This window comes from Haliotis cracherodii, unplaced genomic scaffold (assembly GCF_022045235.1).
Source record: "Haliotis cracherodii isolate W230 unplaced genomic scaffold, xgHalCrac1.p SCAF_18, whole genome shotgun sequence".
Lineage (NCBI taxonomy): Eukaryota > Metazoa > Mollusca > Gastropoda > Lepetellida > Haliotidae > Haliotis > Haliotis cracherodii.
In genome coordinates this window covers 21,403,947-21,476,035 of record NW_027266273.1, presented here as the reverse complement: position 1 = coordinate 21,476,035, position 72,089 = coordinate 21,403,947, and the positions used below count along the sequence as shown (strand labels likewise).

The 72,089-nt window shown below is 39.5% G+C and overlaps 1 protein-coding gene across 1 annotated transcript; it reads right to left on the bottom strand.

Annotated features, from left to right (window-relative positions):
- Positions 1 to 22,122: 22,122 nt before the first annotated feature.
- LOC139465396 (uncharacterized) lies at positions 22,123 to 53,673 on the bottom strand. Its single transcript, XM_071247102.1, has 4 exons — positions 53,401 to 53,673; positions 25,272 to 25,365; positions 24,531 to 24,605; positions 22,123 to 22,465 (listed from the first exon to the last, which is right to left on the bottom strand). Exons 1-4 carry the CDS (start codon positions 53,515 to 53,517, stop codon positions 22,263 to 22,265), a joined length of 489 nt encoding a protein of 162 aa, XP_071103203.1. The 5' UTR covers positions 53,518 to 53,673; the 3' UTR covers positions 22,123 to 22,262.
- Positions 53,674 to 72,089: the final 18,416 nt, after the last annotated feature.

Here is a 72,089-nt window from a genome sequence, read left to right as displayed (position 1 = left end):
GTGTGCTACATTGTACTACAGTGTTGTCATGGACAACATTGACCACGCACCTGTTCACATGATATGTACTGGAACTGTGGCTGGTATTTGATTCCTAAGGAAGCGTTCTAGTGCCACAGTCTTAAACAATGTCATCTACGTAGATAATACTTACATCTACATAGATCATACTTTCATCTACGTAGAAGATACCACATGTGATATTATATTCGTACGTATGGTTTCTCAGACAATGAGATTGTCTTGTCAACTTGCGTTGTTAGTTGGATACTAGTTTATACAAACATTTATATTTTAAATAAAGGTGGTGAATTACTGATAATTTAAATAAATGTTTGGGATGATGTTGGTCCGGGTATTTTTCATTTGATTTCAGTATATTTACAACAAACTGAAATCATTTCAAATTGTCAACTATCGACGTTAAAATAAAGACAAAAACTGCAGAATTGTACCTTCAGCGCTTTCAAAGGATGATGATGAGCATTGGCTTGATATAGTTTTTTATAGCTTGAGTGTTTCCCAGCCCTTCAGATTAACGTTTTACCTCTTAAACCTAATTTACGTATTGAAGAAATCATGAGGATTAACATATTCTATGTTATGGTTGATATAAAGTTATGATAATGACCAATAGTTGTTTGTTTGTAGTTGGGGGATCATGTTGTAGTCTCCTCTCTTTATGACGGCTGTAAGAGAGTGCGGCGTGTGTCATTCTCCAGTACCTTCGCCACATTGAAATGTAGACGTACTTGATTTAATGTTTAGATACTATCTCAATAAAGACATGTCAAGGTAGACAATCAATCGAATCGGTCATCACTAATTAAGCCACGGGCTGTGTTTAACTCACCCGGAGCTAGTGTCGAGAAGATAGTGTTACAAAGGGCGATAATTCGCTAGCAGATCGATGATTATTATACCATATACGTTGATGAAGGTATCGTTCACGTAGATGTGAGTAGTATCTATGTAGACGGAAAAAATAGACAGTGGCATTGATAAGCTTCAACTGATCCCTCTTCACAACATCTGTGGTAATAGATAGAATATTACACTCACTTCTATTTGTAATCAAGATTATGTCACTGTTTGAATTATTTTTAATTTGCCCCATGTAAACCTCGGTCAAACTGAACACTATTTTACTTGGCCATAAACTGATATGTAATTAGAAACTTTATTATTATTATCATCGAAATAATGACAAAAGATAAGCCTTAAACATAAATAAATACGTCCCTATATCCGCACCACTATGTACTTGTGTTGTCAATAAGGAGTTTACGAAAAATATTTTATTTTCTGCCACTGTAGAATAGATAAAAAATATACAAATCTGTTTGAACCAAAAAATAATTATTGCGTATCTTGTTCTCTGAGCTATTCAATTTCAACCTCGAGCTAATTGATATAATGTCCTTTTTATAAGACAAATAGAAGACAGCGAGTGACGTATCCAATTTCTAAATTAACAATGGCCCATTGCTTTCAAAGTCTATGAAGCGTTATAAAATCCCTTTTCTAGTTTCATGGCAATGCAAAGTTCATCCGATCCTGGCGTTCGTTTCTGCCAAAAATAATGATTTTGTGATGTTGAACTACGATTCCGTGTAACGGAATTGTCGTGCATTAGCCTGGCTTGTCTACAACTGTAAACTGCTAGAGGATAAATAACTCGACGACAACGCACAGGACAATACGTAGTGAGACATCTTAACTATTCAATCAAATTATGAGGGGGGAATTCGAATATGAGGGGAAAATATCTCAAATGCGAGCGTAAAATCCTTGTTCCGTGTCCATAATCAACCACGCTCAAGCACCCACGAATAATACTGTATGGAGGACCGACTTTACAGAAATGATTCTATAATTTCAACAAAATCATGCTGGCAACATTCACAAAACGACGCATGTGTGACATATCTATGCTATATATGATTGGTGTGTCGGAGCATGTGATGATATATAGGCGTGGTGTGTCGGAGCATGTGATGTTATATAGATGTGGTGTGTCGGAGCATGTGGTGACATACCTATGCTATATATGAATGGTGTGTCGGAGCATGTGATGATATATATGCGTGGTGGGTCGGAGCATGTGATGTTGTATCCAAGTTATATAGGTGTGGTATATTCATGTTCTATAAATGTGTATTTATATTCTTAAACACACACACACACACACACACACACACACACACACACACACACACACACACACACATACACACACACACACACACACACACACACACACACACACACACACACACACACCTTATGTTTAATGTCTTGTGTTACATTTGTGATGTAAAGCGAGTTTCCTTATTGGCAACCAAGCATTGTTATATCTTATATCCATGTTATATAGGTGCCATGTGTCGGAACATGCATGTGGTGTTATATCCATGTTATATAGGTGCCATGTGTCGGAACATGCATGTGGTGTTATATCCATGTTATATAGGTGCCATGTGTCGGAACATGTGTTATATCCATGTTATATAGGTGCCATGTGTCGGAACATGTGGTGTTATATCCATGTTATATAGGTGCCATGTGTCGGAACATGTGGTGTTATATCCATGTTATATAGGTGCCATGTGTCGGAACATGTGGTGTTATATCCATGTTATATAGGTGCCATGTGTCGGATCATGTGGTGTTATATCCATGTTATATAGGTGCCATGTGTCGGAGCATGTGGTGTTATATCCATGTTATATAGTTGCCGTGTGTCGGAACATGCATGTGGTGTTATATCCATGTTATATAGGTGCCATGTGTCGGAACATGTGGTGTTATATCCATGTTATATAGGTGCCATGTGTCGGAACATGTGGTGTTATATCCATGTTATATAGGTGCCATGTGTCGGAACATGTGGTGTTATATCCATGTTATATAGTTGCCATGTGTCGGAACATGTGGTGTTATATCCATGTTATATAGGTGTGGTGCGTCGGATCATGTGGTTTCATGATGACTATGATTTTCAAACTTTAGGGGAATTATCTATGTACTCTCAGATAGTTTTTTTTGTATTTGAGATCCTCAATAATTGTACACAGCTTGATGTAAATATTTAGTGATATTGTTGGATAGCTTATGTTCAGCGATTTATTTTGGTACTTACTTTTTCTGTATGGGTATAGTAGAAAGTTTGCTTTTCCTGTCTTTCCCATGTTAAGAAATACAGTTCCGCGCGTAAGTATATACTCGTATGCTTGTGTCAGGATCTTGTGTCTTTATCCCCCGTTTTACGAGTCGACTGTCTACTGGAGTGGAAGCTCGAAACTGGGGTTTCGTTAGTCAGTGATAAGGGGCAACTTTCATCTAGTACTGACTTACTCCTGTTGTATTGAGCTAAAGTTAGAAGCTAGGTTTTCAGTACTCCGCTTTTCTAGTAATCAGTGGATAACCAACCTTCCCGTGATTGTCTAGTTTTTTGTGGAAGTTTAGAATTTCCTTGTTCATTCAAAGTGGCTGAGTCTTTAGTCTATTAGACTAGTTTGATATTCAGACGTTCTCGTCTATTTGATAGTCCATGCGACTTATTTTAGGGATAAGCCCTCTGTGTTTATTACCCGTTATTTAACCCAGCCGAGGTTATTTCCTCATTAGAGTGTTGAGTTAATCAACTCAGGTGTTAATTAGTCGTAGCCGACTTGATTGGCGGTCTACGCAACTTGTCAATATTTTGTCAAAGTGTTGTTTGATCTTACCACAAATTTATTGCTGTAATACAGTTGCTCAGCTAACCCGCTAAGCAGCAATCATTGTCAGTAGAGATCGGGCTTTTGATACTATTAATTGTCATCTATTGATACAATTAGCTGCTAGTAATAAACCTGTGAACCTATTACCACGTTTTATTATTACTTCATTCTTCTTTAATGAAGCCCCTGATCATTGGAGTACTGCTCCGTGACACGGGAGATGTAATGTCAGATCTATGTTATATGGGCGTGGGGTGTCAGCATGCGGTGTCAGTTCTATGTTATATTGGCGTGGTGTGTCGGAGCATGCGGTGTCAGATCTATCTTATATAGGTGTGGTGTGTCAGAGCATGTGGTGTCAGATCTATGTTATATAGGCGTGGTGACTCGGAGCATGTGGTGTCAGGTCTATGGTTTATAGGCGTGGTGTGTCGGAGCATGTGGTGTCAGATCTATGTTATATAGGCGTGGTGTGTCGGAGCATGTGGTGTCAGATCCATGTTATATAGGTGTGCTGTGTCGGAGGATGTGGTGTCAGATCCATGTTATATAGGTGTGGTATTTCAGATCTATGTTATATAGGTGTGGTATTTCAGATCTATGTTATATAGGTGTGGTATGTCAGATCCATGTTATATAGGTGTGGTATGTCAGATCCATGTTATGTAGGTGTGGTATGTCAGATCCATGTTATATAGGTGTGGTATTTCAGATCTATGGTATATAGGTGTGGTATATCTGATCTATGTTATATAGGTGTGGTATGTCAGATCCATGTTATATAGGTGTGGTATGTCGGAGCATGTGGTGTCAGATCTATGTTATATAGGCGTGGTGTGTCGGAGCATGTGTTTTTTAGATGCATGTCATATAGATGCGATGTGTCGGAGCATGTGGTGTCAGATCCATTTAAATTTGTTCCTAAAATCATTGCCAACGTTGTAAATGCATCTATTTAAATGAAATATTGTTGGTGCTTTTATATTTCAGGTATCCGGTTTCGTGATCAACAAGAATACCGACATATATATGTACTCGTGAGTAGACGCGATGGGTCTTTAGTGGCGACAGTGTTCTCTCGTGTACCTAAAGACCCGGGTGCATTTTCTTTGAGGCCGTATCATAACCACGTGCCTACGATATGATCGGAATCGTAGAAACAACTTAACAACGGGCTACATTGTGGATCAAAGTCACTGTGAAGAGTTCAAAAATTCAAGTTTAGCTTCAACTGTCACAAGTACAAGAAATAATACACACGAGTGCTCAAACAGTTTCAAAATCTGCAGTTGTGGGCCCCGGAGCGCATGTTGTGTCTGTCATTAAAATCTGACGCAATGGTGTGAAGGGGCTGTTGGCCGTATAAATGGTATGCTTACACCCTGGTTTAATGTTAATCGTGGTTTAAAACAAGGATGTTTACTTTCGCCAATATTGTTTAACTTTTTTATTAATGATTTGCTTGACAAGCTAAATGAAACTGGTATTGGTATTTGTGTTGATGATATTACTATTGCAGCCTTAGCATATGCTGATGATCTTATTTTACTTGCAGAATCGGCAGATGATTTGAATCGTCTATTACATGTTATGAATATAAGGTGTATTGATAATAGTATCCTTATTAATAATGACAAGTCCAAGATTGTACACTTTAGAAATGTAAGTGTTCCAAGAACAACAGCCTTTTTAAATATTGGTAACTCTGTTTTAGACATTGTTGACTGTTATAATTATCTAGGCCTACTGCTCACGGAACATCTTGACTACAATGCTATGGCAAAAGCAGCAGCTAAATCGGCTAACAGAGCATTAGGTCTTCTTATATGTAAATATAAGGCAATTGGAGGTATGCAATCCACTACTTATTCCAAATTGTATGATACGATGGTTTGGCCAGTCTTGAGTTATGGGGCATCTATCTGGGGTCATCGTGACATTTCTTCTGTAAATGCCGTTCACCATCGTGCTTTAAGATTTTTCCTAGGGTTGGGTAAATACGCTCAAATGTTGCTGTTAATGGAGATATGGGACGGGTTCCTCCGATAGTTAGACAGTGGATGTGTATTGTTAGACAGTATTGTCGTTTTACTAAAATATATATTAAAATAAATAAAATATTTAGATTAAATAAGTATGTTTTTATGTGGTCTGAACGTTATGCTAGTGGACGTGTGAAAAACTGGAATTTTCGTGTGAGGGCAAAGCTTAACGAATGGGGTCTGAATATTTCTGAGAATGTTAGCGTGAAAAGTGTAGTTGTACGTGTGCAAGATATATGCATGGGAAAGTATGTGTCTGATTGGAATGAACGGTTATGCAAGCCTGGCGGAAGAACGGGTGGTAACAAATTACGTACGTATAGAATGTTTAAAGATGGGTAAGTTATGTAAGTATGTATATGCCTCGTTCTTACCGCTCTGCCTTCTTCAAATTTAGATCAGGTACTGCTCCTCTGAAGTTGGAAACAGGCGAAATACGAATATGAATGTGAATGAAAGAGTGTGTTTTCAGTGTAAGGAAAGTATTGAAGATGAATGTCATGTATAACTTGATTGCCCTGTGTACGATGATATGTGTGAGAGTTTATACGAAAAGGTGAATTTTAGCTATCCCAACTTTCTAGAGTTATGCAATACGGATAAACTTATTGTACTTTTTAAATATTATGTATGTTTTACATCCAAAACCTGCTTTTTAATTCTCCAACGAAGAAAAAATATTTTATATGGCTAGTTACGGGTAGTATATTTTCATACCCCTTTTACACCAATATGTTTATGCTGTACATACTGTGATACATTTTAAGTCTCTCGTAACCCTTAACGGGTGGCTCACTTTTATGTCCTTTTATATGTATTTATGAAATTATTTCTGTGAGGTGAGACTCAAATAAACAATCTGTCTGTCTGTCTGTCTGTCTGGCCGTCCTATTGTTTTTGATGGTTGGTCACATTTTGCCCTGTCAGCATTTGGATGATCACCTGATCATTCAGGGCTTGTTCCCTCCTTAGGATATCAAAGAAACGACAGCCAGCAGGCCATCTAGTGTCCTCTGGTGTTGTTTCCACGGTGGAATGGTCAACAGTTGTTGCGACAATCCAGATCGTTACATCATCGATTGGATGAAACAGACACGACCAGGGCAACGGCGGTACACTCCACACGCATCATGATTACGTGATACTAGTACCGTCCTTTCGTTATATCAAACTGAATTTTGTAAATGTATATCTCATATTTATTGAGTTATTAAAATTATTCTTAATGTTAAAGTTACTATGACACTGTTGTATACCGTTAAAAAAACTCAGATTTATTACGTTCAGTTTACTTTAAAATATCGGAGATACAATTATTTAAATAATTTAAAGGTAGTTCCTGACATGAAATGCATTCACAGTCAATCTCTTAATTCAGGTCTTAGCCTCTGCATGTTTGAAAATGTGAGGATATTCTTTCGTAAGAGGGTGTGTGTGTGTGTGTGTGGTGTGTGTGTGTGTGTGGGGGGGGGGGGGGGGGGGGGGGGGGCGGTCGGGTAGTCTAGTGGTTAAAGCGTTCGCTCGTCACGGGTTCGATTCCCGACATGGGTACAATGTGTGAAGCCCGTTTCTGGTGTTCCCCGCTGTGATATTGCTGGAATATCAAACTCACTCACTTTCATATTAGTGTGTACTAAAATGTCTATCAGAAATAAATGCGCGAAATATTGGTTACGTCCAATGTTTAATAAAGCCTCTACTGTTTGAAATCACAGCAGACAGGTCCAAAAAGTGTAAAAAAAACAATTCAGCAGGCTAAGGCCATACTTAGAACAACAACGATTTGCCAGGCCGGAACCACAATGCAACGCAAGGGCCAAGAACAAACAACACCATAATTCCTTGATGTTGTTTGACATTTACTAAACCTTGTTTGACTAGGGAATCGAACCCGGGTCTCCGGCATAACGAGCGAACACTTTAACAACGAGGCTACCCCACTCCCCTTGGAGGGAACAGGAGTTGATTAGCTGCTCACTGGACCATTATCTCTGATGTTCTAGAATGTAGTGATAATCATCAGGGAGGATACCCCAGCAAAAGTTCCCCAGCTATCAAATTGAGTTTGACAAAGTCCGAATCTCCTGCACCAAACATCAGGACTTCTCAAAAAGAAAACTTCCGGAAGTGATGGAAACCCGCGTCTCAAACCGTTCATCAGCAGGGATCAAGAGCATCACACACCGTCTGCCTGTGAAGATCTCATCAAGCAATAGACTCTCTCTGTTTGTATTCAATCAGCGTGTTCAACTATTTTAATTAGTATCCAATCAGCTCGCCACTCCAGCTTGACAATGGTGTAAGGACTTCCATCGAAACGTCGCTAAAAGCAGTAAACCAGAAGTTGTATATCCATAAAGTGGTATGTTTTCATATCAAGTTCAATGAAGACTGGGCTAAGAAATGAAATTGGAACCAAACGAACCCTACCATGTTTGAAAAGTTGAAAATTTCTGTCGAAAAAACAAATTTAATGATTTTCAAAGATAAGATGTCTAAGATACCCATGATCAGTTGTGTATTATGAGAATATATTTTTTATTTTCAAAGATCTTAAATCATATTATATTTTAGAAACAAAACCACGTAGAAGTATTCTTTGAGTGCTGTAGAAGTATTTTTTGAGTGCTGAATAATCGCTAGTACAGTTCAATTGTTGGATTTATTATCGCTAACGTAAGATATTTTCAATTAAATATGAAACATATGACAATATGAACTGAGAAGTATGGTTTCTCCTCAGCTTATACTTTGATAATGACATCCTTGAAAGCATGACCAATTCAAATTGTAACAATAAGTTTACCGAAATGATTCCATGATCGATGGCGTACCGTGGTAGTGTACCCACAACAGGTCTGCCATGGCCCTGTCGCCCGCACCATGGTACTCTGTAGGTGATACAGGTATTGTAGTCACAACAGGTCTGCCATGGCCCTGTCGCCCGCACCATGGTACTCTGTAGGTGATACAGGTATTGTAGTCACAACAGGTCTGACATGGCCCTGTCCCCCGCACCATGGTACTCTGTAGGTGATACAGGTATTGTAGTCACAACAGGTCTGACATGGCCCTGTCCCCCGCACCATGGTACTCTGTAGGTGATACAGGTATTGTAGTCACAACAGGTCTGACATGGCCCTGTCGCCCGCACCATGGTACTCTGTAGGTGATACAGGTATTGTAGTCACAACAGGTCTGACATGGCCCTGTCCCCCGCACCATGGTACTCTGTAGGTGATACAGGTATTGTAGTCACAACAGGTCTGCCATGGCCCTGTCCCCCGCACCATGGTACTCTGTAGGTGATACAGGTATTGTAGTCACAACAGGTCTGACATGGCCCTGTCCCCCGCACCATGGTACTCTGTAGGTGATACAGGTATTGTAGTCACAACAGGTCTGCCATGGCCCTGTCCCCCGCACCATGGTATTCTGTAGGTGATACAGGTATTGTAGTCACAACAGGTCTGCCATGGCCCTGTCCCCCGCACCATGGTACTCTGTAGGTGATATAGGTATTGTAGTCACAACAGGTCTGCCATGGCCCTGTCCCCCGCACCATGGTACTCTGTAGGTGATACAGGTATTGTAGTCACAACAGGTCTGACATGGCCCTGTCGCCCGCACCATGGTACTCTGTAGGTGATACAGGTATTGTAGTCACAACAGGTCTGACATGGCCCTGTCGCCCGCACCATGGTACTCTGTATACTGAGACCGTGAAGGGGCCTTCACTCCACCAGTATTGTGTCGCCTTGTGTTATAACATGGACTGATGTTTTTCAATAGTTTCTCTATGTTCCAGTGTGTTTCGTGGCTTCAGACAGCAAGGGTGACTGAGCGATCTAGGTGCAATACTTTACTGTTAAGAGCTACGGTCCTCAACTGCGGCAGGATCGCTGGTCGTGTGTTGGTAGATTCGCCCTGATCAAAACCCATAATGTGTCAGCACTGCCGTGTTCATGTGTTTCATGGAGGAGATTTACTGCATGGTCTGCATCAGTGTTTGCTTTCTTTCCACACCAAACCGACACCGCAATGTTAGTTAACTGAAATAATGTTCCTCTAATCCAGTTTGATTGGTGTAAAGGCCTGTCTGTCGGGCAAAAGAAAGTATATACTTGAAAAATTAATTTGACCAACAAATTACAAACGTTGTCAAAAGGTGGCCGAAACACAGTATAACGTCGTTCCAAAACACAACTGTGAAACCATAAATACATCACGTCTTCATCGGGACGGTCGGGTAGCCTATTGGTTAAAGCGTTCGCTCGTCACGCCGAAGACCCGGGTTCGATTAAAGACATGGGTACAATGTGTGAAGCCCATTTCTGGTGTCCCCCGCCGTGTTATTGCTGGAATATTGCTAAAAGCGGCGTAAAACCATACTCACTCACTCATCTTCATCATACTTTAGGATACGTATTTGGTGCATCCAGTTCGCGTCCCATCGTCACATCCTAAGGCGTTGGTTCTGACTTCCGTCGCAAATAGAACCTCGCTACATTGCAACCTTATCTGTGCACTACCCAGGTTATACTACCATAATGATAAAAGCCAGAAATTTATGTTTTTTTGTAAATATTACCCCGGCTGTTTATGATAGCAGTTTCTGATTTTCTGAAATGTTTCATCTTGCATAGGTTCCTGGAAGTCCGCTGGTCATATAAACACATCTCAGCACAAGAAGATCGTTGTGGATGGATACCAACACTGAGACAACCACTCATCCAGATGCGACTCTGTATCATTATGCTGACAAAGCATTTCTTCCCCGACATCTATTAACTCTAACATTGTTTTGTATCTGTTTGCAGGTTCGTAGTATCGCGAGTCCCGCCCGTGGCTGCACAAACTGCTCGACAACGTTATTGAATAGAAAATAGGACTATTTAAGCATCAGCACTTATTACAGCAAGAAAATGACTGTCTCCTTAGCCGCTGCCATCGGGAACAACATGAAGAAGACTAATTATAAAAACATTCTCACTGCGTTCGTGATGTTTCGAGATTTGCTTCGAGCTAGCTCAGGCATGGCTATGGAAGAACTGTTGACAAATGTCTAGCACCGTTACTGACTTTCTTTTCTGATAGTTTGGCGTTAAATATGACTTAAAACATATTTTGATCGGCGTGTAATTACATCTCACTTACGGCCTCTAGTCATCTCGTGAGCTTGGGGGTTTGGTTTAGGCGTGGGTTTAGTTACACTTCACTGCTGACGCGGTGAGATAATTGCTCGGCAGCGGTGATAGGAATCAGTGCACAAAGAGTTTACTCGGGTGAAAGGGTATGGTTTCAGCTGTACGACGTTACTGAATACATGTGTGGCATGCACTGAGAGGTACTAAATATATACAAGAATCTTTGTTGATGCGTTGCATCAACACGGCGGCAAACTCTTTGTGCATCAGATTAAAATTATAATAAATTAATTCCCCCCAAATATTTAACAAGCTGTAGACGCCGTTATGAACGTCGGGAGGCTGAGAATGGCTAACTGAGATGAAGATGCAGATGTATCTTGGTATGAATCAGGAAAGGTGAGTGAGTTGGGTTTAACGCCGCTTTTAACAGTATTCCAGTTATATCACGGCGTGTCAGCTTAATGTGGGAGGAAAGCCCGAAGTGATGCAGGTCTCAGACGTTTACCACTTCGGTGAAACCCACGAGCACGGATATGGTGCTGACAAACCCAGAAACATAATCGAGGCGAAACCGGGATTCGAAGCCACAATCATAGGTTTCTGGCGTGCCCAAGGGACGCAACTCTGCACAGCGAATTGCGGCGCCTTAGACAACTGGGCCATCCGTGCCCCCCAGGAAAGGTGAAGTGGAATGGGGTTTAACGTCGCGTTCAAGATTATTGCACGTATATAGCGACGTGCATGTTCGTGTGTTTGTGGCTGTTTGTACTAGTCCGGACTTATGCCGATTTTATAGTGCTAGCTCACTGAGATACCATGCCGCAGTTTACTCAGACACAGTATACTGACTCCGAGCCGATCACGCCTTGTTTTAGCCCCTTAATGCCAACGCTCTACCACTAAACCATGGAGGGGGCTGAATCAGGAACGAACGTGGCAAAAGATTATGATATCTTAAAGACAAGTGCATTGTTAATTCAAATTAATTTAATTTTAATTTAAAAAACTTACAATGAGCAAAAAAAGTTATTCAGAATTATATATCAACACAGACACATCTATATGAAAAAAATACTTGTTCCAATGCAATATTGAACTTTTGTATGTTTTACCATTGTCTTTGCCTCATATGCGGTTACCTCCGCGTGAACCCCGTGAAATAAGCGCTGGTTGGTTATTCAGGGTCTTCTTTCATTTTTGTGACAGATTTTCTGCCACAGTTTATTAATTTTGGGGTTTCCTTAAAAATATAACTGAACAATTAACATGTATATGATTTCCTTAAATATTTAAACACATGTTCAAAATATGAATTATCACAGACTACAAAGTAGACAAAATTCGATATGCAAGAATGTTCTATACAATTACCCATAAACCCTCATGTGCCACAGTCTTTTAACAGAACTATTACAAAAACATGGCTGCATGATATTAAGAACCGATGAAATTGCTTAGTTCTTAGTTTGTGACATTTAGTATTGATGTGGGGTTATCTTATTAGTTTTTTCTGCAATATTCAGATCATTGTTCGCAATATCGATCACTGGATTGTCTGGAACAGACGCGATTATTTACAGGCCTCCGTCACGCAGCTGAAATATTGCTGAGTATCTATGTATATCATACCCTGTATATAGAGGTTATCACGCGAGTGTGTTTGGGAATGGTAAATATCCTGTATGAAACATTGTATTTAACGAGCCTTGGCGAGCTACATACAAAGTGATTTTCCTAATACGGGATATTTATCATCCCCAAACACACTCGCGTGATAACCTCTTCTTCCTTTTGGTATTATTCTTCAATTCTTCCCATCCCGCACAAACATTACCTAATCATTGTGAGTTTTCCAGGAATCTGCGCATTAATATATATTACGTCAGAAGGTAAGTGATGTGTCAGTCGGACAGTGACAGTAGCCAATATAGTTCCAAATAAAACCTGTTTCTTATACAGTGGTGTAACTAAATATGTGTAAAACAACAATAGCCTACACAAATTGTTTTTACTTGCCTTTCGCGGCAATCCATCGGCCTGTTCGATAGAGTAACTGACCTTTATCAAAGGGAAGCTACTCTAACCCTTGTCTATGAGACGTCACGGCCACAGTCAGGCATTGTTGACAGTCGGCCTGTCCTGTTATAACGTTACGATGTAAAGTGAGATGTACCAAAACCAAACAAGGTAACAATTCATACATATCTCGGCCAAATCCAACTGTTTTAATTTGTGGGAAAGGTTCCAATCCACAGGAGTCTACAAGCACTGATATGGAAACTGATCCAGCTTGGCTAGTGTTCTCGCAAAACTGTTTCGCAATTTATATCTCCAAAGTTGCCAAAACCTGTAAAACGCCTTAGCAGCGTCACAGTTAGACACTGATCTTCAGTATATTAGACTATTTTTGTGATAACGATAGCAATTATACCAGTAGTTTCTCCAGATTCCCGATGGTTAATTCTGATTCGATCGCCGAATGACAAGGGCGACGCCATGTTTGTTTATAAGCACTGAAAGTAGTCGCTACTTGACCTTTGATATTTGCATCTCTATCCGCATATGACCGGATATCATTTTTATCCGTTGGCTTTTTCCTGTCGAGAAACCTACCCGTTATATGATGAAGGATAGTATTATGTCATAAATATTCTTGGATATTGTAAAGAAAGACCGAGGTCGGTATTACCGGCTGGCTCGTTCGTAAAGATTTCTCTCTGTCAAATTGTACTAACAATTCTAGAACAAGTTTTGGGAGAGAAAGAGGTGTTTCAAAAACCACCTTGTGTCTGGTTTATATTACAATATAACTGTGTTGATATGCTTTTAGTTATGCTTTTTCTATATCTAGGGGAATCACAAACACACACACACACACACGCACACGCGCCCGCAACCTGCGTCTGTATTCAATGGGTGGTGGAGATTATATCCTTCTCAACTTCAATTAGGGATTCTCGACCAATAACATTCGAATTCTGAGTGATCAGTTTGGTGTGTCTTCAAAATATAGGAACGTCTGTAATTGGTGTATGCCTTTTTGTTTGGTTTGTTGTTTTAAGCCGCACGCAGAAATATTCCATCTATATGACGGCGGTCTGTAAATTATCGTGTCTGGACCAGACAACCCAGTGATTGATGTCATAAGCATCGATAAACGCAATAGGGATCGATGACATGCTTCAACCAAGTCAGCAAGCCTGACCATCCGATTCCGTTAGTCGCCTCTTACGACAAGCAGAGTCGATTTTTACGACAAGCATGGGTTGCTGAAGACTTATTCATCCCCGGATCTTCACGGGTCTATTGCTGTATGCAGAATACGTGCATTAAATTTACAAAATCCAATTATATGTAATATGATTACAGTTTCAAACAAATTCTAACACTCAGTTTGTTACTTTTGGAAAGGCTTTCTGCAGAAATATTTTATAAAGAATTATGTTCATATTTAACATTTACATATTCTAATAGTTACCATAGTTCACGAGTGTACGGGGTCTCATACCTATGTGGATGTTCGTGACTTTCGACAGCGTCCATTTGAAGAGGGGCACCGACGAGTTATTTCCTCTTTGTTCGAAACTCCTCCACAATTCACACACATTTCTTTGTGATATTGCGAACCTCGATACGTCCTAAAGGTAATGCCTCCCTAAAGACTCTTGTGGAAATGAATACTGTCATCAAATATCGCCCACCAAGGGAACATCGTATCAATTTACACACCGAAAACACCCTCGGCGAAAAATATAACGACCTATTTATTATCCGAGTAATTACTGGATGCTGTGTTGGGTAGCTCATTTGCAGTTAGCAACGAGGTTTACACTCCAATATTAGCCCCACTTGTTCTGAGAGTAATACAATCCAAGAGTGGGAAAACGAGTTTACACTAAACAGGGGCGCGAAGGAGGCAATTTATCGCGGATCGATGTATCTGCCATTTAATCTCCATTTTCGATATTGTTAGTGGCGCGTAGTGTGACAGTTGTAGCAGCGAGTATGTGATTTGCTTCCGTGTCGGAGGCAACTATTTTAGGTTGATGTTAGCTTCAAGCAGTTGCCCTATCCAAAATGAAATTTACGGTTTGCTTCCGTAAATAGTTGAGCCGTCATTTGGGGAACTAGTTCTTATATCACCATAAAGAGACTGTACTTACAGCCTGTAGATAAAGGTGTCTATAGTTTATGCGTTTGTGCCCAAGGAGAGATTGTATATAACGAATATTGCTATTCGGCTGTCTTCCAGCCAAACCTGGTAGACTGATTGAGTGTCGGGGCGAGTCGGTGACTGTGATGAAACGTTAAAGCGGTTACCATACATAAAACCCTATTCATATCGGCCTCAAATATGCAGTATCGATCTTGTTATGTACAGTATTACAATTTTTACAGAACTATTTTCTCTATGGTATATAATGTGCAAAAGGAGCCCCAGCCAGTTTCTATAAGAAATCCCAAAACAGTAAAGCCATGATACTCTGCTTGTTTCGAACTTCGATAAACCTCGATGGCCCGGAAGTGAATGAGCGAGTGGGCTGGGTTGTACTCCTCTTCTAGCAATATTCCAGTAAAATCAATGGGGACATCAGAAATGGACTTCACACGTTGTACCCATGTCGGTATTCGAACCCGGGTCTTCGGCGTGACGAGCGAGCGCTTTAACCACTAGGCATCACGACAGGCCCTGATACTGCTAGAAAACGTTATCATAGAGAAAGGTGATCCAAGACGTTCATGTACAATGTATGTAAGGATGATTGCCATCATCATGGCGCTTGTATGTAAAGTGGTGTTCAGATTAAGGACTTCGTCTAACCAGATTTCTGTCATGGTTGTCTTTGGTCGTGACAAGATAGTTGTACGTGTTCCACTGTTTTCTTTCAATCTGGTGTCCCCCGCCGTGATATTGCTGGAATATTGCTAAAAGCGGCGTAAAACCATACTCACTCACTCACTTTCAACGTCTGACAATTGCAATGTGTTGAGCAAATTATACCTACAAGAGCACGGTGTTCCAACACAAATACTGTAACTGATCTGGAGGCATTTTAAGTTGAACTTCAAATAAATGAGGATGAAAGACAGGTGCATCAATATAACGAGGTGAATGTGTTGGGTCACCCCATGCATGGACGCAAGCAGGACTAATTTAAAGGGAAATAAGGTGGGGCAAATGGGCAGGCTGAAGTATGATTCTTTAGGCATCCCTTTGGTTATCTGTTAATTCCAAATGTATCACGTGCATCTGTGTGGCGGATAATGGTTACCTCAGTTACCCCATTTACCTCAGTTACCCCAGTTACCTCAATTACTTGTTACTCCAGTTACTTCAGTAACTCAGTTGCCTCATATACCGGGGGATAATGTCTCAGTTCCACACGTGGCATAATTACAAAGTCTTTTCCTGAGGTATAATTGGTCTCCAGACTATGGAACACAATATCACAAAACCATTAATAATTAAGCAAAACCATTGATAATAAAAAAGGATGACACACAACGATGACATTGTTTCACGCTGTATATCGCGATTCTGAGTATCGCCTTCACTGTACCTTGGACATTTATTCATAAGTATTACCGGTTGCGGTCGAATGTTGCGTGTGCTCTCAATTTATAAAATCTCGCTTGTTTTGGGTGATTGGACAGATGGACTAGGTAGACACGTTTCAGTTACCGGACGTCTGATCCATCACTGTACTCAAACACTTCCTTGTAGACAAGTGGGCGGATCGGTGTCGTGATCAGGATTCAACTGGCAGGTGTGTCATGCTCAAGATACAACACTTGTGTCATTATGTATTCTATATTCTATATCTTGTTTGAAAACGTAACATAAGACGTGTATGGTCCTTGAAGCCACACGTACACATAGCAATGCTTGTAATATGTCAATAATGTGTATCGTATTTGTATTCCTTGAAGCCACACGGACACACAGCAATGCTTGTAATATGTGTCGCGATTCGCTGTGCAGAGTTGCGTCCCTTGGGCACGCCAGAAACCTATGATTGTGGGTTCGAATCCCGGTTCGCCCCGATTATGTTTCTAGGTTTGTCAGCACCATACCCGTGCTCGTGGGTTTCACCGAAGTGGTAAACGTCTGAGACCTGCATCACTTCGGGCTTTCCTCCCACATTAAGCTGACACGCCGTGATATAACTGGAATACTGTTAAAAGCGGCATTAAACCCAACTCACTCACTCACTCACTTGTAATATGTCAATAATGTGTATCGTATTTATATTCCTTGAAGCCACACGGACGCACAGCAATGCTTGTAACATGTCAAGTGTATCGTATTTATATTCCTTGAAACCACACGGACACAGAGCAATGCTTGTTTTATGTCAATAGTGTGTATCGTATTTATATTCCTTGAAGCCACACGGACACACAGCAATGCTTGTAATATGTCAATAATGTGTATCGTATTTATATTCCTTGAAGCAAAACGGACACACAGCAATGCTTGTAACATGTCAATAATGTGTATCGTATTTATATTATATTCCATAAAGCCACACGGACACACAGCAATGCTTGTAATATATCAATGTTATATATCGTATCTATGGTCCTTGAAGCCACACATATATATAGCAATACATGTAATATGTCAATGTTGTATATTGTAATTATGGTCCTTGACGCTACACGGACATATAGCAGTGCTTGTTATATGTCAATGTTGTATATCGTATCTATGGTCCTGGAAGCCATACGGACATATAGCAATGCTTGTTATATGTCAATGCTGTATGTCGTATTTATGGTCTTTGAAGCCACACGTACATAAAGCAATGCTTGTAATATGTCAATGTTGTATATCGTATTTATGGTCCTTGACGCTACACGGACATATAGCAATGCTTGTTATATGTCAATGTTGTATATCGTATCTATGGTCCTTGAAGCCATACGGACATATAGCAATGCTTGTTATATGTCAATGTTGTATGTCGTATTTATGGTCCTTGAAGCCACACGGATATAGAGCAATGTTTGTAATATGTCAATGTTGTATATCGTATGTATGGTCCTTGACGCCACAGGGACATAAACATGTGTAGCAATTTTTGTAACATGCCAATGCTGTTTCTTGTGGTATCTACGGTCCTTGATCACGTGTGAATTTGATTTAATGCCGCTGTGAACAGTATTCCAGTTACATCACGGCTGGTCTGTTTGATGTAGGGTTAAAACCCGAAATGACGCAAGTTTCAGACGTCTACCGCTTTGGTGAAACACACGAGCACAGGGGTAATGCTGACAAACCTAGAAACATAATCGGAGCGAACCGGAATTCGAACCAACGAACATACGTTTCTGACGTGCCCAAGGGACGCTACTTAGATGACTGCCCCCCCCCCCCCCCCCCCCCCGTTCCCCCCATTGGTCCCTGTGACATATCAGTGTTGTATCGTGTTATATCGTGTTGTATCGTGTTGTACCGTGTTGTACCGTGTTGTATCGTGTTGTACCGTGCTGTACCGTGTTGCATCGTGTTGTATCGTGTTGTATCCTGTTGTAACGTGTTGTATCCTGTTGTACCGTGTTGTATCCTGTTGTATCGTGTTGTACCGTGTTGTATCGTGTTGTGTCGTGTTGTATCCTGTTGTATCGTGTTGTATCTTGTTGTACCGTGCTGTACCGTGTTGTACCGTGTTGTATCGTGTTGTACCGTGCTGTACCGTGTTATATCGTGTTGTATCGTGTTGTATCGTGTTGTACCGTGTTGTATCGTGTTGTACCGTGCTGTACCGTGTTGTATCGTGTTGTACCGTGTTGTATCGTGTTGTACCGTGTTGTACCGTGTTGTATCGTGTTGTATCGTGTTGTACCGTGTTGTATCATGTTGTATCTTGTTGTATCGTGTTGTACCGTCCAGTACCGTGTTGTACCGTGTTGTATCGTGTTTTATCGTGTTGTACCGTGTTGTACTGTGTTGTATCGTGCTGTATCGTGTTGTACCGTGTTGTATCGTGTTGTACCGTGCTGTATCGTGTTGTACCGTGTTGTACCGTGCTGTATCGTGGTGTACCGTGTTATACCGTGTTGTATCGTGTTGTACCGTGTTGTTTCGTGTTGTATCGTGTTGTACCGTGTTGTATCGTGTTGTACCGTGTTGTACCGTGTTGTATCGTGTTGTACCGTGTTGTATCGTGTTGTACCGTGTTGTATCGTGGTGTACCGTGTTGTAACGTGTTGGATCCTGTTGTATCGTGTTGTATAATGTTGTACCGTGTTGTATCGTGTTGCACCGTGATTTATCGTGTTGCACCGTGATTTATCGTGTTGTACCGTGTTGTATCGGGTTGTACCGTGTTGTATCGTGTTGTACCGTGTTGTACCGTGTTGTATCGTGTTGTACTGTGTTGTATCGTGGTGTACCGTGTTGTAACGTGTTGGATCGTGTTGTATCGTGTTGTATAATGTTGTACCGTGTTGTATCGTGTTGCACCGTGATTTATCGTGTTGCACCGTGTTGTATCGGGTTGTACCGTGTTGTACCGTGTTGTATCGTGTTGTACCGTGTTGTACCGTGTTGTACCATGTTGTACCGTGTTGTATCGTGTTGTATCGTTGTGTATCGTGTTGTACTGTGTTGTATCGTGGTGTACCGTGTTGTATCGTGGTGTACCGTGTTGTAACGTGTTGTATCGTGTTGTACCGTGCTGTACCGTGTTGTATCGTGTTGTACCGTGTTGTACCGTGGTGTACCGTGGTGTACCGTGGTGTATCGTGTTGTATAGGACCACAACTGAGCAGTACCAACGTAGTGGACTATTTCTCTCGGTAATGCTACGCCGGAAACGTACACTGGAAACAGATTTGTCGCTTATATTTAGTCACACGTGCTTCTTGTTTAACACATATCATTCCTCGCTGTAAATAAACGAGACAAAAACTATTTCTATTTTTTTAAGAATTCTCTTCCTTTGTACGGTTCCGACTATATCCTGAGCAAGTGTTTATGAATCACTATCAGATAGTGATGGTAGCAGGTGGACGGCATGGTATATGTATACACATGTATTCTGGGGCTACATCTACATGTATACACATCTGTCTCAATAATTTGTACAGAAATACTGTGTAAAGCGATGTAAACTCTTCTTACTCAATCATTCACCTGTGTTACCCGTCTTGAAATGCTTACATGCTTATATGGACAAGCCCTTTTACCTTATACCACCCTGTTTCAATTAATGACATGGTTGTGAAACATTGCTAATATCGATGATTTTTCGAATTTCTAAAGAAAGTCCATGAATCAAGATATTGTTTGATACCATGGTGCTGGCGATTGCCTTCCGTGGCCATACAAAGGTCCAATTGTCATGGGTTTGCAGTATTTGTGATCCTTGCTCGGTCCACTGAACCCGTGATCCTGGGTCCTAAAGACGTGATGAGGGCCGACGTCCGGCGGTACGTCGTGCATTTCCTCAAAACTAAGGAAACAGGCTGTGATTGAACTGAAACACTGTTTGAGCCATCCAACCCAATTCACTGGCATCAGGGGACACGGTTGGCCCAGTAGTCTATTGCGGCGCAATTCGCTGCGCAGAGTTGCGTCCCTTGGACACACCAGAAACTTATGATCGTGGGTTCGAATCCCTGTCGCCCCAGTTATGTTTCTTGGTATATCAGCACCATGCCCATGCTTGTGTGGTACCAAAATGGTAAGCGTTTAAGACTTGCATCACCTCGGGCTTTCCTCCCACAAAAGGCTGACATGCCGTGATGTAACTGTAATACTGTTAGAAGCGGCGTTATACCTCACTCACTCACTCACTCACTCACTGATTGGTTCCAAGTTCAAAGAGCATGTGACTGTCACTTTCGACCTGGTATGCATGACGTATCAACCGTATGCGCCATACACGTCACGTGTCGTTTTTTGTGTCCTCAACTCTCTGGTCAGTAGTTAGAGCGTGGGTCTAACCCCGGTCGCGTCATACCAAAATAAGCTAAAAAAATTGTACTTGTTCTCACCCTGCCCAGTCACTTCCCATTCGAAACCGCCAATGTGTGATTTTGTATCAAAATTGAAATATGAAATGTAGATCATGCATTGAATTTAATGAGACTGTCGAACACATAATCAGTGGATGCCCAGCTTTGGGACAAACACAGTATCTTAAGCGACATAATGGAGTGTCTCGATACTTTTATTATCGCCTTCGACATACTTGTGGTTTTGACACAGAGGTCCATCCGTGGTACGAACTTTTCTGTCCCATTTGATACTCATGTGATTGACACAATTCAGGAAAAAAATGGCAAATATGCGGACCTCGCGTTCGAAATGTCACGCTTGCATCCGGGGTATCAAGTTGTCCGACTCCCAATTGTTCCAGGTGCCTTAGGTTTGGTACCCCCCAATCTGTTGCCTGACATTGGGAGAGTACCCAGGTTTGCTACCAGGAATACAGCCCTTCTGACAATGTAATACAGAAGGCTGCAGTGCTGGGGGTCTTCACATTCTCCGAAAACTTCTGGGTGGGGTTGACTAGGCAGCACTGCCTGGGAGAAGTCCCATTCGCTGTCTGGACTGCATGTAGAAGTGACAAGGGCCATGAGCTGATGATGAGCCTAGCTATCCTGACTGTGTCAGGACCACCCAAACCCTCTTTGCTTCTTTATTTAAATCTGTACACTATAATAAAAACCGAACGCGAGTCCTTTAAGAAGGAAGAACTTCTGAACGTCGTCAGAAAAAAATATATATAACAACACCAACATAGGCAATCGCCATGTATTGCATAAAATTCCAAGAGTCAGTTTCACATAATGAATGAAGCGAACATGGTCGCTGTAGTCTACGTCAACATCAGTTAGCTCCCCTTCATTAATTCCTTACAGAAAACGTTATTCAAATCCAGATTATTAAAATTGAAACACTGATAGAGAATACAAAGAGAAATATAGAGAAGAAATAGAAATATTCATGAAGTATTCATCACAATATACATCCACATTCGATAGAACACTCTCGTACGTATATAGGGCGCCTCTATGCAATATATCATGGTTCGACCTTTGCAGTAACCAAACCGTTCAAATGGCAGCTTGTTTTCTTGAAGGAAACTCTGTTAAAGCCACAGTTAAATCGTTAAAATGTCCAGAGTTACATAATTTCAATGGCGAATGAAAACAATTAGATATTTCTTTCGCCAACATCTTGACCATAACAGCATTTGGTCAATCGATCTTTTATTTTATGTTCAAATAATATGAACGAATACAGAGTTTTATGTATAGAGTCATGACCATTATCATCAGGGCACCCAAATATATAGGTAGGATTCATCCACTTCAGAACAGGGCTGACTTTAAGCCCAGGGATCTATTTTGTTGTAGCCACCGTAAGTGTCGATGACCTCGTTCTCACTGCGCACGTCCACGTTTGTCCTGCACCTGTAGGACATATACCGGTCTTCCGGTTTCCCACACACGTGGAACACGCCGTACCTGTGACCTCTCACCTCACGGCAGCAAAGGTCAAGACACTCGAGACTGTCCTTGCATTGCTGACCTGTGAGCAGGAATCAATAATTGAGTCATATATTTTGTGAATTGGATGATGGATGCATGTTAAAAGTACAGTTATCTAACATGATAAACGAACGGTTCATTCCCTGTTACCTGTTTCCTTCACTAGGGTAGCCTAGTGGTTAAAGCGTTCGCTCGTCACGCTGAAGTCCCGGGTTCGATTACCGACATGGGTACAATGTGTGAAGCCCATTTCTGGTGTCCCCCGCCGTGATATTGCTAGAATATTGCTAAAAGCGGCGTAAAACCATACTCACTCACTCACAGTGAGAGTATGTGCGGTTTACAACATGGCTAAATCAGCCAGTTCTTGTAGGCATGTCTAGCCATATACTGAATAATTAAAGGAATTGAACTTTCAAGAAAGTTGTTAAAAATGATACAATTGAACAAATCATGTATAGTTTTACCGTCCGATCCAACTGTAAGTTGGGCACTGCGTGTATAGCGGCATCAGACTATTAAACAAAGCACAGGGCTCTGACTTAAACAGCCGAATGAAAGGTTTAGTAACGGACTATTTGGAAACCTTGCAAATTGCTTGTAACCACAAACATGAGTTATGTAAACCGACAGTTTGTGGTATACAATTCTTGTCCCAACCCACTCATTTCTAAAAAATCGTGAACTTTGCGGTCCCGGAATTGTTCTAGATCTGGAACCAACCGTACAATAACTATGCCTACAAGATGTGCTCCCACGCCATGCATTGTATGTATGTTCCTGTGTTGCAGTACACACGCTTTCTTGAGTGCAGGGTCCGGTTCCTCAAAGCGATTTTGCACCGCGACTATTGTAAGCCTATGTTAGGTTATGGGAGCTACCACCGTCTTGGAGCTGAGAACGGACTCCAGGGCCCACTTGCACAAAGCGATCTTAGCGCTAAGACTATCGTAAGCCTATGTTAAAGTATGGGAGTTACGATTATCTTAGCGCTAAGATCGCTTTGTGCAAGTGGGCCCAGATCTCTATGTTCCACTATTATAAGTATACATGGCTTGATTGCTGTCTTTATCTTCTAGTATTGTAAGATTACGTTTTTATGTTCATGTGTCAGAGATACAAATATGAGTAGCCTTAGGCTTTGAAATGTTGATTATCTAAAACACCCTTCGTCAGAGGAGCTGGTTGACTCATGAAACAGTTTCACTTCAGGAAGACTGGCCGAGACTCGTGACAAAACAGTAGCAACATCAACGACATTAATGCAAGGCTGTGGTGGGTTCATTTGAATTTAGTAAATTACCAGGGGGTGCTTGTTTGATCGTAATTACCATAATGTCTATCATAAATAAACAGATAATGAAGGATAATCATAGTGGTTCTTTGCGTGATGGAACTGCTGGTCCTTGCATAGTTGGTCATGTTACTCAGTGATCACCGAGGACGTGCATGCCTTGTTATCAAGTAAGGGTAATTGTCCTGTCGTGATAGCTGCATCGTTCATGGTCATACGATATGTAATAAAGTGTTTCAGATATTGTGTACAGTTTATTTTCTCCAACACAGTCACGGGAACAAAGCATTTATTTTCTTGACCATTTGACATCCATCATGACTCTCGTTCCATATTACATTGCTTATGCTTTTCGTTTAACCCTGCGTTTTCAAAGCTACATTTATAACATCACACGCTTTCGAAACTGGCTAGCAAATGGGATAATTTGATGCTGTGGTTCCAGTCATTTGGTCCTATACACAACTTGCAGCCAATGTGATCTTTCATTAGCAATACTCAGCTACGCACTTAAAGTACTTGGATACTGTTTACGTGAGTTATAAATGAAACACTGACGGGGAAAGGCTATAAAAAACACTGTAAGTGTTATAGACGGTACATACTATCCTTCACATTATGATCGATAGATTTGTATATGTTTTGAAACCCCAAGTATTTCCAGACTTTATTGAATGTTACCGAGAACTATTATATAAGTGATGATTATGATTATGATGACGAAGAGAAGGTGGGGGAAGAGGAAGATGGGTGAATGATGATGATGATGATGATGATGATGATGATGATGATGATGATGATGACCACTCACCTGCCTTCTTGTAAGGTGGCATATGCCTGGACAGCTCTTTGACATTTCGACAGGTGCTGGCCGTGTACTTTTTACCTGTGATGATTAAAATGAAGCATGTAAATGGAGAAAGTTGTTTATGAGAGCGTCATTAGTTACCTTTGTGACTTCAACACTATTCTCTTTGAGGTATAATCATATCTCATACAAAACACTAAATGCCAAACTAGCAATATCGATTGTGTAATGAAGCAGCACATCGTAGATAAACATGGTAAAGATATCGATTTTTATAACGACAATGTTTTCATAAGGCTCGTCTCGGATAATCGCCAGGACTCAGCCATGATACCATGCTCAGTCACATCGTTTAACTTGATAATACATATTCCTTTAGATCATTGAAAACTACTGCATGATATAGGCTATATTTGATTCATCCAATTAATAACTTGGTAATGTTAATTGGGCAACAGCAAGTTCTTCAGCACTTTTATTTGCTCTCAAGTATTTCATTATATAAAGGAAGGTATAGTCATAAAAAGAACGTTTGTGTCCAATATGTGTCACGACTGCAAGATAGAGGTAAACATTCTATTTAGATATTACACTCCGCTTTTTTTGGCAGGATATACTGCTATTTATTATTTCTATTTTTCTTTAGATCATTACTCGTTCGAAATATCAATGTTTGAGATAAACGAAAGTCGTGTTTTGTAGAAGTTAAAGAAAAAACTAGCCTGCTTGTACGTATACACTTACCTCCATATTTGGTATATTTTGTGCTGGTCAGACACACGTCTCCCGGGCTACAACACTGACTTGTCTGGAGACATTCTTGTCCTGTTTTTACACACTGAAACACAATGTTCAACATATGGCTAATATAAATTCAAAACAACTGATTTACAAATTGTAATGAATAGACATATATTAATGCATTACATTAAAATATAACACTTTTAAGGTCGTCGGACTCAAGTAAAGTAAGGCCTTATGAATATTATTTGTTTCCTCTTTGATATTCGATTTTCTGGATGGTAAGATATCTAATATGTGAGAGATAAATTGATTGCAAAATAACTGGTTTTATGGTATTCACAGTTACTCAAAAAGAGGAGAAAAGTCGTGACAATAACTTCAGGTATCTCCTGTGCATGCACTCCATGTAGTAATTTTCAAAGCATTATAATGGAATTTCCTTGTTATCAAACGCGTAAGATATAATCAAAAGTAACCCTTCTATTGTATACACCACATCACCCTGAATGCTGCCATTGACGATTCACTCAGCGCGTCAGAGTTGTGTGTAGTGGTGTTCGATACCAAGATAAGGGTTTCAACTCACAACTGACCCTATAAATATGCCTACTCATCTTAGCAAATCGATTCAAGTATACTCTGTTGGACAAGCCAAATGCGTAGGGATTCTATCAAAAAGGTCATAGAACCCACACGTTTATGTGACCTTGCTCGAGGCGAAGTAGTAAGCCTCAGTTGAGGTCAAGCGTAAAATTCTCTCATTAAATTGTGCCTGTCCCGTTAGCCAATTTTCCATCATGATCTCCACAAAAAACTTAATGTCAAGGGGTTCCTAGTTCGCCCACTCCACAAGTTGTATTGAGAAATTTGAAATCAGCCCAAACGGTAGTTGCTCCAGACAGAGCACCTATGGTGGTAATTGTCATAACCTCGAGGTGTTCATCCTGATAATTGCATGATGCTAACAGCCGGCATGACCCCTCAAGGAAGCACAAGAGGCAATTGGAGCTGGCATTGTGCAATGAAATGGCATCAAGAGCTTCGAATTAGCAATAATTAAGTTACTTAAAACTTGTTCCAATGATCTGATTTGCAGGGGCACCTTGGTCTGTGTTGAAATATGGCGACATAGGTTGTACATTGTCGTTTGCCCCTCATATGTCATTGTCACAAGGAAGGGGGTACATAAAGAGCAAGGGATGAATAAGACATGTAGCCCTGATTGTATCATGATGGTTTTCAGAAGAGATACTTTCCTCCTGATTCATCTCGGATACTTTCTTCCTGATTCATCTCGGATACTTTCCTCCTGATTCATCTCGGATACTTTCTTCCTGATTCATCTCGGATACTTTCTTCCTGATTCATCTCAGATACTTTCTTCCTGATTCATCACAGATACTTTCTTCCTGATTCATCACAGATACTTGCTTCCTGATTCATCTCAGATACTTTTTTCCTGATTCATCACAGATACTTTCTTCCTGATTCATCTCAGATACTTTCTTCCTGATTCATCTCAGATACTTTCTTCCTGATTCATCACAGATACTTTCTTCCTGATTCATCTCAGATACTTTCTTCCAGATTCATCTCAGATACTTTCTTCCTGATTCATCTCAGATACTTTCTTCCTGATTCATCTCGGATACTTTCTTCCTGATTCATCACACATACTTTCTTCCTGATTCATCTCGGATACTTTCTTCCTGATTCATCTCAGATACTTTCTTCCTGATTCATCTCAGATACTTTCTTCCTGATTCATCTCAGATACTTTCTTCCTGATTCATCTCAGATACTTTCTCCCTGATTCATCTCGGATACTTTCTTCCTGATTCATCTCGGATACTTTCTTCCTGATTCATCTCGGATACTTTCTTCCTGATTCATCTCGGATACTTTCTTCCTGATTCATCTCGGATACTTTCTTCCTGATTCATCTCAGATACTTTCTTCCTGATTCATCTCAGATACTTTCTTCCTGATTCATCTCAGATACTTTCTTCCTGATTCATCTCGGATACTTTCTTCCTGATTCATCTCGGATACTTTTTTCCTGATTCATCTCAGATACTTTCTTCCTAATTCATCTCAGATTCATCAAATTGTTTTAAATTCAAAACTTCCTAATTCATCTCAGATTCATCAAATTGTTTTAAATTCAAAACGCCATTGTGAATCATTGGTTCGTACGAAATGGACAAATTCAAATAAAAGACACAACGCGCGAATAACTACAGTGTGGGTGTTGTCACAGGATACTACATATAATAGTACGAATCTGCATTTAGGCAATATCACTCGTAGCAACGTATGTGTCTATAAAATACATTATCATACTTAAGAGTTCTTCATTGGATTGTAAAATTCAACCAAATACTGCCTACGTATACTACTCAAAAGGCTGTAAGGACCACGGATTAAATATATAAAATATGAAAAAGGGTGTCCTTAGCTATTTTTGAGTAGTATGGAACGTTAACAAAAGGGGCGATCAAGCTGCAAGGTACTAGGGCAACTCCTGTGCAGAACATGTGTCTCCAGTCCTAATCACAACCAAAGAGGCAAAGATCGTTCAACATCAAAACCATCTTGCTATTTTCCACATTTTTATCATAAACCCTGACATTTCTAATATGAACTGAAACATTGGTTCAGCAATGCTCGTAAAGAAAATAATCCCTTTGAGGCAAGCAACAATTTACTCTAACATAGATTTATAATTCTATTTGGTTCATCAAAACGTTTGTACTTTTCAAAATATAAAAGAACAGACATAGACAGTCTCATTTTATAGTTTGATAAAGGTTAAAAGAAAAAGAAGATCATTCATACAATACGAACTAAAACATCCATTTAAGATTATATTACTTTGAACATATCGTGGGACGAAAGCCACAAGCCGCGATTCAATGAAAGATAGAGATGTAAGATATTTATTTCAAAAACATCTGAAACTAAAAATCGTTGTGTAATCAGATGAAATTCCATGTATCATGCTTCAAAGCACAATCGTTTAAATTTGTAGTTTTTGCCATTTGCGTCAAACAGTTGACAATTAAGAATAAACTTGAGTTTGTTTGATCTTTTGAGTCATACTCCTACTACTCGCTTGCTCCTTGTTGTCAGATATCTAATTTAAAAAATCAATAGAAATTGGGTTCTTGTGTTTTACAGTTTCTGGCATTTCGATGTGGTAAGTTTTCAGAGGGGATCTGGTGCAAAACCGATACATACTGTGCGTCATTGACATTCATTCGTACGACATCTCGGCGACCTTTCCGTCCATTTTTACTTGGAAAAGAACAATAGAAATGTCACGGCTTGGTTGTTTCATATATTGGTTGTGAAATGATATTAGTTTCATGATAATGTCTGGATTAAGATCTGTAGGATGCCTGGCTTTGCTCCAGTGTGTCCAGAGTATAACACATACATAGGGCCCGTGAAGATCCGGGAAGAATAGGTCTTCAGCAACCCATTCTTGCCGCGAAAGGCGACTATGCTTGTAAGAGGCAATTAACGGGATCGGGTGGTCAGACTCGCTGACTTGGTTGATGCATGTCATCGTATCCCAGTGGCGTGGATCGATGCTCATGATGTCAATCACAGGAGTGTCTGGTTCAAACTCAATATTTTACAGACCGCCGTCATATAAGTGGGGTATAGCTGAGTGCGGCGTTAAACAACAAACAAATATATATTCCAATTCATTCTCTATTTCCCAAGATAGAGGAGAATGGGAACAGCTGGAATATAATTCGTATTTCATTTAATTACACATACAGTCTCATGTCAGTCAGGGACTGTAGGGTAGCCCAATGGTGAAAGCGTCGCCTCGTCAGGCCGAGAGCCAGGTTCGATTACCCACGTGTACAATGTGTGCCCATGCCCGGGGTCCAGTGATGTGGGTGCAATGTTGCTTAAAGCGGCGTAAAACCTAACTCACTCGATCCCCAGTCGAAATTATAATCCATCATTTTCACAAACTCACTTCAAAAGTTAAGTCATTAATGGTTGGCCGTCATTAGCGAAAATTAGTCTGTGTTTCACATAGAACATGAGGCTTCACCCTTACTCAACATGGTTATTAAGCCAAATTTGTTTGTAATTAGTGTCGACGGGAATACAACAAATACGTCGTTTTCGTTTCTGTAACCGGTTTGCAATTTTGCACATTGCATACAGTTCTGTGTGTCTGTCGCCTGCATGTGTGCATGGTCGCCTGCAGAAGACTATTACTATATGTAAACCCCATACGACGCAACTATGTGGTCTTGTGCCCCTCCTATAACTTGAAATATGGATCTGAATCACACGTTGTTCTAACATACTTGATTTACACTTTCAGAAAAAAAATACGAGCAGCAATAGGGATTGGATGCATCCTCTTGCAAGAAAAATGCGGCCCCATGTGCTTCCCTTAGCAGCACACGAGATCGAACTTCCAAGACGTTTTGTCTCCCATGACTCAGAGATCATGAGCAATTAATCAAAGCGACCAATTCGTTGACGTGTAGTACGTCTCCCTCTTTGTGCCCGCCCGTGACGTTCGACGGGCTGAGGGACAAACTCTCGATGAACGCCACCCTCGAGAATTCCGTGATACAGTGCAGCATGTTGACTGGGCAGCTGACCTTTGCTCTCTCGTCTCGATGTCTTTAATAGCTTCCTCCGCATCACACTTCTTGATGGATAGCAATAGGTCGTTCAAATGTGCCCGATTTAATTACTTTCCAACACGGGCGCAAATAACGTTGTTCTAGCCCGGAAACTCCAGCCGGATCTGAGGATACTCAGTACACCATTTAAAGCCACTTCTAGATTTCCTTTGCAGTGTAGGCCATCAGAATTATTACGCAACATTAATCCTACACTACAGAGTAATCTCAGCACTCACTCCACGAACCTACTTGCTTCCTATTTCAGGTTTTCATGGACACGGACAGTTTTGTGCACTGAACAAATAACTGCTTTATAACTCACACGGAAGTTTCATGAAATTGCTCGTTTACATGAGTTCAGTAAGTTGGTTACAAAAATGACGTAACAACCAGTAAGCACGGAAGTGCCCTGTTTAACGCCGCATATTTCAGCTATAGGACGGTGTCCTGTGAGTCGCAAATCTGGATACGGTGACATGTATTAACCAAGTCAGCGAGCCTGACCACCCGATCCTGTTAGAAGGCTCTTACAACAAAGAGGTGGTACTGAAGACCTATTCTACCCCGGATCTACGTTGGGGAGTTCGCTTGTTGAGTTTATAAGGACATAACAGCGCAGTACCTCATTAATATATTACAAAAACTACCAATGACCAAACGATATGTAATGTTTACGTACAATACGAAATATCTGCTTTTAATGAATTACAATTAACTACATTATCATGAATTGTTTTTGAAATATCTAAAATTACATGACACAAAGCCACATACGCTAGAATACACAACATACAAAATATATATGCAAATTGGTCATCAGAACTAATAATACTAGCGTCATTCTAGAACGTATTATGATGTTATAATTATTGGATTGGTCACACGTTTCAATGAAACATTATAAGATTAGAAGATTATCTTAGAATTTCACAGCAAACAATGAAAACACATGATACCTGTAGGTAATACAGGAAATCAACCTTTAATCGGTATTCATCAGACCAAAGGATGACGAAGACACAGTTGATATATTGCTCATATCATAAAACATGTCTCACACAGTTGACTGTGTTCTCAGCATAGAAAACCAAGAATGAATGCTTGAATGAGATTTAGTTGGTAGATATGTTGTTGACATTGATGCACGAAGCAGGGATCCACATGGGCGCAAATTGCGCTCCCCTTCTTGCGGATCTGTTCCTTTATGGATAAGAATCAGAATTTCTCCTCGGATTGGCAAAGTCAAAACAAGGTAAATTGGCCAAGATGTTTAACCTAAACTTCAGGTATATCGATGTTCAAGAACCCTCAAATAGCCAATTACCTTTCACTATTTTAACACCTGAACCCTGAACTAGAAATAAAGGAGACCAGTGAGACCGCCTCATCTGTTTCATATTTAGATCTATGCATAAAGATTCAAAGTGACGAAACACTCTCCACAAGACTGTATGGCAAGAGAGATGATTTCAACTTTCCAATAGCCAACTTTCCCTTTAGGTCGCGCAATATTCCACCAGCTCAGGCCCTTGCTGTCTACATTCCTCACCTTTTGAGGTTTCTTATGAATATAGAAGGGTTTTGTCGCTGTTATTGCAGAGACTCCAGGTTTTCGTGAATAAATGACGTTTTATATTGCGTTTTATATTCATGTACTTCCAACTTTGGAATGCCTGTCAATGTACTCACTCAAGGACTAAAAGTATCAGGCATGACAAAACGGATGTAATTATTACATGAATAAATTAATTGATGTTTCAAATTACACACAGATGTAACGTTTACTCAGCATGGGTGTAGCAGGAGACAGGTACATGAGTGAGTGAGTTAATATGGTTCTACGCCGCTTTTAGCAATATTCCAGCAATATCACTGCGGGAGACACAAGTACATGACGTACACTCTACATGTGTATTTTAAAAACTCCTAGATCCGTATTTCAAGGCAATACAGGGAACCCCTGAGAGTATCCACGTCAATCAAGAATTAGAAAACACTTATTCATGCACACTCACCACTATCAATCCTCAACATTTACAGCATATTTTAATGGTTGACATGCTTCAACTAACCCTAACACAAGAGTTATTGAGGAGCGCATGTACCTTTATCATTGTACCAATCAACTATATCGTGATATACTTCTGTTCTTTGTTTCGTACTGAATAATGTGTAAAAGTAGATCTGTTAAAAGATGTTGACACTGTCAAGCTGACCTAAGAATGAATGTTTCAAGACCAAGGAAAATACCTCATCTAATCTAATAAATAAGTCCCCCTTGACCAATGTCGTGCAGGTTTTATATCCGATTTATAATAGATCTGGATCTAACACTTTTTTAAACCACACACATCCAAAGAGAGATGGGTTTTGGGAACACAATTACATTAATCTTCAGGGTGCGAAAAGCTATACAACTGATGTTTTTCTTATGTGTTTTGTTTAGTCCATGGCGTTAAATTTGCCCCTAAGCGTGACTTTCGAAATGCATTCAACACTAGGTTATCTTCCGAACGTGCATAATTGAGATCCGAGTTCACTTCTGAAGAGTTCCATGACCATGAAATCCATGAAAGGTATCAGTGAATCCTTTGTGAAAAAATTCCATCTTGAAACTGTACTGCTAGTGTTACACATGATGAATAAGGCGACGTGACTTGATTCACTTGACGTGAAAACATAGAATGTCAGCGCCAGTGAATAATCAGAATTGAATCAGGTCATGTGACAGTAATGCGGGTATGAATACCCCTAAGGCACTGACATTCTAACGAGGCTAATACTGTCTTCCCGACCTCTCTCAACCTCTGGTTGTGATCATTACTGTCAATTTACAATATGACGACAGGACATTCATATTCCACCTTTTTTACCTTTTACCTTTTTTAGAATTGTGTCCCTGTCTGCGCCTTTTGTACACTCGGAATAATATTTACATGGGTACTGCCTGTTGTTTAAACCATACCGCATACATAACTACCGGCTGTATTCAATTCTATTTTGAAATATTTAAAGCTAGTAATAAAGCAATAATATTACCATGATTTATAAATTGTAAAGTCAGGGACAGCGTTTCCAGGGATTTAAGTGAAGATGTGTATATGTGTTAATGAGTGATTGGCATTTAGAAGTTGGTTAAACAAGAAAACATTAAACGTTTCATGGAAAGCAATTTCTTTTTGTGTGTCAGCCTTCAACAGAAAAGAAGTGGGCTTGATCTTCGCCGATCAGTCGTCCATGCATGGTTGATGTCAGTGTTACTAATTATTCCAGTTAATTATACAAAGTTACTAATTATTCCAGATGCCACGTTAACTGTCGAGACAGAACAAAACACCATATACAAAGTTACTAATTTTTCCAGATGCCACGTTAACTGTCGAGACAGAACAAAACATCATTTACAAAGTTACTAATTATTCCAGATGCCACTTAACGTGCCAACACGTCTGTCGAGACGGAACAAAACATCATTCACAAAGTTACTAATTATTCCAGATGCCACGTTAACTGTCGAGACAGAACAAATCATCATTTACAAAGTTACTAATTTTTCAAGATGCCACGTTAACTGTCGAGACAGAACGAAACATCATTTACAAAGTTACTAATTATTCCAGATGCCACGTTAACTGTCGAGACAGAACAAATCATCATTTACAAAGTTACTAATTATTCCAGATGCCACGTTAGCTGTAGAGACAGAACGAAACATCATTTACAAAGTTACATTATTCCAGATGCCACGTTAACTGTCGAGACAGAACAAATCATCATTTACAAAGTTACTAATTTTTCAAGATGCCACGTTAACTGTCGAGACAGAACAAAACATCATTTACAAAGTTACTAATTATTCCAGATGCCACTTAACGTGCCAACACGTCTGTCGAGACGGAACAAAACATCATTCACAAAGTTACTAATTATTCCAGATGCCACGTTAACTGTCGAGACAGAACAAATCATCATTTACAAAGTTACTAATTTTTCAAGATGCCACGTTAACTGTCGAGACAGAACAAAACATCATTTACAAAGTTACTAATTATTCCAGATGCCACTTAACGTGCCAACACGTCTGTCGAGACGGAACAAAACATCATTCACAAAGTTACTAATTATTCCAGATGCCACGTTAACTGTCGAGACAGAACAAATCATCATTTACAAAGTTACTAATTTTTCAAGATGCCACGTTAGCTGTCGAGACAGAACGAAACATCATTTACAAAGTTACTAATTATTCCAGATGCCACGTTAACTGTCGAGACAGAACAAATCATCATTTACAAAGTTACTAATTTTTCAAGATGCCACGTTAGCTGTCGAGACAGAACGAAACATCATTTACAAAGTTACTAATTATTCCAGATGCCACGTTAACTGTCGAGACAGAACAAATCATCATTTACAAAGTTACTAATTTTTCAAGATGCCACGTTAGCTGTCGAGACAGAACGAAACATCATTTACAAAGTTACTAATTATTCCAGATGCCACGTTAACTGTCGAGACAGAACAAATCATCATTTACAAAGTTACTAATTTTTCAAGATGCCACGTTAGCTGTCGAGACAGAACGAAACATCATTTACAAAGTTACTAATTATTCCAGATGCCACGTTAACTGTCGAGACAGAACAAATCATCATTTACAAAGTTACTAATTTTTCAAGATGCCACGTTAGCTGTCGAGACAGAACGAAACATCATTTACAAAGTTACATTATTCCAGATGCCACGTTAACTGTCGAGACAGAACAAATCATCATTTACAAAGTTACTAATTTTTCAAGATGCCACGTTAACTGTCGAGACAGAACAAAACATCATTTACAAAGTTACTAATTATTCCAGATGCCACTTAACGTGCCAACACGTCTGTCGAGACGGAACAAAACATCATTCACAAAGTTACTAATTATTCCAGATGCCACGTTAACTGTCGAGACAGAACAAATCATCATTTACAAAGTTACTAATTTTTCAAGATGCCACGTTAGCTGTCGAGACAGAACGAAACATCATTTACAAAGTTACTAATTATTCCAGATGCCACGTTAACTGTCGAGACAGAACAAATCATCATTTACAAAGTTACTAATTTTTCAAGATGCCACGTTAGCTGTCGAGACAGAACGAAACATCATTTACAAAGTTACTAATTATTCCAGATGCCACGTTAACTGTCGAGACAGAACAAATCATCATTTACAAAGTTACTAATTTTTCAAGATGCCACGTTAGCTGTCGAGACAGAACGAAACATCATTTACAAAGTTACTAATTATTCCAGATGCCACGTTAACTGTCGAGACAGAACAAATCATCATTTACAAAGTTACTAATTTTTCAAGATGCCACGTTAGCTGTCGAGACAGAACGAAACATCATTTACAAAGTTACTAATTATTCCAGATGCCACGTTAACTGTCGAGACAGAACAAATCATCATTTACAAAGTTACTAATTTTTCAAGATGCCACGTTAGCTGTAGAGACAGAACAAATCATCATTTTCAAAGTGTTTCAATACACTTCATCAAATCTACATCAAGGATACATCCGATAAGGCACTCAGACTGTGAGAAAGTTGTCCAAACAGATGGGTGTTTCCTGCTGGCAAATGGGTGTGATCTCCTTGCCCTGGAGGCTGACAACACGTCAAGTGTGGACGATGCGAAAATAGCAATTGGAAATCGGCTCTGTTTCCCGTGGGGAGACGGCTAGTAGCGTTACTGGTAGCTGCTTACAAAGTAGGATCTTCTGATTGTGGTGTCAAATGAAACATTGTTGTTAACATTGCTGTCGTGGTGTCATTCTTGATTCCCAATCAATGATATATAGACACATTGTTTCTGTACACCGATGTGATGACAACTGCACGTGTTCTGTGAAGGGTTCCCTACTACAATCAATGGTGTCGAAAGGGAAAGTCAGTTTACACATATAAATCTGTGACGAAAACACGAATGGTAAGGGGAGACATTTTCAAAGACAAACTGACATATGTTTTTTTTACAAAAAATTGCTAAAATGAAGTAAATTTCTTTGAATATTCTTGAAAATTTTCTACGTAAAGCTTAATAAAAAAGATATTATTTCAGAGAATAATACATCTACGAGATATATATACATTAAGAAACGCCAAATTTGCTATACCGTATGACATATGATTTGTAATAAATGTAACAGGTGTAACAACTGTAACTGTAGCAAGCTACACTACCGGCACATAATATAACCACCTCGGATGAAATCAAGTGTCAGCTATTGCAAAGTCACTTCAACACCCCTTATATGCCAGAACTCCAATTGTTTCTAGACTTGTTTTAAGACTTCTCTCTGACTTATTTCAAAGATTCGTTAATTCCTAAGAGTGAAATATAAAACATATTGTTCAGCTGATATGATTTAATTCAGGCCTTTAATTTAATTTTATCTATTTTTATAATAATTTATATTTTTGTATGTACACGTATATTTGATAATATCTAATGTACGCCTCGCGTAAAGCCTATTCTGCGAAACAATCCGTGTAATAAAACATTAAACACGGAGATAACGTAATATATTATGTCCAACATATTCTAAACAAAAATATAGACGAAACAAAAAAACAACAGAAAAACTGAATTGATACAAAGGCATGCGCTCTTAAGTGAATGAGTGGGTATGGTTTTAAGCCGCTTTTAGCAATATCATGGCAGGTGACACCATAAATATTCTTCACACGTTTTACCCATGTGGGGAATCGAACCCGGGCCTTCGGTGTGACGAGCGAACGCTGTAACCACAAGGCCACTCAACCGCCCCGCATGCGCTCTTAAGGTATAGAAAATTTAACCATAACGTCATCGCGCAGGTTAGGTTTGGTGGCCAGTACCAGTGGTCAGTGACAGTGGTCGGTAGCAGTGGTCAGTGGCAGTGGAGCGGATCACTGATATCCAGTATGTGCCCCATTCTACTGTGGATGTCCTCAAACCGAACTTACAAGTTCTCACAAGAAATGTTCGATTGGAGCTAGTTGCGAACAAAGTTAGCTCAATGATTGTTAATGAACACTATCATAATGATTTCTCTTCTGAAGAGTCGCACAATCACGAAAATACTCGTTTAGCGGAATTAATCTCTTTCATTTTGGCTGATAAAAGTCCCTCTCCCAAACAGGGCCAGCCAGTGCTATCTTCAAAAGCCATACGCCATCACCTACGCCAGTGTTCGTAATAGGTATTGTGACAAAAGAGTAATAGCAAGCTACTGATCGAAATTCCACATGTCAAAACACCATTCAGAGGAAACAAGATTCTATTGAAGCAACGTAACTGTCTGATGGACAAGACAACTAGCTAATGAAGACTCGGCAAATGAGATAGAAGATGGATAATATCTGTAGTCAAAGGAGTAGAATACCCTTGATTGTGATGTACTGCTGAGTGATCGCTTTGGAATGAATACACAATGCCAATGCTGTGGAATGATTTGAAGAAAACCCAGACGTCCCACACGTCACGGTATGTCTAATTCCATCTGAAATTCGATACTCTATTACATTTCTATATTCAATGTTCTTTGGTGAGTCCGACTATATATACTTATATACAATATTTCCTATTGAATGTACAATATTTAATTTTCTTTTTCCTGAATTAATACACAATATGTCATTTAATTTCCGAATTAATATATATTCCATTTACGTTTCCTAATTAATATACAGTATTCCATTTCACTTTCCTAATTAATATACACAATTTCATTTCATTTTCCTAATTCATATACAATATTCCATTTCACTTTCCTAATTAATATACAATATTTCATTTCATTTTCCAAGTTGAAATACAAAACTTCATTTCATTTTCGTAAATCAAAGCGACAAGAACCATGTCCATTATAATAGAAAACCGCCACTAAAAGTCCGACGTACGACTTCGGCCATATCATTAGCATGTGGTTATGAATCACAAGCCAATATAATACAACAGCCTATCAGATGGTCCGGCTGGCCAAGGGTTGTGCGAGCCTAGGATTGTTATGAAAATATTTTTTCAAGAAATGATGGCAATAGTAGTGTGTCCTGAGGTTCTCTAGACATGCCGGATAATAAATTGATGTCTTGTGGGTAAAAATATTCACTTTTTGGCTCACCCTGTCAGTAAAACATTATCGTATGTGTTGAAGAGCTGGATGAAAATATACTGAACCGCAAAAGAAACGTCACCATGGATAGATATATGAGAAACCTTATTTGTCCAAGCACTGTAAACATACATTGAGAAATATCAAAAACATGAAACTTGACAAAACTGATCATCAAGGTTGATATTAAAGTCTCAAATGTTCTTAAAATGAAACACAACTCTAGTCTCTGAGAAAATGGCATCACAAGTCAGTATCTTGTGTGTCCGCCATGTGCATTGATGACTGCCGTGCAACTTCGATACATGGAATGGATGAGGCGGTTGATGAAGGCCATAGGCACTTAAGCCCACATTCTGTGGAACGCCTGACGCAGTTCAGCTGCAGTTGTCGGCCTTGGTCGGACTTCAGTCAGCCGTCTTTGAATCTCGTCCGATAGGTGCTCAATGGCATTTAAATCGGGACTGAGGACAGGCCACTGCATGGTTCCGATGTCATTCTGCTGGAGGAAGTCTCTTGTTGCTCTCGCGGTGTGGGCACGGGAGTGATCATGCTGAAACTCGTGGTTGCGGCGATATGCCAAATGAGGTATGGCGTGTGGTCTCAAGACTTGATCAATGTACCGAGCTGCTATGACACCATTGCTTCTCCCTGGACCAATGTTCTGGAAGACCACAGGGCCGACCCTCTGTGCAAGATCAATTCCACCCCACACCATGATACTCGGACCACCCACGAGTCTCTCTCAACATCACAAGCATTCCCCGTGGCGTCGCAAGACTCTCTCTCTCTCTGCCATCTGCTGTTGAGATACAGTAACGGTTCACGTCTGAGGAGAGGACTCTTCTCCACTGCTGGTGGCGCCAATGCTGGTGCTGTATTGCCCACTGAAGACGGTCCCGGAGATGGCGTGGTTTCAGAATGGGTCCTCGGTGTGGCCTGTGACAATGGGGGTGTCCGTTTGTCAATCGTCGACTCACGGTTTCTACGAATGTGTCGCTGGTGTGTCCCCATGGTCTGTCGAGCCGTGATGCGTTTGGGCGATCGGTTTTATTGTCATCTGTTTTGTTTTTTTATCATCAAATTATATTTTTCCGGACAAGGCAATGTTAAATTTTAGAAACTTTAACAAAAATTACCACGATATTTAAATGACAACTTATGCAATGTTACTTGGGGTGACGTTTCTTTTGCGGTACAGTATATATTCTGCGTCAAGATCATAGCCTCCTCGACCCCCCCCCACCCCCTTCCCCCTCCACACACGATAACACAAACATACACACCACACACAAAAACATACACTCTAAAATATACACACCATATCACACACATATACACGCCACATACACTAAAACACACACACACACACCACACACACCACGCACACACATACATGTACACTAAAACACACACACAGAGACACACCACATACACACGATAACATATGGCATTAACGCCAGCAAGTATTTGATGTATTGAATGTTATTCTCTGGGAACATCAATTGGAATGACAGATACACGATTACAGCATTTGGTAATGTCTAGCATTATGATATTAATTTCAGATAAAGGAACTGTGTGGTCTGATGTTGTTAGACCATGCTGTGTTAACGCTAAAGGAAAATCACATCTGTAATGTTACATGTACGCCTGGCAATGATATCGAGTGGACGGTGACACGCCTTGATGGCATTGAATACACTTGCCAACGGATTCAATCAATACCTGTTCCAGTCCACTTACTATTCTCCACATCAAGTTACGGTACAAAGTCGGTTGAACTACAAGATTACTGTGATCCAGAGGATCAACTCGAGGCAAAGAAATTTTGAAGCATACCTACCTATTGATATACAAAGATAAAGTTTTCTTTTAAAAGTTAAGCTACATCTTTCCAACAATTACTCATCCCCCTGCCTCCATCACAAATCACAAAACCAATCACAAATAAGGCAATGACATCTTTAAACTTGCCCCCAGCGGCATGTTAGAACTGGTCCCCAGCAACCTATGCTGGTAGTAAGAGGCGACGAAATGAATTGGGTGGTTAGGCTTGGTGTCTTGGTTGCTTGCGTTTCATCGTACTCCGACGGCGTGGATCGTTGCTCACAATATCAATCCCTGGATTGTCTTGTCCGGAATCGATTATTTACAGGCTGCCGTCATGTGATACTTTATTTGGCAATGGAGATTTTACATAACAACATTTCAAAGTTTAGGCCTAGGGGTGTATGATGGCGAAACGCGTTGTGGAGATTCACCATATCAGGATACAAGGATCTGTTGGTCGTGGGCACGCGTCAAGGTCATTGGTTTGTCAGCACCACAACCGTTCTTGTGGTATTTCATCACAGTTGTAAACAACGCAGCCTCCGTCCCTTTGTGAGTTGAAGGCTGAAATACTTGGAAAGGAAAGCCCACCCACAAAGTAGACCGTTGCTACTTGGACGCCCTTAGCCCGTTACATATATATACTCAACCATGAATCACTAATTTAATCAGTATCATCAAATCGCCTACTGTTTAAACAAAATGATGGATGTCGTTAGAGAGGATCTGCTTTTCACTGGAACTAATGATCTTATTCAGCGTACGTAATTACTATGGTAATGCGTTTTGGACATAAAATCGAAAAATGATGATGCATTCATTGACATTATTGATTGCTTTCATCGGTAAAAAAGTTTAACCGAAATGCAAAACATCAGCAATTTGGCTTCCGGGTGCCAATGGTGTTATCCATCAAAGTCAGAAGGGTGAAATGTAGGAAACCCGTCGGGATGTCGCCTCCGTATCCTTGTTACATTATTTCGCACATGCTCTCAGAAACTGAATATACAGGAATCGATGTCCTCGCAATTACAAAATGCTACATTCGTGTATCTGCCAATGAAATTAATGATTCATGAAGAAGTCAATATATCATATGCGTTATTGACGTTAATGCTCTAAACTACTGCCGTAATAGTATTCGGGTCAGAACGGGAACCAGTTACCTAACGCTAAAATGGGTGGCGCTGAGATTTGGTCCGTTGTTTTCTTGGGAACGTTCCTCAATGGCGTGATTCGTTGCTCATGATTTCAGTCACTGGTTTGTGTCGCCCGGACTCGATGTTTTACAAGCCGTCATCATACAGTTGGATATCGTCAAACAGCATTCAGTTAAACATTACTACACAAACACACAACTAAACAGACATGTGAAGAAAGTTATGTTGAGTGATCCACAGCGCAAGCTCAGTGTTAAGACGATTGTCGGGGGCACGGGTGGCCCAGTCGTCTAAGGCACCGTGTTTCGCTGTGAGTGTTGCGTCCCTTAGCACGACAGAAACCTATGATTGTAGGTTCGAAACCCAGTTCGCCCCGATTATGTTTCTAGGTTTGTCAACCCCATACCCGTGCCCGTGGGTTTCACCGAAGTGGTAAGCGTCTGAGACCTGCTTCACTTCGGGCTTTCCTCCCACATTTAGCTGACACGCCGCGAAATACTGTTAAAAGCGGCGTTAAACCCAACTCACTCACTATTTTCAAGCATCTCCGTGTACTGATCCATGAATAAACCATAGAAAACATCAATCAGAAACATAGAAACTACCGGCAGTTTCAGGGTTCCATTCAAACTAGTTAACAAAAAGTTTTATTGCGTTCTCACTTAAACTGTGGTTGAAGCCGTTGACGAAATGAAAGCCTTGTCCACTGATCAATACATTCAAGATATAACTCCTCAGAAACTGACGTTAATTCTACATTAGCAAATCAACAACCACCAGGAGAAGTAACTCTAGCATCATAAAGCAAAAAAACGGTTTAATAAATGGATTGCGTCTCCTAGTAATTGTCATGCCAGCTTCCTCGTAAATAAGATGTTCCGTATAACGGCTACTTAAGCAGACAGATGAAGAAGCGTGGTATGATGTCTTTATGACGTTCTTTATACGTTCTCAGATTGATGACGATTGACGATGATAATCAATGATAGCCAATGAAGGTTGGGTTTATGTTGGCGCGGTGTTTTACCTTAGCTTTGCCTCGACCTCGACCTTTATTGTATGACCTCTGGACACCTTGACCTTGACCTCTGCTCTAGATATTACGTATATGAAATCTGATTAGCATCGCATAATAAATGATATAAAGCTTTCTTTTGTTAATGAGATGTCAGCACAAAATACCCCCAACGGTAAATAATATATGTTTAAAACATGACCCCTCGATGAATTATGTGTAACGAACTTATGGTTGAGAAACAAACTCTCGGCGGCGGCGGTCAAGGTCACACAAACACATTAGGCAGCTTCTATTTAAAGCAATGTTTGTGGTTTCGTATGCACCCCGGATAACAGACAAAAGTTTAGTTGACCCGTAAAGATTCGGGGTAGAATAGGTCTTCAGCAACCCATGTCTGCCGTAAAAGGTTACTATACTTGTGGTAAGAGGCGACTAACGGGATCGGGTGTCAGGCGCGCTGACTTTGTTGATGAATGTCATTGTATCCCTATTGCGTAGTAATCACTAGATTGTCTGGTCCAGACTCGATTATTTACAGACGGCCGTCATATAGCTGGAACATTGCTGAGTTAAACAACAAACAAACAAACAAACAAAAACAACAAATACATGTTCAGTTACTCAAAAAGAAATTGCTCTGCAAAACAGGTGACAGCCATGTCAAAGGGGGATATAATTTAAAAGAAAAAGATTGTTCTTTGGTGGTGTATTTGAAACGGATATCACAGTTGTGTTTTGGACCTTACGTTTACAATGTTTCGGCGTCTGTTTTCAAACTAGTAACGTTTTGATAATGTCTGTAAAATGTTTGGTTTAATCCAATTTTCAAGGATATTGCTCGACAATTTGATAATCCGCTCCCCTTTTCTGAATATAAAACGTTAAGTTCGTCAAGAACTCTCTGTGTCAGGGTGTGGCATATTGAGAAAGGTTAACAAGCCAAAAATCAACTTAATGTCTTTTAAATTGTGTTAGTTTTCTTGAAATACATGTCCCTGTGGCCATATGACACGTTCAAACTAGCTGTGTGATACTAGTCTGATTTTTTCTCTGACACCTAACACTATGACTACCTAACCAACACTACATTTTAAAACGTCTGTACTATTCATGGGTTCTTTTGATCATGTCCCAGTAATACCCGCATCCTCGCGATAAGTCGGAAAACCCCTTCATGTGTTTTTGTATGCCCAGAAGAACTTTTCTGGCCTGTCGTGAGGTTTGGGCGGTGTTTGTTGAATGCGAGTCATCATATCCCGACGGCGGGGGTGGTGCTCTTTCAACCACTGGTTCGATTCAACTACGAACAGATCCCCTATACATAACTTGGACAATTGATCACCGCGACCCTAAACAACAAACAAACATTTAGTGAGAGAACATCTAAAAAAAATAATCACATTCAGTGTTCACTAAATATTCATTGTTTGGTGAATCGAAATTCCTCGATTTATTTTTTTAACCAGTTGTAGGAATCAGTCACGTTATTGTTATAGCCAATCTAGCGAGTGAGAAAACAAATTATAGGTCAGCAAAACATATTGGTAAATATCATCTCGTTTTTCTTATACTACTGCTGTATTGTGTTATCGAGGTAAATTGACACGAGCATCAATTTCTTCGTCTTTGTTTTTAAGTGACAGTTTGTCAGATAATGTTTTACAACTCCAGAACTGTGAATTATTTAAGAAAAAGACATCCATTGCAAATATAGACAATTGTTTCTGAACCTGTCATCTACATGTCAGAGTACGCTTTTGAAATTCCTACCGTCAGTCGTTATTGAATGCTTGTCAATCAGCCTACATGTTATTTTTTATAAGAAGAATACTTGCAATGGCTTTTTTCATATATATTTTATATTTTTCCAGTATACCGGCAAATAGTTATTATCACTTTACAATGCGGATGTTTTAAAAAGCTTATGAAGGAAATGTACAAATAAATGTTATCAGCTCAACACATTTTGTCCTTGTGTTGAGATTATGTAGTATAAAACATGAGCAGGTAGCGTTTTATCAGCTGTATTGTAGACATCCTGGAAATGGTTATATTTTATTCACAACCTCAAAACACATGTTTTGGATCAACAACAGAATATTTTAGGATGACTAGCGACCAATTAGTTGGTGCGTGTAAATTCTGAGGCAAAAGTATAAATTAATTTTGTAAACCTGAATATGATAAATATGATTAATAACACATATATTGCATTTTTCAAGACACGTACCATTATCATTCATCTTTTGTCGTTATTTTAAAGACAAAAGCACTAGGAGGTATTTGGTTCGGGCCAAATGTAATGCCAAACAAATTTATTTCAAGTAATTGACAACCCATTTCGTGTATCGGCTAACTCAAATTTTATTATGTATAATATAATACAGAAAATAATTTTTACTTTAACCGAAAAACGAAAGCGACTTTGTCGCCTTTAGCTAATCCTATTACTTTTCAAAATAAATAAGACAAGATTGAATGAAGTTTGAGTACAAGGTCCTGAACAGGACTGACTGACGAAGCCAGACTGTGGAGCCGAGTTTTCAATAATAATTTTATTTTGCTAGCGAACCTATTTTACAAGTGTGTAACCATAATAACTCTATTTACAGATTGGATTAAGGTCAGAAACGTATCATATCAGTAGAGTACAATTATCTCTCAAACAATAATCTGCATTAACCATTACCTATCGATGATGAGGTGCGGTGTTTTGACACTAACAGGGTTTTGGTGGTTGATGTGTGGTAACATGAACAGCAATTGTGTGAGGAAATTTAAATCTGGTTGAAAAACGTTGGGATGGGATCACTTGTCTCTCATTTTGAGGAAAGCCACGGTGGCTGAGTGGGTTAGATCGCTGACTTTGTGTGCTGGCGATTAGGTGCCTCACTCTGGCAGTGTGGGTTCCAATCCCGGACGGGACTCAGCCCCCAAAAGTACTGGAATTTTCACTTTATCAAGAAAGTGTTATCCCAAATATAACATCTGTTACATTTGACCACTTTCTAAATGGCATTCTGTATTCATGTCAATTCTTCTCTTTCAATAGGTGGTTATTGTGATTTGACACCTCTGATAGACAACGCTGTACCGAGTAAGTTTAGATAGTCTTGCTGTAGATTAATCTTACTGTAGATTCTTACTGTAGACGTAATATTTTAATTTTGAACAGAGCGCTTTAGCTAATTTCAAAAAAAGTAGATTCTACGACGATACTTTTTTGGAACGCGAAATTATACATAAATCGGTAAATAGGTCAGCTGTCTTGCAACAGTTAGTGACAAACAACAATAATTACTCAAGTTGAAGACTATTCACTTATATTATTCACTGCTTCAAATAACCCTCCTTATATATATTATATAAGTTAATTGCGTGGCAATCTATTGCGGATTTATACATTTTGCACATAGGTTCTTTAGTCTTAGAATTAATTTTCAAACAGTTAGCGCTGTGATGGGCTTCAATATCTATGACACAATGGTATCTTCGGCTGTATGTCATGAAGTTTGGTGTTTTATTGTACTTTTGAATTTGTAGGGCGTTGATTCATTTAAATTGAATGAAGTGTTTGCATATTGTTCGTATTGGATTAACATTCGGTCCTGAAACGTAATTAAATCCGTCATTACACAAAAAGCATTGACCAAGGTGCTTCACGGACGTATATACAAAGGGACATAACTCCCAACTAGAGTATGAACTAAGAGTAGTTGCCCCTGATTTATCAAAAGGGTCACGGCCATTAACATATATCTCGCAGGCACCATCTGTGTTTATCCTCCAGTATTACATCAAAATATATATAGTTCAGCAGACGCTCTTATGAAAATAATGTTTAAGGCTATGGACGCGATAGTTATGTGGATAATCATGGCGATTAACAACGTTTCTGGCGAGAAACGCTCTTCGTGTTTTCGTAGCGTCGATTTCTATCGCACACTTGAACAAAATGAATGTCCGAAGGGGAATATTTATTTGAAATAGACCCTCTCTTGCACGCCGTTCTGCTAAGCATGTTCAGGTTCTACCTATGGTAAATTTCGACTGTAGTTTTTACTATGATCTTAACCTGCAATCGCTTTGTGCAAGTGGGAGGTGATTGGATCCGAAGCCAAATATTGCAATCTTATGGATTTAAAATAACTGTAGCGATGCGATCGTTTTGTGCAAGTGAGCCGAGGAAGAAAGCGGCATGGTAACTCCCTCAACTTGCACTTGGATTCCCGATAGTACATTCTCGTAATTACCCACTCTGCCAATCAGATCACACGAATTACAAGGAACACACAGAAAGATTGATTATATAGAACTTGAAGCACAAAGCGCACACATATCATCTTGATTAATGGATTATGTCAAAATATGAGGAAGCAATTGATTTTTTCCACAAGACTAATGGATTGTGGGTATTTTCTCTTATCTCTGTACATCCTCAGTATATGCAAGAGTGTGTTTAAGCAAGTAGTGCCATGCTGTCACCTTGTAGGTGTCGTTGTCGATGTCGATGTCAAAACACAAAGAGGACATACTGAAATGCGGTTATCTCGTCCCCGGCATTAAACATTGTCAATTGAAAAAAAGAAATCGACATGAATATACCACCATGCCAGCGCACCATGTTATGAAGCTAAAGTCAACATGGCGTAATTAAATCCATTGTGGGTTGGAATCTAATGAGACCGCCTCCGTGGTATAGTGGTAGAGCGTCCGCCCGGAGAGCTGAAGGTCCGGGGTTCGATCCCCGGCCGCGGTATACCAAAAGACGTTAAAAAGATTAATAACTTGTTGTTACCCTGTCTGGCGATCGGTATTAACACAGGGGCTAAAGCAAGGACTGGTCGGCTCGGAGTCACTATGCTGTGTCTGAGTGGGGTATTCATGTTAAACTGCGGTATGGTATCTCAGTGGGCTAGCACTATAAATCGGCATCAGTCCGGACTAGCACACACACACACACACACACACACACACACACACACACACACGTGCATGCACATCGCTATATAAGTGTAATAATCTTGGACGCGTCGTTAAACCCAGTTTCACCTCACCTGTAATCTAATGAAAGGAGCCAACATGCCTCTCCCCCCTACTGCCTCATTGCACACTCTGCTTCACCCCCCACACCACATCTACATCCCTACACACTAACCAACCATATCCCCCTCCAACCCCCAACCCCACACACCGACTGCCTCCCAACCTCAGTAACACCATCACTCCATCAACATAGCTCCCATAATCACTACACTATCCACATTTGGCCCCCCTTCAGGGAGCGGTGGTTAACTTAGCTGAAAAGGTGTTCGTTTGTCACACCGATGGTCCGTGTTCAATTCCCTACTTTATGTGTAGCCAGTTTCTGGTGCCACCTGCCGTGATATTGCAAGAATATTGCTAACAGCCTTCTTGCACGTAACACATTGTCCCTGTCAGCAGTCCCTTCTTGCACGTAACACATTGTCCCTGTCAGCAGTGATGGTACTGGTCAATGGTGAAATCCCCGCTAATGGCCAAGGACAATTGATTCAAGTTGTTCATCAACCACGTTTATTCTAGATATTGACAATTCGGCGTATAATATCGCCTATTATTATCGACTTAGCCGTAATAGCATGTGATATCACACTACCAACACACATGCAGCATGAACAAATGAACGATGCATGTCACTCGTGCCTAGGGTTGCATAAAAACAACATTATAACATTAAAGTAGAATATGTAGTAATTTATCAATATGTAATGAATTCCATTTCCTACGTGTATGTCCATCACTAATTAATCAACGAAAAGCCTTTTCACCAAAATATATTTGTACCAATCCCACAGCTGAAAAATGCATAAATCTTATGAAAAATGATTATGTCCCCCTGTTAGTTAAACTCTCAAACTATATTAAAAGTGTCTGTGTTAGTTTTGACTTGTATAAATGATGCAATCCCCTTTGTTCACTCTGTGTCACTATTTGTGAATTGTGAGAATAGAAATTATGTTTTGTTTGCATGCCCACGTATGGTTAGCAGTAAAATATACATTTGAAAATTGAATTAATTGAATTTTAAATGATAAAAAAACATAAAAAACGTTACTGGGCTGAAAACTGTCACCGAAACACAGAAACTTAATGTCCAAACATAACTGTGACACTCGCATATTACCATCGAAAAACCATGTATTGTTTTTTTCACAGACTGCGCTTAGCCACCATCGAACATGGGTGCGTACTTTCTTTTGCCGGGCAGTTTAGTTCGCTCCGTGGTAAGCTTCCATCTGCCCCAGCTATGCACGAGTACTGATCTGATACCACACACTACAAGTGCCTCTTTTCTGTACTTAAGTTAAACATCTAAAATACAAACAAAGACTGACTTAGATAACTGATGATTGTGTAGAAATTATAATATCAAACTCAAACTTTGGTCAAAGATATTGAAATCTACACACGTTTAGTCACTCAGTGTCATACCCACACTAATGTCTTTATTATCCAGTATTTAAGAAATAAAAGAAGAGGGGTTGTTTATAGTACAATAAAACACTGCAGAGAGAATAAACCATAAGGGGGGCAGTCGCGAGTGGTATATTTTCCCTGCAGTGTTTTATTGGACGTCACGTCAACAATGTGTAGGATGTAAAACATAAAACATTTTCTATTAACGTGTCGTCCATGACAGTAGCGTAGCGGGTAAAGTGTTTGCTAACTACATTGAAGGCTCGGGCTCGATTCCCAGCATGAATACAACGCATGAAGTCTCCCATTAGCCATTATCGTGAATATGGCGGTGGGGTAGCCTTGTTGTTAAAGCGATTCACATGGGTACAATGTGTGAAGTCCAATTCTGCCGTGATACTGCTGGAATATTGCTAAAAGCGGCGTAAAACCATATTCACTTACTCACTCATCGTGAATAGCCGCTCATTTGATGAAAGGGTGTGAAAACACGCTCACACACTTCTGTACATTTATTACTGGTGATAACTTTCAAGTGTTTTGTGAGTTCGCTGTTTCCTGGTTTGATAACAACGTGATTATTCAGCGGCGTAAAATCACATTCACTTATACATGTAACCTGTTTCGTGCTCCTTTATACGCCTAGTAATAACAGTTGATTTGAAAGCAATATGCATATGTGATTCATGTGCAACATCATACGAGTATAAAATATATCGTTAGTCACTTATTCATTATTTGAATTCGATTGAATTAAGGCAATATGTATCTACGATTCACCAGGAGAAAAGTCCATACGTTAAAGCTCCAATGAACTAAAACACTTCAATCATTTTAGTATGACGATTATATTCTCACGAAAGTAATTAGATTTAGAAATGGCATTAAAGATCAATAAAAAGGTTACCCCGTCACTTTAACCAAAATAAATGCATTAAGTGTCTGTCCCGCAAAACAGAGAAACATTATTAGTTGTACAAATACAGAAATCAACTCGCCACAGTGTAAATGGAATATTTTTTTCACATCGTGGTAATAACGATTTCTCGCGCAGAAAATAAATTACTTAATTATTTTGTGAACAATATTTGTTATTCTGTGGCTAGAAAATCAATCCTGCAAAGTTAATGAAGTTAACAACATATTGATTTCCATTGTCAATTCCAGCTAGGACTGTTAAAAATGTCAAGATAAATGTTTCTGGAAAAGTAATGTTTTCGTAGACAGTTGCTTTAATTAAGCTGAGCTCTATGAAATCCAACGTTTATTCACACTTGTCATTTTGTCAGACTATGTTTTTTGTAGAATCTCCTCGGCGGGCATTGGGGTAATGTAACGCATTTCTTTAAGTTTTACAAAGTGCCTCATGTCCTCAGTTTAATTATATTACAGTTGTTAGAATTACAGAGTTAGAGAAGAACAAGGTTTCATGGTGAATACAAAACATGTTATACCCAGCATACACCAAGTTCAGACACACTACACCGTGTTCACACAACATACGCCGTGTTCAGATAACATACGTCGTGTTCAGACAACATACACTATACACTTTCAGACGCTATACAGTGTCAGACACTGTACATATTAAGACACTATACACTTTCAGACGCTATACACTTTCAGACACTGCACATATTAAAACACTATACACTTTCAGACGCTATACACATTTAGACACTATACACTTTCAGGCACTGTACATATTAAGACACTATACACTTTCAGACACTATACACATTTAGACACTATACACTTTCAGACTCTGTACTTATTAAGACACTATACACTTTCAGACACTGTGCACATTAAGACACTATACACTTTCAGACGTTATACACTGTCAGACACTGTACATATTAAGACACTATACACTTTCAGACGCTATACAGTTTCAGAGACTGTACATATTAAGACACTATACACTTTCAGACGCTATACAGTTTCAGAGACTGTACACATTAAGACACTATACACTTTCAGACGCTATACAGTTTCAGAGACTGTACACATTAAGACACTATAGACTTTCAGACGCTAAACAGTTTCAGACACTGTACACATTTAGACAATATACACTTTCAGACACTACACACTTAGACAATATACACTTTAAGACACAGTACACCTTAGACACTATACACATTCAGACATAGTACACAGTTAGGCACTTTCAGACACATTACACATTACACATTCAGACACTGTACACATTTACACATTATATACTTTCAGACACTGTAAACATTTTGACACTCTAAGCTTTCAGACACTGTCTACTATGTTAGTATTTGCTGACATGTTATTTGTAAGGTACGTTTGACAGCACTACTTTGTTCTCATAATGAAGTTATGTTAGAGGTAAGAGAAAATTCAAAGAAGGAAATGTTTAATATTTCTGTTACTATTTTACATATCTAACCATGGAAAACGGGGTAATTCTTTGGGCATTTACTTTAGTGTCGGATTTACATGAGTGAGTTAGTGAGTGAGTTGGTGAGTTGGCGAGTTGGTGTGTTAGGCAGCGGTATTACGTGCCATTTTCAGCAATATTCACGACGAGCAATTGAATTCGGGTCTTCGGCATGAAGTACCAACCGTCCTGAATGAACTACCCGACAGCCCCTGGACTGAACACTCTTTCGTTGTCTCAAAAGAACAGGTATATTATATTAACCACACAGACCACTAATACACGCTTATGGTCTTGGACCAACTTACACAATGTGAAGTTTGCCAGTTGTCATCAGCCACTTTTTATTAAACTGATCACATACATTAATGGAAACGTGGCAGACCGCCTCCGCGGTCTGGTGGTAGAGTGTCCGCCCGGAGAGCGGAAGGTCGGGGGTTCGATCTCCAGTCGCATCATACCAAAAGAGGTTAGAAGTTGGTACTTGTTGTTACCCTGTCTGGCGCTCGGCATTAAGGGGCTAAAACAAGGACTCTTGCAGTTAGTATACTGTGTCTGAGTGGGGTGTTCATGTTAAACTGCGGCATGGCATCTCAGTGAGACACATTCCGACCATTTCTATACTGGAAAGTTTTGCGAGCAGAAAAGTACTGCGAAAACTGCGAGTGACACCAGACAGGCAAACCTTTCTATATAAAGTCCAAGTCCATACATTAACAAGTAGACATTAGATCCAACCCTTTCTACAAACCTGTTCACGTCCATACAACGACTTGTAGATATTAGATCCAACACTTTCCACAAACCTCTTCACGTCTACACATCGACAAGTGGACATTAGATCCACCCATTCCTGTAAACCTGTTCACGTCCATACACCGACAAGTGGACATAAGATCCACCCCTTTCTACAAACCCCTTCACGTCCACACAACAAGTGGACATTAGATCCAACCCATTCCTGTAAACCTGTTCACGTCCATACACCGACAAGTGGACATTAGATCCACCCCTTTCTACAAACCCCTTCACGTCCACACATCAACAAGTGGACATCAGATCCACCCCTTTCTATAAACCTGTCACGTCTACACATCGACATGCGGATTGTTGCGCCAGCCCTTTCTACTAACCTGTACCACTTTCTATTAACCTGTTCACGCCAATCCATCAACACGTGTCTATTAGTTCCGCACTTTTCTATACTTGTTCACATCCATCCCTCGACACGCAGAGATAAGATCAACATTTCTTTCCTTAACGTACCCAAATGCACCAGATTAACGTGACAAATGGTTAAGATAACAACTGAATGATTTCACTAACTTCATGTGAACCATGACATCAGGACTTTTCTTACCACAAACGGTTTTTTTGTTGTTAATATTCGTATATTGACCATTTCATGCAGCGAATTCAGGTTTATCTATCAAGGGACCGACCATGTGATATTCTGGAGTGATGGTGGGTTGGGATTGGGTAGGGGGGTTGATTTTGTCTCGAGATTATACCTTTTTCATATCTTTCATATTGTTTCACCTACAGCTACAAAACCAGACATTTTTTTTCAAACCATGAGCTTGAATCTTTATTTATGAAACTACCTTGCAGTAATGTAATTTAGTAGGCAATGTCTTTCTTTTCAACAGTCTGACGCATAAATTTATTTTAAACAATTTCCGGGGACAGTTTATTTATTTTCGAAAAAATCAAATAGTCGGTCCCTCAGTTTTTTTTGGTCAATATTGCGAGGGAGAATGGATTCAATTTGGAATCTTTTAAGTGTAACCAGAGACGTTTATATAAATTGTCACATAATACATGGAAATGAATATACATGCATGCCTACATGCCCAATAATGCATTTGAGTCCTTTCAGAGTCCCGCTCGTCTTCGAATTATTTGCGAGTATACTCTTTCAAACTTAAATCCCCCTCTATGGTGGAAGGACCTTTCAGTTATAGATAGTGATGATGAAGACAGATCCATTGATTGATAGAGAAGGATGTCCTTACTCACGTATATGCAAACAAACAAATCTATACGGTGTCGTTCATTAATGTTGTGTTATTGCTATATACACTCAAAGCAGATCATGTAAGATTGGAAACGATTTTCTATAGAGATAAAATATCAGTAAGTATCTCGATTCTTGTGTGCTTGAATATCAATGCTATTAATCTCTTAGACTCTTTCAAGCGAATGTAGGTTAGCCATACAAAATCGTTGTACAGTTGCAAACAGCTATTCATATAGTCTTTGGTAGGCTAGTCATGTCTTTGTCGGAGATACATGCTTTGGGAAGGTTTACGCCGTCTTTTTTGCAAACATATGAATACTACCGAAAAAACTAACAACTTCATTAAACAGAAAGAAGTTTCGTCCTAAGTAAATCTCCGAAAGAGTAGACATAAAATGCTTATAAAGAAACTTACATAGATACTTCTCCGAGATGGTGCCCAGGCAATTGTTTTCTGGTCCGGTCGTCCAACCCAGGCTGCATTAAGTCCAATTAAACAAACCAGCACAAACAAACAAAGAAAATTGCACATGTTTGTGGAATGTCCCGCTCCTAACGCCCCGCTGTTTCAGTTCTGTGCCTCTGCCCTTCACTAACTGTAAGGCCTACTGTATCGATCGTAGGATGTATGTTTCATAGAACCAAGGCGTTATCCGCGAATCACACACTCCACACCCATGTCTTATGTAGACTGACGCGACGGACCAGTTCATTTCTTGTCATCAACGAGTCCAAACTTGGGTACATCTGCCCACGTGCTTGTCATGCCCCCCCGCGTGATATTTATTATATGTTTTCAAAGAATCTCTATTGGAATTTCTCCTTGTTAGGTTATTGATCAAATTAAATATTTCTTTATAATGAACGCTGAGAAACGTTATTGAATAAACATAACATCGCTGCCTTACTGAAATAATTGATGTCTTCGAGAAAAGTATTCTGCAATTGTTATCAGTCACAAGATAGAAATATGAATTATTGATTATAGTGCTTGTTATAGGAAAGTGTTTTTCTCTAGTTCATCGATGTATTGGCAACAAAGAGACCTGCGCAACCTCAACAGTTCATTATATAAGAGTCAGTGGGCAGAACATAGAAACTAAACAAGTTTACGACAATTGTAGCCACAATAGGAAGGCTCAAATGGCTCATGAACATACAGCCAGCATCCCCTTATTGGACAGATGAGGGATGCATGTCACAAATGTGCACCATATCTTCATTTTGGCCCCACGAGACCAACCGAGAACAAAATTAGCAATACATTCTGACTGAATACTTCAATCCCATGTTATTGATCAGGGAGATGATGGGGCAGTTTAATGTAAATTTTGGATGTGGTGGAGCTGCATTTTACACTCCATGAGTCAAGGCGTCTTAATGATAATTCGGTTGTCGTGATTGGAGGATCTTGTCCGTGTGACTCTGGGTAAAGGCACGACCCTGTGAGGAACACTGTCCTTCAACATCACTGGCTATAGTTTTATGGTCTCCAGATTGGAAACATCCCATTCTGGTTAGATGAGCTAACATTACGATTCCGACTCACTGATAGAACCGTTACGATATACAAGCTTTTGTTTGTGGAACTTGTAACTTGAACCTCATAGCGTTACTGATCGTCATGATGTCACAATTCTGACGTCATATGATGTTTAGACATAAAAAAATCATACACAGCAAGTCAGCGAGCCCGATCCCGTTAATCGCCTCATACGACAACATAGTCGCCTTTTACGGCAAGCATGGGTCAGTTACTATTATACATGATAATATCAGTTAAAACATTTCGTCCTCCTAATACAATTATTTGAGAGGTTGTGTGATTTACACTGCACAGATACCAGATACACTAGAATACACACATTCTTAATCGACGAAGATCTTTACGTACTCCGGATATATCTACAAAGAAAAAGTGGAGTAGTTGTAGCGTTGGAGGTTTTCGTAATTCCTATTCTTCTGAGATAATAATCTTCGTTAAACAATGACAGTAATTGATTTACGAGCAATTAACATTTACGTGTTCCTAAAATATACGTAACGCGTGGGTATGACAATATATAGATATTGATAGGTTCCGTTATATGAACAAAACATGGCGATTAGAACGGGGTATCATTGATTGGACTTCATCCCTGGTTGATTGTAAACACTCTCCATACACGATCATGTAAGACGTATATGCTTAGGTTAATGAACACATTTACGCAGCGACACAAAAGCAGGTAAACGGATCACGTCTAACGATCCTGTATCATTGATAATCACTGGTACTAATACAACCAAGCTTCAAGTTTCCAGCTGTCTTCCAGTTTTATCTCCGGGCGTCACGACTATCATCTCGTTAAAACATGAGGCATGGGCTGTGATATTTCATTCATTATTCTTGCATTAAAATTACCTGCGTGTTTGCTGAGTAAGTCTGTCAGTTGGTTTTAAAGCCGTTTTGATCGGTATTCCAATTATATCAAGATCCTGGGTAGAATAGATCTTCAGTAACCCATGCTTGCCGTAAGAGGCGACTAACGGGATCAAGTGGTCAGGCTCGCTGCTCATGATGTCAATCACTGGATTGTCTGGTCATCATATAGCTGGAATATTGCTAAGTGCGGCGTTAAACAACAAACAAAAAATATCAGGGCGTGTCAGTTTAATGTGGGGGGAAAGCCCGAAGTGATGCAGGTCTTAGATGTTTACCACTTCGGTGAAACCCACGAGCACGGGTATGGTGCTGACAAACCCAGAAACATAATCGGGGGGAACCGGGATTCGAACCCACAATCATTGGTTTTTGGCGTTCCCAAGGGACACAACTCTGTACAGCGAATTGCGGTGCCTCAGACAATTGGGCCACCGCGCCCCTTTGCTCTTTGGAATTGTTCAAAATAATAATCACATTACTAGTCATGGTTCAAATTATGTTTGTTGAGTTATCTTAATCTTTCAGATTTAGTGTATTATTTGTTGGTGTTATTTAATTTACGTCATATTTAATTCATTTGCGTGCGATAGATGGAGACGGAAGGAGCGGGGACTCCTAAAAGCTTTCATCAAACATGTCATCGTTTCCTTTCCGCCTACTCACCATGTTTTAAATTAATAACTCCCTTTAATTCAAAGGTCAATGTTCGACGTCAACATACTTGTAAGTGACGTAATCAAAGAGCGTTGCCTGACTTCACTTCAAGGTTTGACTACGGAGAGTCGATTTTTTGCGGAAGATAATTTACAAAATGAGCATCTCCTTTTTACGCCAGGATGCAAACGCTTTGTTGCAGTTACAATGACCATGTCCTCCTTTCCATGTTTATCCTTGTTTCGTGTGTTTGCATCGCAGAGGGGTTCATCTTCCTATTGATCGGATATAACTGAGGAAGAGCAAGACATTTCAGTCTCAGCTTCAAACAAAGATGGCCGCCGTTTCTGCAGAGTCAGCTCGAGTTAAACTGCTGACAACAGAACCACCGTTAGTGCAAATTGTACGCAATTTTTGGTTACTACATGGTGGAGTCCAGGTTATTTGATCAACTCTGATTTCAATGGATATATTTTAATGGGCTTCTATTGAGGTAGCAGTGTGTGTGTGTGTCTGTGTGTGTGTGTGTGTGTGTGTGTGTGCGCGCGCACACACGTAATAGTACGAACAACGACTCACGCCCTCGGGGTACGATAGGGAGCTATGTCACCGGTCCAGACCACCCGATGCATTAAATCGGGAGTTCCCACGGGGGTAAATAGTTACAAGTCACTCACGTTTTAAGTTGTTGCAATCGATGTTTAAACGAATGCTTAAATGATCTGAATGTTACGTAAGGATATATGGATCAAGCGTGATAACGGCGTTAGAACCTACACCGAATCGTCGACGTCGGTCCTGATTGTAATAAAGAAGTTTTCATCCATATATCTTATCCTCACTTGGTACTCCAACTGAATGCCCCTCAAAGAAGTGATCTGAATGTTGAAAATTGTGACATTATATAAGCTATATATATTTTATGGACACTGTCAGCTATCATTATATAGTCGATGTATTCCACAAATGTCAGTAAGCTGTTTATGTCAATAGGCTCATTATTAATGTTCTGTTGAGTAATGGATATTTAATTACATGTATTGTGAGTATAATAGTACAAAAGAAGACAGGAAATTGTAAAAATGTATAAATGCATCTAGGTCATTGACCTACGAACTATAATTGCTATATCCTGTCGACTAATTGTATAAGTTAATGGGCATACAATGTACGTTTGTGGTAGCTGGGAATACCGAAAATACAGTTAAAGCAACTGCCATTTATTGCTCGTTGATCACACGCACCTGCTTCGAGTCTTTACAGGCGAAAAACTACAACGGTTGTGAAAACATTGAGTCACCTTCTGGTTTTATTGTGCAACGTCTTTCATCGCCTCTGAAACCTCTTCACAACTACAAACGTATGGGATGGTTCACCACTCTCGTTCCCAGCTCGCGATATGGCAAATAGACATCGGTGGCTTCCAGCTTGTCTGTTTGGCATACTTCAGAATTGTGATATGTGCACAGCTAGACAACGTTGTCACTGTACCCTTTCGTGCTGACGAGTTCTTCCTGTTGTTATATAGCTATGGAAAATATAATTAGGTTCGGCCTCTCAGATTGTTGATCAATGAAAGATGGATATATACTACACAAAACTAAGTTAAAGAACACCGGATTGTTTCATATTACTATAGTTAATCTGCCATGGTATGACAGATAGACTGTAGCTGTATGAAAGAATGGGATGTTCTTGAACTTCTTTTCGGTAGTATATATGGCAAAACTAGAAGGAACGATCATATAAGGTTTATTGAGACTGAACCCCTGAGACTTTTTAAAATTCATTTTTGAGTTATCTACAAAACTAAAATTCCATAATTTCTTTAAACTTCCAAGCAGGCACAATCTTTAATATCTACCTGTATATAATTCAATGCCAAGGAGAGTGTGAGATTAATGTGTTCGTCACAAGCAGCTATCTGTTCACGGGGACATGCAAAAGTTTCAAGTGGAAATGGATTTGGTAAATGTTTAACTTAAACAAAATTAAGGACGATATAAATTTCTTTTGTCATGTCCTTCTAATGACCAATTACGGAAGATAAGTTGGCCGTCGCTTACGCAATCCAATCCATAATCAAATAAAAGGTAAAGTTCACATTAATTAAAGCAGATAGTGATTGTTTTCTGGATTGATTTTGTTGAAAAACCGAATCACAATCCACTTTTATAAGACATTTATTCTGGCAATCCAGTTAGATTTATCAAGGCCATCTAAACAGAAAACATAAGGTACTACCTTTTTTCTGACAACGCTCTGACAAAGATGTTTAAGATCGTAAATAGTAAGATTACAGTCAATCCGAAATCTCCAGTAAATTGCTTTTGGGTTGATTTCCCACAAAAGAAAGGTTAAAAAGTTAGTTCGTCCTGAACCCGAAATAATCCCTCCTCAGACACGCTGCAACATAAAAAAATGTTCAAACAATTTTAATCAATAGCTAAAAACTCGTGTTGCATTGCATTTACAGAACTGGCGTTGAATGTTGCAAGCCTTCCATTGAAGTCAACAGCGCACAATCAAGTAAGAGAAACGATCCTCCAGAATTTTAAGAGAGCAAAAACATGTTTGAATCTGTTAATTTTGTCAATATCAAGTGATGTGCATCTAATTGCAGCAGACGATTGCCTTAACGACGGTGACTGACCATACTAGGCGATAGCCCGCGAAATATTAGCTCCGGGACATGAGAAACTACCAGCCACAAAATGGCTCAAGCCCTTTAAGAACTCTTGATTAAATTTCCCCCCAAGCATCCAACTAATCGCCAGTGTTTGCAAGGCAGGCAAACGGAACCATTTACAAACGTCAGCCTCCCGTGATACAGGGTTAGAGGGCGCCATGGCATCCACTAATTCAAAGATTCAATGATTCATTTCTACAGCCCGTGTCATTCGAGTGATAGTGGTACAGGTCTTTAAGTCACTTAGGTAATGAATTGGTTTGTGTTATGTATCCTATGCCTGGCCACTCAGACCCATCTTCTTAATCTTTTAAAAGCAGACGCGGCTCGATGTGTGAGACTGTAAATGTATCGGCTAGCAGAAACACTTATATTTACACACGTGTCTGTTGTTGTAAATGAACATGGTTCAATCAATGGATTCAAGAAATGATGTTTCTTCAATAACACATAAGACACAGTCGATAATGTGCCTTTAACGGAGCCAGGACACTTTATTTTGAACGGATCGCTGGTCATGTTCAATGATGGTATCGTGCCGCTAACATGTCAACGGATTGTCTTAGCACAAAGATCCATTGAGGAACATGTCATCAGCACGTCTTAGCACTGACATTCACAGACGAACTGTCCCTGGCGTCGTACGTGAATGTGACTGTAATATATCATCAGTTCGTCTTAGCACTAAGATCCATTGAGGAACAGTCCCTGGGGTCGCAGCTGATATTGTGTCTCTGACATAGAATCAGGTCGTCGAAGCACACGTATCCTCTCTAGATGGGTTTCGCTGTCTTATTTCTACAGACTGACCCTATCTACGGACATACAATGGCACTATAGCTCAGAAATATCTTTGCTGTCCTATTGTCCTCAGTATCGACTCCAGCGTGAATACCTACCTGAACATGCTGAACTTAGACGTGTACCTGTACATAAGCTTATTTGCATGAAATATATAACGTCAAATTGAAAACGTCTCATCTGAAAATTGAAGAATAAGCGGCTTAAAATATGTCACGAAACAAATTCCACAGTGCGTGAAAGACAACAAAGCGATGGAAATGATGTTTTGAAAATAAGTCATGACACCACGGTGTTTTCGAAATGGGTTATGCCCTGCTCTACCGGTAGCACCCGCCACAAGATCCATGAAGAACCGGGCTAGAATAGGTCTTCAGCAACCCATGCTTGCCGTAAAAGGCGACTTTGCATGTCGTAAGAGGCGAATAACGGGATCGGGTGGACAGGCTCACCATCAATGGTGGGACTCTTTTCGCTTACCTGATCAGTTTAATGTTCGGGGCATCACGGGTCCAGGTCATTTTATTAATTTTGTACCCAACATATATTCTGCTCACCTTCAAAAGAGCGGATCCTCATTCAGCAAGGGGAGTAACTCTGTATTGCTATTTCTGGCCGCGCAGTCACCTACATGCCCACAATAGGGTCCATATAGTGACTCACATAAGACTGTGTTTGTTGTTGTAGAAAACCTCCCTGACTCACCTCGTTTACCCAGGAGTGGGAGTACATCCATGATGTTAATCTTGTGTTTGTTTCAATGTAAAAAAAGAGGTTCAAGTTACTGTCACATCATTAATACAGTGAGATGACAGATTACACCAAGGTTCAGTGTATGTAAGTATAGACAGTTTTTACTGAAATAATGACCAAAGGTATTTTGGATTCTGAAAGATGATAATCTAATGACTGCAAAGACATGTTTGACCCCCTAAAGGAATTGTGTATGTTATAATATTTCAGAGAAACGACAAGATATGGTTACTAACTCGGCGCCAAGAAGCTAATGGTTGGGTGGGTGAATGTGCATTGTTCATTGCCTTGCAGCGTCTTAAACACTGAGGTAAACACAAACACTCCCACAGAGACGTCTGAAGAAGACAAATGTCACATCGACATCAATATATAGTTTCATAACAGTTGACGATTTTACTCATGCTGATAACGTTTGGCAACATCGCTTCATAGCAGCTATAGATCGAAGTCTTCAGAGTACATGAAAACAAAATAGTGTCTCGTCGTGAAGTGAACAATATTTTACCAGCTTGACGTCGCAACTACAATAACAAGTTTATTTCATCAACTACGTCTGCTCATAAATGTGAACCCACACAATCTCCACTAATAATGGCGGTTAGCGATGCGAATTAAAATCAGCAGCTAGGTGCCAAAATGGTATAAATTTCCAACGTCATTAGTGGCTCAAGGACAACGAGATCAGTGTCAGTTTGGATGAGGTTGATCCATGCTGTTGGGAGTTCAAGGGCAAGGACGTCAGTGTCAGTTTGCTATGGTTGGTCCAAGCTGTTAGGAGTTCAAGGGCGAGAACACCAGGTCAGTTTTCATGTGGTTGATCCACGCCGTTTGGAGTTATAGGGCAAGGATATTACTGCCAGCTGAAACTCGTCTTTAGCGGTTGCCAAAATATGATAAAGTTTTATAGAAGTTAACAGAAATTCTGCACGAATGCTTAACTGCACGGTATTGTAATCATTGATTGTTTTGTTGACTTGCGATCTTTTTGATCAGCAGATCGTGACGTTAAGTTGACAACTGTGTGTCTCAGTGCACTAATACATGCAATATTGACGTTGATTGCCGAGATAGCAGTGATTATTTTGTGATGCTTTAATTTGCCTTTATCAGAACAATCATTACGTCATGATATCGTCAAGATAGAAAGAATGGGATTTTACCACAGCTTACGTAACAATCAAACATAACAGTTTGCGGGATCCGTTGGCAATCCATTTCCCACTCCCTAAACATGAAATAACGAGCCAAGATTATTATCTGACGAGGAAATATTCGGAAAGCTTTGGTGATGTAATTAAGGTAATTCGTGTGAAAAGAACTCAGCAACAATACTAATGAAAGACAGTTTAATTATATGACGTCAACGCCAGACAACAACCAGTCTCGATTATCTGCCAAACAGATTCCAATGCGCGTAAAAGGGAAAATAACTGTGAAAATAAAATAAATAAATCACTGAAAACACGTGATGACACCTGGTGTTAACGAAAAGGTTAAGCATGACCCTACCTCCTGGCAGCACACGACTCACACGCGGTGCATTAAATAGTCAGTGATTGTTGTCTGACGCGGCACAGCAGTACTCCTGGTACATAACGGCAACACTTGTTTAATAAACATGTCATGAATATCGGAACCAAAATATTGATAAGCACGATTCTGAAAGAAGCGGCTATTCAAATAGTTTCACCTGATAAATAGATGTTACATTTCATGAAATTAGTATACATACCTCTTTGGTGTCTATGGTTTAGACTCACAATATTAACACGAAACACGCACTGCCTAATTAAACTAAATTATTATTTTTATTTATTAGGAGAAGGTTATTCGAATTGAAACTGTACTTTGAAATTGCAAATAGAAATTTGAAATTATTATGATGACTAAACTATTTCATGAATTGAGGTAATAACGCCCCTTTTAGCAGAATTCAGAATTACGAAGAAGTTCATTTACATTTACATATGTAAAAGAATCTGGAAAGTAAAATGGAAAATTAATCCGCCGAACATTGCAGGAAAGGTCAAATTAGGCATACTATGATGAGTGAGTGAGTTTAGCAATGTTCCAGAAATATCAGGACGGGGGACACTAGCCGTGAATTTGCTGGAATATTGCTAAATATGATGTGTTGTACCTTACTTATCTGAGTGTATCATGATACTCAGCTGTGTATTAATAGCAATATCGTAATACTGGACCCAATAAGGTCATGCTCTTATTACTAAAATTTCTCTTCTATTGCCCTCCCAGCCGTAGGGGATTTTTGGTTGGAAGAGGTCTATAGGAGTGAGTGAGTTATTATCAAAACAGAAGATCATTAGATAAGGAAACGACACAATCTATTATGGGAAACATTGAAGGTAGAAGACTGTATAGATAGATCTGTTTGCTTGATGCTCCTCTACAAAAGGCTAGACATCTTAACAGGTAGCGTGATGGTGTTGTCTGTGTGGGTCACCAACGACCAGGAAGAGTCCAAATGGACGATCTATTTATTGATATGTGTGCTTAGATAACCGACAGTGCCATATGGCAGGACGTAGGTTATATATAGAGAAGATCAACAACTAGCCGCACGTGGGTAATGTGACATACGCAATGTATTTGATTAGCTGGATTACTAGACAACGTGGATCGAAGTTCTCATATTCTGGTCGAGTTGGTATCATTATAACATTCGACATGTTATAACTTTTAGTAATTTCAGTTTGATATTAATAGGTGTTCTGTTTCTTGGAAGTATGTAGGAGTGTAATTATGTTATTTGTGCCAAAGGAAAATGCAGTCTCAAGCGCAGGCAGTAATGACTTAAATCACGGGGTAGGTGTTTGTGTGGGTGGGGGAGGGCAGGTTCACCAATTGTACCCATGGAATAATCGAACCCGGATCTTAAACAGGACTAGAAAACGCTTTCAGTACTAGTTTACCTCACCCCCGATAGGAATCACTCGTCCCAGTACTAATTAGGGACTGATATATTACCAGAGAAAAAAACTTTGTCATGCTCGGATTCGAACTTAATGTTATCAATATTGTACTGTCTGATACAGAAGTGTATCTAAATTTTATTTTTCCAGTGATTGTACGACTGAGGGTTAAAGTAGTATACTAAATACTAAAGGAAAGTACAAAATGCTCTGTTAACTGCGCATATATGTGAGATAACTTTTCACCAGGAGACGTTCTTGTATTGATTCCACTTTCTGGAACAACTTCTTGTCACTGACTTACGGCGCCGTATATATAATGCATGTACATAATGAAGTTCCTCGTGTAGAAGTGTGTGATATGTTTATTCAGCGACATTAATGAAGACCCTCCTGTGATCGATAGTGTTCGTTCTTCAAGTTAGAGAACCAAACAAAATCGAATTCAAGAACCCAACTATACTATTTCCGCGTAAAGCACCAAGTTGTTGGCGAGAGAAGACGCTGAAACCATATTGATTATAGTAATAGTGTGTTAGCAGACGATCGGTCTTATCCCAACAAGTAGGGACAAGTAGGGCCATGGCGTTTGACGTTCTTCACTAATAAAATAACACTCACACTCCCAACATCCACCCCCACACTCTCTCAAGGGACATAACTCTGTTATGATGCAAGCATCCTTGATGTTTGATCATTTTATGCAAACCACAGACCCCAGGCAAACCTCAGTAAATGATTTCTCGTTCGCATGTAAATTCGATTGTCTAGATGACGTCGCTAGAGCTTAAAATAACATTTTCCGGACATCTAAACTAGTAGTTTATTAGGCCTATTTCTTGTTCGATAGGGGGAGGATTGGTCAGATGAAATCCGTCGTTAAATGTGAGAAACCTTCCGTTTCTGGAAACAGGGTTGTGACAGTAACTCATTGAATCACATCAGTGTAACTGGTGCAATAACAGCTAGATTGGTAGTAGCTATATTTGGTACTCGAGAGGTTGCATCATCATGATTGTGTTCCAGAATGTGGAATCAATACCAGAACTTCTCCATTCCCGGGACTGCTGATACGTTATCTCACAGATATGCGCAGTTAATAGCGCATTCTGTACTTTCCTTTAGTATTTAGTATAGTACTCTAAACCTTACTCGTACAATAGTACAAAATCATGATAATATATAATTCGAATCCGAGCATAAAAATGTGTTATTTATATGTGTATTATCTAGTTGTCAAGACATTTGATCAATGTATCATCCCTCACATAGGTTTACAGTACGAGTTTGCTGTCCGGCTACATGGTGCGTGGACACACTCCCGTGTCACCCACAGGGTAGGTTTCTTTGTACAGACTCTATAGTCTGTTTCATTATTAGGCCATCTTATGCTTATAGTCTTCTTGTCAACAGATATTTTGTTCCATCACATATAAACAAGATTCTTTATTTCAGTTTGGAGGCCTCGTGGCCCAGAGTACAATACATTTACATTTAATCTATTTGTGGATCTCACACAGTTGACTTACAATGTTTCCATGATATGTGACGTAATACATACAAAAAATATGTTTGTTTGTTTTTCGTGTTTTTCAAATTTCTCTTTATGTACAAAGCAAGACTTTTGAATGTTGAATGTGTTGTAGATGACATTAGTTCAATTAATTTTTAACGAGAAGGATGTTTATGGTAATATTGTGGAATAAATGTATTTCTACTTTGCTTATAGTATGAACAGACTAGTACAAAATGGTACTCGTGATTTGTAATGTATTATTGTGTTCTACCTGTATATAATTATTGATATGCGCATTTATTAACTTAGTTCATAATGATGATATGTTCACCACGTGTGATTGTATTTTATGTAAATTGTTTATCTATTATTATTACAGAGTGTCTTCTTTCACTACCATGGAATAAACGGATAGTACCTCACAACCCGTAGCCTCTGGTTTATGTACATGACAACCTAACACCACTATCTCATGGCTGCAACATAACTATTCGTCACGATATGGTTGACATATTGCCGATACTACGTAAAATTTCAGCTCAGTCACTTTTTGACGGATATATTGTATATATATTGTATATATTTCCAGCTATAATATCTCTATGTCCACCACGATTGTAAAAGGTGTATACATTGCGAACAAAGAATCCATTGCTGTCAGTCCTCAGATTTTCATATTTTTCATAAATAAAACAATAAGAAGCATACTTTAAAGAAACAAAACACCTATTCCAAACTGAAATTTTTGAAAGTTAAAACATGTAGAATGCGATGATGATACCAACAAGGCCAGAATATGCAAACATCGATCCACGTTGTCTTGATATCCAGCTAATCAAAGACATGGCTTATGTCAAATTGCCCAAGTGCAGTCAGTTGTTGATCTTCTTTATATACAGCCTACGTACTGCCATATATCACTGTCAGTTATCTAAGCTAACATATCAATAAATAGATCGTCCATTTTGACTCTTCCTTATCGTTGGAGACCCAAGCCGGGTGTTTACATTCCCACACAGACAACACCATCACGCTACCTGTTAAGATGACTAGTTTTTTGTAGGTGAGCGTGAAGCAAACAGATCCATCTTTACCCGTCTTCTACCTTTAATGTTTCTCATGATATAGTGTGTTGTTTCAATATCTAATGATCTAGTGTTTTGAGAATGGTGCTTTCCTGTGGGGGCGAATACATATTTATACTACTATTCGTTTGCTACGGAATCATTTTGACTGCACACCAGTGCTGAACCTGTCATGTGATGTATGGTGACCATACAGAGGCAGTGAGATCTCCCCACCTGCTGCATGCTACTGGATCAGGATGCTTCAGGCTCTGAATGCCAAACTTCGAAGACAGTAACATACATTCAAACCAGATACAGCACTAAATGGTTTATTGAATCCAGTTAGAATCTTTTACAGTGATAAATATATTTAAGTTGCATATGAAGGTGGAATAATGATACGAATATAAAAGAGTGATGAGAAGACATTTGCACTGTTCTATCAAATTGTCTTCATCATTTCAAAGATAAAGAAGCACACACTCATCCATTGTTACACATACCACTTATATTTGTATATTTGTATCAAATGAACTCTGAAAATGATTATGTTTAAACTATCTATACTAATTATATGCTTCATTAATAATCATGATAATGATCATTATCGCTGGGAGTATCATTTATTTGGTCTCATTTTCAATGTGAATTGCAAGGACATACACAGTCATCTAGATATGTCTTCAAGATGTGCTCAACAAAAGGTCATATTATATAATTTACATTACATTCACGGGGAACAGGTGTACAACTGAGTTGGCATGTGTTTATGACAGGTGCTAGCGACGAGGCTGGACACGTTCATCCTTTCGTGAACACCTGGTACCATCACAGTGATAATGATTCATAAACACATGCTGATGATAAAGTGGACATCGTACAATCAAATCTGCTTTTAGCAAAGAGTCCTTATAATTATGGAAAGTGTACTATCGTTAAGATTTACTGTTTTAGCCATGTTGACGAAAGTATTATGCTCCTAATTTTCTCTGTCAAACATCAAACATCAAGGATGCTTGCATCATAACAGAGTTATATCCCTTGATAGTGTGTGGGGGCGGGTGTTAGGAGTGTACATGTGAGTGTTATTTTATTAGTGAAGAACGTCAAACGCCATGTCCCTATTTCAGTCGCACATGTTCCTGTAGTACACTTTGGGCCACTTGTGGGGTGTTACGTTGGGATAAGACCGATCGTCTGCTAACACACTAATACTATAATCAATATGGTTTCAGCGTCTTCTCTCGCCAACAACTTGATGCTTTACGCGGAAATAGTATAGTTGGGTTCTTGAATTCGATTTTGTTTGGTTCTCTAACTTGACGAACGAACACTATCGATCACAGGAGGATCTTCATTAATGTCGCTAAATAAACATATCCCACAATTCTACATGAGGAACTTCATTATGTACATGCAGTATATATATGACGTAGTAAGTCAGTGACAAGAAGTTGTTCAGGAGTGCTGATAAGTTTTCTCACAGATATGCGCAGTTTACAGAAATTCTGTACTTTTCTTTAGCATTTAGTATAGTACTTTAAACCTCACTCGTACTATCACTGGAAAAAGAAAAGTTAGATACACATCTGAATAGTCTTATCAGAGAGTACAATAACGATAACATCGAATCCGAGCATGACAAAGTGTCTTCCTCTGGTAACCTATCAGAAGTCCCTCATTAGTACTGGGACGAGGGATTCGGATCGGGGGTGAGCTACGTTGGTAGTGAAAGCGTTTTCTAGTCCCGTTTAAGACCTGAGTTCGATCTCTCATGGGTACAGTTTGTGAAGCCGGTTCTTGTGTTGCACCCTCCCACCCACACAAACACCGACCCATCAACTCACTCAGCAACCTATCACCAAATCACCCACCCACTCACTCACTCACACCGGACATTCGACACTTACTAACCAAAGTATATCAATTTCCACCACTGTAATGAAAGGCGTACCTATATATAGCTATTGCGAACATTTAAGCCATCACTGCCTGTCCATGAGACCGCATTACATGTTCAAGGTTAGAACGAATAAAATAATTACACACCTACATACTTCGAAGAAACAGAACACCTATTAATATCAAACTGAAATTACTGAAAGTTAAAACATGTAGAATGCGATGATGAAACCAACAAGACCAGAATATGCGAGCTTCGATCCACGTTGTCTTGATATCCAGCTAAGCAAAGACATGGCTTATGTCAAATTGCCCAAGTGCAGTCAGTTGTCGATCTTCTCTATATATAACCTACGTACTGCCATATATCACTGTCAGTTATCTAAGCTAACATATCAATAAATAGATCGTCCATTTTGACTCTTCCTGATCGTTGGAGACCCAAGCCAGGTATTTACATTCCCACACAGACAACACCATTAGCTGCCTGTTAAGATGTCTAGCCTTTTGTAGGTGAGCGTGAAGCAAACAGATCCATCTTTACCCGTCTTCTATTTTGAATGATTTCCATAATATATTGTGTTGTTTCCTTATCTAATGATCTAGTGTTTTGATAATGGTGCTTACCTGTTGGGGCAAATAAATGTTTGTACCACTATTCTGATGCTATGGAATATATGTTGACTGCATACCAGTGCTGAACATGTCATGTGATGTATGGTGAGCATGCAGAGGCAGTGAGGTCTCCCCACCTGCTGCGTGCTACTGGATCAGAATGCTTTAGGCTCTGAATGCCAAATTTCGAAGACAGTTTATCATCTGCTCCGTATGGTAAACATACACATTGAATTCGGATACAATAGTAAAAGGCTGTATTGAAATCAGTTCGATTCTTATACATGGGTACATAATCTTATTGTGCTAACGGTGAAAAAAGTATTTGAATATAAAACAGTGATGAAAGATATTTCGTGACGCTTTAGGTTCTGAATGGAAAACTTCGAAGACAGCTCTGCTTCGTATGGTTAACATACACTGTCAAATCGGATACGGCAATAAGATGGTTGTATTGAATCTAGTTGACAGCTTTTACAGTGGTAAATATATTTCATGTGCATATGAACAGTAGAATAATTATACAAATCTAAAAGAGTGATGAAAAGACATTTGCTGCCCAATGCATTTATCTATCCAATTGTCTTCATCATTTGAAAGATGAAGAAGTACGCTATCATCCATTGTTACATATACCACTTACATGTGTGTGTTGTCTTTAATGAACACTGTAAGATCATTACGTTTTACTAACTATACATAACAAAAACTTCATATATAATGATGGTCATTACCACTGAAAACAAGATAACAAATTATTTTAAGGACATACACATCTAGATCTGTCTTCAAGACATGCTAAAAAAGAGGTCATATTATTTAAATTCTATCATATTCAAGAACAACAGGTGAACAATTGACTTTGCATGTGTTTGTGACGGGTGCTAGCGATGGGGCAGGATACGTTCACTATTTCGTGAACACCTGTGTGATAATGATTCATAAACACATGCTGATGATAAAGTGGGCATCGTACAATCAAATCTGCTTTTAGCAAAGAGTCCTTATAATAATGGAAAGTGTACTGTCGTTAAGATTTACTGTTTTAGCCACATTGACGAAAGTATTATGCTCCTAATTTTCTCCATCACAAACAGAAAAAGCAGAATAAACCTTCGGATTAAACGCAAGGGCACAAGTGTCAGTTTGCATGAAGCTGATCCACGATGTTAGAGTCTCAGGGCAAGGACACCAGTGTCATGCTACATTTCATGAAATGAGTATACATGCCCATAGCCTATTGTTAGTGTTTTTCATTGATAGGGCACTGATAATTACATATTACACAGCTTAATCAAAACTAATATTATTGTGATTTTACTTGGAGAAGTCCAAATTTAAAACGTTTTGATAACTTAACTTTTCCATTTATTGTTATTGAGCTCCTTTTAGCAGAATCCATACTTCAATAAACATCATTCTGATTGTAGAGCTGTAGAGAATTGTAGCAGAAATATGCCTGCTGCCGGAATTTGAGTCAAGGGGTGGACTTAACATTGATCGTGTCATTTAACAGCAAGGAATTACAGGAAAATTCATTTACGTTTCTGAATTGAAAAGAGTGCAAAACATTATGAAAGTTAATCCATCCTAGACTATGATGTAAGGGGCTAAATCTTGGACACGACGTTAAATCCCATTTCACCTCATCTCGGCTTGGTTCGCAGTCAAGAGGAGCACGCCAACACAATCATCATGATGCAACCTCTCGAGTACCAAATATAGCTACTACCAAACTAGCTGTTTATTGCACCAGTTACACTGATGTTATTCAATCAGTTACTAGCACAACCCTGTTTCCAGAAACGGAAGGTTTCTCACGTTTAACTACGGACTTCATCTCACCAATCCTTCCCTGCCGAACAACGACATTGTCCGGAAAATATTATTTTAAGCTCTAGCGACGTCATCTAGACAATCGAATCTACATCTGAACGAGAAACCATTTACTGAGGTTTGCCTGAGGTCTGTGGTTTGCATAAAATGATCAAACATCAAGGATGTTTGCATCATAACAGAGTTACCTCCCTTGATAGTGTGTGTGTGGGGGGGGGGGGGGGGGGGGGGGGGCGGATGTAGGGAGCGTGAGTGTTATTTTATTAGTGAAGAACGTCAAACGCCATGTCCCTATTTCAGTCGCACATGTTCCTGTTGTACACGGGAAACAGGCGTACAACTGAGTTTGCATATGTTTATGACAGGTGCTAGCGACGAGGCTGGACACGTTCATCCTTTCGTGAACACCTGGTACCATCACTGTGGTAATGATTATGCTAAAGTGGACATCGTACAATCAAATCTGTTTTTTGCAGAGATTCCTCATGATTATGGAAAGTGTATTGTCTCTCATATTTACTGTGTTATTTTACCACTGTAGAAGAAGAACGTATTTGGCACCTAATTTTCTCTGCAACAAACAGAAAACCCATAATAATACTTCGGAGTAACAGAATAATCGACTGTGACGAATATCATTCTAACCCGTTGATGTAGAGGTAATAACTCTGATTAAGTTTGGCATTTTGAAAGTGACAAACATAAGAGAGATATTTTATGGATGCTAACGTCTTTATTATGAAGAACACAACGTTTGTTTTCCTGAAGGAGTAAGTGTATGCTCCGAAACGTTCCTCATAATAAAGAAGTTGACATCCATTGACATCCAACTCCGATTGTTCATGTGCACATAGTGGCCTTTGACGGGGTTCCTGGAGTTCGTTTCACACGGACGTAACTGTATATTCAGCACTATGAGACATGAGATATTTAATGACGGAAAACATGTTTGAACACATAAAGGAAATGTGCATTTTCAAATCAAATTTCACTAGTAATCTAACATTTCAGAGAAACGACAATACACATTTTGTCAAATGGCACAATGAACCGAAATGGTTTGATTTTACTGTTCAAATGGGTTCCAGGATTTTGTTTTACACGGACGTTACTATAAATTCAGCACCTGAAGATAACCAATATGAGACATGAAATTCTGAAAGGTAATAATTTAATGACTGAAAAGACATGCTTGCAAACATGTGTTAAACTTTTGTACAAGTTTTGCAGAAATTTTGCAGAATACCAAACTTAAACTGAGGAACAATAGTAATGATAATGTAAATATTTAACGTCAACGCCAATCAATAACCAGTCTGAATTATCTGGCAAACAGATTCCAATTGGCATATAAGGCAAAATAACAGTGAACATTATATGAACGAATCACAGAAAATCATGAGAACTCCAGGTGTTCACGATATGTAAGCATGTCCTGCCCTAGTGGTAGCTCACCACTCACACATTTTACATAGAATTGTAAATATTTGTTTGTTGCCTGACGCGGCACAGGAAAATTGCCTTGTGATGGCAACCCAAAAATGGATATAACATGATTATGAAAAATTGTGGGAAATTTTATAAAGTGTCTGTACAAATACTTGCACCTGATAAATTGATGTTATAATATTTCATGAAATGAGTATACATACCCATGAGGCTTCGATGGTTTAGTTTTCTTCACTGATACGACTCACAATAAATACAAGAAAGACACAATGCCTAATCCAACATAAAATTATTTTATATAAGAAATATATTCTATTTGAAACTGTTCTGTCAAATTGAAATGTCAAAGCTAAATTTTAAATTATTATGATTGCTATGTTATTACATGAATTGATGCTATTACGCTCCTTTTGGCAGAATGTATACTTCAATAACAACATGTTATTACAGGGAAGATCATT

What these genes read in the sequence shown, in the direction of transcription:
- LOC139465396 (XM_071247102.1), bottom strand. Translation starts at nt 53,517, where the DNA reads ATGTGCAATTTTCTTTGTTTGTTTGTGCTGGTTTGTTTAATTGGACTT. An exon ending in CATCTCGGAGAAGTATCTAT is followed by an intron (nt 25,366 to 53,400) that starts GTAAGTTTCTTT and finishes ATTGTGTTTCAG; the next exon opens with TGTGTAAAAACAGGACAAGA. An exon ending in AAAATATACCAAATATGGAG is followed by an intron (nt 24,606 to 25,271) that starts GTAAGTGTATAC and finishes TAATCATCACAG; the next exon opens with GTAAAAAGTACACGGCCAGC.